Here is a 72,089-nt window from a genome sequence, read left to right as displayed (position 1 = left end):
ATGATTCTGTCCAGGGCAGTCTTCAAGGTGTTCTTCATGGAAATATTGAGTTACAGATCTGACCCAGCCAGTCTTCATGGTGTTCTTCATGGTAATATTGAGTTATGGATTTGACCCGGCCAGTCTTCATGGTAATATTGAGTCATGGATCTGACCCTGACAGTCTACATGGTTTTCTTCATGGTACTATTGAGTTATGGATCAGACCGAGCCAGTCTTCATGGTGTTTTTCATTGTAATATTGAGTTATGGATCTTACCTGGCCAGTGTACATGGAGTTCTTCATGGTAATATTGAGTCACAGTTCTGATCCCTCCATTCTACATGGTGTTCTTCATGGTAATATTGGGTTAGGGCTCTGACCCGGCCAGTTTTCATGGTGTTCTTCATGGTAATATTCAGTTATGGATCTGACCTGGCCAGACTTCATGGTGTTCTTCATGGTAATATTGAGTTATGGATCTGACCCGGCCAGTTTTCATGGTGTTCTTCATGGTAATATTCAGTTACAGATCTGACCTGGCCAGTCTACATGGTGTTCTTCATGGTAATATTCAGTTATGGATCTGACCTGGCCAGACTTCATGGTGTTCTTCATGGTAACATTGAGTTACAGATCTGACCCGGCCAGTCTACATGGTGTTCTTCATGATAATATTGAGTTATGGATCTGAATCAGCCAGTCTACATGGTGTTCTTCATGGTAACTTTGAGTTAGGGCTCTGACCCGACCAGTTTTCATTGGTGTTCTTCATGGTAACATTGAGTTATGGATCTGATCCGGCCAGTCCACATGGTGTTCTTCATGGTAATATTGAGTTATGGATCTGACACAGCCACTCATTATGGTGTTCTTCATGGTAATATTGAGTTACAAATCTGTCCTGTCCAGTCCTCATGGTAATATTGAGTTATCGATCAGATCCGGCCAGTCCACATGGTGTTCATCATGGTATAATCAGTACTGGATCTGACCTACCAGTCTTCATGGTGTTCTTCATGGTAATACTGAGTTATGGATCTGACCTGGCCAGTCTTCATGGTGTTCCTCATGGTAATATTGAGTTATGGATCTGACCTGGCCAGTCTACACGGTCTTCCTCATGGTAATAGTGAGTTATGATTCTGTCCAGGGCAGTCTTCAAGGTGTTCTTCATGGTAATATTGGGTTAGGGCTCTGACCCGGCCAGTTTTCATGGTGTTCTTCATGGTAATATTCAGTTATGGATCTGACCTGGCCAGACTTCATGGTGTTCTTCATGGTAATATTGAGTTATGGATCTGACCCGGCCAGTTTTCATGGTGTTCTTCATGGTAATATTCAGTTACAGATCTGACCTGGCCAGTCTACATGGTGTTCTTCATGGTAATATTCAGTTATGGATCTGACCTGGCCAGACTTCATGGTGTTCTTCATAGTAATATTGAGTTATGGATCTGACCCGGCCAGTCTTCATGGTGTTCTTCATGGTAATATTCAGTTATGGATCTGACCCGCCCAGTCTACATGGTGTTCTTCAGTGGTACTATTGAGTTATGGTTCAGACCCAGCCAGTCTTCATGGTACTTTTCATTGTAATATTGAGTTATGGATCTTACCTGGTCAGTGTACATGGTGTTCTTCATGGTAATATTGAGTCACAGTTCTGATCCGTCCATTCTACATGGTGTTCTTCATGGTAATATTCAGTTATGGATCTGACCTGGCCAGTCTACACGGTCTTCCTCATGGTAATAGTGAGTTATGATTCTGTCCAGGGCAGTCTTCAAGGTGTTCTTCATGGAAATATTGAGTTACAGATCTGACCCAGCCAGTCTTCATGGTGTTCTTCATGGTAATATGGAGTTATAGATATGCCCCTGCCTGTCTGCATCATGTTCTTCATGGTAATATTGAGATATGAATCTGAACTGGACAGTCTTCATGGTGTTATACATGCTGCTACTGAGTTATGGATCTGACATGGCCAGTCTTCATGGTTTTCTTCATGGTAATATTGGGTTATGGATCTGACCTGGCCAGACTTCATGGTGTTCTTCATGGTAATATTGATTTATGGATCTGACCCGGCCAGTCTTCATGGTGTTCTTCATGATAATATTGAGTTATGGATCTGAATCAGCCAGTCTACATGGTGTTATTCATGATAATATTGAGTCACAGATCTGATCCGTCCAGTCTTCATGGTGTACTTCATGGTAATATTGAGTTACATATCTGATTCGGCCAGTTTTCATTGTGTTCTTCATGGTAATATGGAGTTATGGATCTGACCCAGTCAGTCTACATGTTGTTCATCATGGTAATATTGAGTTACAGACCTGTCCCAGCCAGTTTACATTGTGTTATTCATGGTAATATTGAGTTATGGATCTGACCCGGCCAGTCTTCATGGTAATATTGAGTCATGGATCTGACCCTGACAGTCTACATGGTTTTCTTCATGGTACTATTGAGTTATGGATCAGACCCAGCCAGTCTTCATGGTGTTTTTCATTGTAATATTGAGTTATGGATCTTACCTGGCCAGTGTACATGGAGTTCTTCATGGTAATATTGAGTCACAGTTCTGATCCCTCCATTCTACATGGTGTTCTTCATGGTAATATTCAGTTATGGATCTGACCTGGCCAGTCTACACGGTCTTCCCCATGGTAATAGTGAGTTATGATTCTGTGCAGGGCAGTCTTCAAGGTGTTCTTCATGGAAATATTGAGTTACAGATCTGACCCGCCCAGTCTACATGTTGTCCTTCATGGTAATATTGAGTAAGGATCTGACCCGGCCAGTCTTCATGGTAATATTGAGTTATCGATCTGCCCCGACCAGTCTACATTCTGTTCTTCATGGTAATATTGAGTTATCGATCTGACCCGGCCAGTCTTCATGGTGTTCTTCATGGTAATATTGAGTTATGGATCTGACCCAGCCAGTCCACACGGTGTTCTTCATGGTAACATTGAGTTACAGATCTGACCCGGCCAGTCTACATGGTGTTCTTCATGATAATATTGAGGTATGGATCTGAATCAGCCAGTCTACATGGTGTTCTTCATGGTAACTTTGAGTTAGGGCTCTGACCCGACCAGTTTTCATTGGTGTTCTTCATGGTAACATTGAGTAATGGATATGATCCGGCCAGTCCACATGGTGTTCTTCATGGTAATATTGAGTTATGGATCTGACACAGCCACTCATTATGGTGTTCTTCATGGTAATATTGAGTTACAAATCTGACCTGTCCAGTCTTCATGGTAATATTGAGTTATCGATCAGATCCGGCCAGTCCACATGGTGTTCATCATGGTATAATCAGTACTGGATCTGACCTACCAGTCTTCATGGTGTTCTTCATGGTAATACTGAGTTATGGATCTGACCTAGCCAGTCTTCATGGTGTTCCTCATGGTAATATTGAGTTATGGATCTGACCTGGCCAGTCTACACGGTCTTCCTCATGGTAATAGTGAGTTATGATTCTGTCCAGGGCAGTCTTCAAGTTGTTCTTCATGGTAATATGGGGTTAGGGCTCTGACCCGGCCAGTTTTCATGGTGTTCTTCATGGTAATATTCAGTTATGGATCTGACCTGGCCAGACTTCATGGTGTTCTTCATGGTAATATTGAGTTATGGATCTGACCCGGCCAGTTTTCATGGTGTTCTTCATGGTAATATTCAGTTACAGATCTGACCTGGCCAGTCTACATGGTGTTCGTCATGGTAATATTCAGTTATGGATCTGACCTGGCCAGACTTCATGGTGTTCTTCATAGTAATATTGAGTTATGGATCTGACCTGGCCAGTCTTCATGGTGTTCTTCATGGTAATATTCAGTTATGGATCTGACCCGCCCAGTCTACATGGTGTTCTTCAATGGTACTATTGAGTTATGGTTCAGACCCAGCCAGTCTTCATGGTACTTTTCATTGTAATATTCAGTTATGGATCTGACCTGGCCAGTCTACACTGTGTTCCTCATGGTAATAGTGAGTTATGATTCTGTCCAGGGCAGTCTTCAAGGTGTTCTTCATGGAAATATTGAGTTACAGATCTGACCCCGCCAGTCTTCATGGTGTTCTTCATGGTAATATTGAGATATGAATCTGAACTGGATAGTCTTCATGGTGTTATACATGCTACTACTGAGTTATGGATCTGACCTGGCCAGTCAACATGGTTTTCTTCATTGTAATATTGGGTTATGGATCTGACCTGGCCAGACTTCATGGTGTTCTTCATGGTAATATTGAGTTATGGATCTGACACTGCCACTCATTATGGTGTTCCTCATGGTAATATTGAGTTATGGATCTGACCTGGGCAGTCTACATGGTGTTCTTCATGGTAATATTGAGTAGGGATCTGACCTGGCCAGTCTTCATGGTAATATTGAGTTATCGATCTGACCCAACCAGTCTACATTCTGTTCTTCATGGTAATATTGATTTATGGATCTGACCTGGGCAGTCTACACGGTCTTCCTCATGGTAATAGTGAGTTATGATTCTGTCCAGGGCTGTCTTCAAGGTGTTCTTCATGGAAATATTGAGTTACAGATCTGACCCGCCCAGTCTACATGGTGTTCTTCATGGTAATATTGAGTAGGGATCTGACCCGGCCCGCCTTCATGGTAATATTGAGTTATCGATCTGACCCGACCAGTCTTCATGGTTTTCTTCATGGTAATATTGAGTTATGGATCTGACCCGGTCAGTCTACACGGTGTTCATCATGGTAATATTGAGTTATGGATCTGACCCGGCCAGTCTTCATGGTGTTCTTAATGGTAATATTCAGTTATGGATCTGACCCGCCCAGTCTACATGGTGTTCTTCAATGGTACTATTGAGTTATGGTTCAGACCCAGCCAGTCTTCATGGTACTTTTCATTGTAATATTCAGTTATGGATCTGACCTGGCCAGTCTACACTGTGTTCCTCATGGTAATAGTGAGTTATGATTCTGTCCAGGGCAGTCTTCAAGGTGTTCTTCATGGAAATATTGAGTTACAGATCTGACCCAGCCAGTCTTCATGGTGTTCTTCATGGTAATATGGAGTTATAGATATGCCCCTGCCTGTCTGCATGGTGTTCCTCATGGTAATATTGAGTTATGAATCTGAACTGGACAGTCTTCATGGTGTTATACATGCTACTACTGAGTTATGGATCTGACCTGGCCAGTCTTCATGGTTTTCTTCATGGTAATATTGAGTTATGGATCTGACCCGGCCAGTCTACACGGTGTTCTTCATGGTAATATTGAGTTATGGATCTGACCTGGCCAGTCTACATGGTGCTCTTCATAGTAATACTGAGTTATGGATCTGACCTGGCCAGTCTTCAGGGTGTTCTTCATTGTAATATTGAGTTATGGATCTGACCCGCCCAGTCTACATGGTGTTCTTCATGGTAATATTGAGTAGGGATCTGACCCGGCCCGCCTTCATGGTAATATTGAGTTATCGATCTGACCCGACCAGTCTTCATGGTTTTCTTCATGGTAATATTGAGTTATGGATCTGACCCGGTCAGTCTACACGGTGTTCATCATGGTAATATTGAGTTATGGATCTGACCCGGCCAGTCTACATGGTGTTCCTCATGGTAATATTGAGTTATGGATCTGACCCGGCCAGTCTACATGGTGTTCTTCCTGGTAATATTGAGTTAGGGCTCTGACCCGTCCAGTTTTCATTGGTGTTCTTCATGGTAACATTGAGTTATGGATCTGATCCGGCCAGTCCACATGGTGTTCATCATGGTATAATCAGTACTGGATCTGACACAGCAGTCTATATGGTGTTCCTCATGGTAATATTGAGTTATGGATCTGACACAGCCACTCATTATGGTGTTCTTCATGGTAATATTGAGCTACAAATCTGATCTGGCCAGACTTCATGGTAATATTGAGTTATCGATCTGATCCGGACAGTCCACATGGTATTCTTCATGGTAATATTCAGTTATGGATCTGACTTGGCCAGTCTACACGGTTTTCCTCATGGTAATAGTGAGTTATGATTCTGTCCAGGGCAGTCTTCAAGGTGTTCTTCATGGAAATATTGAGTTACAGATCTGACCCAGCCAGTCTTCATGGTGTTCTTCATGGTAATATGGAGTTATAGATATGCCCCTGCCTGTCTGCATGGTGTTCTTCATGGTAATATTGAGTTATGAATCTGAACTGGACAGTCTTCATGGTGTTATACATGCTACTACTGAGTTATGGATCTGACCTGGCCAGTCTTCATGGTTTTCTTCATGGTAATATTGAGTTATGGATCTGACCCGGCCAGTCTACACGGTGTTCTTCATGGTAATATTGAGTTATGGATCTGACCTGGCCAGTCTACATGGTGCTCTTCATAGTAATACTGAGTTATGGATCTGACCTGGCCAGTCTTCAGGGTGTTCTTCATTGTAATATTGAGTTATGGATCTGACCCGGCCAGTCTACATGGTGTTCCTCATGGTAATATTGAGTTATGGATCTGACCCGGCCAGTCTACATGGTGTTCTTCATGGTAATATTGAGTTAGGGCTCTGACCCGTCCAGTTTTCATTGGTGTTCTTCATGGTAACATTGAGTTATGGATCTGATCCGGCCAGTCCACATGGTGTTCATGATGGTATAATCAGTACTGGATCTGACACAGCAGTCTATATGGTGTTCCTCATGGTAATACTGAGTTATGGATCTGACACAGCCACTCATTATGGTGTTCTTCATGGTAATATTGAGTTACAAATCTGATCTGGCCAGACTTCATGGTAATATTGAGTTATCGATCTGATCCGGACAGTCCACATGGTGTACATCATGGTATAATCAGTACTGGATCTGACCCACCAGACTTCATGGTGTTCTTCATGGTAATACTGAGTTATGGATCTGACCTGGCCAGTCTACACGGTGTTCTTCGTCGTAATATTGAGTTATGGGTCTGAACTGGCCAGTCTACACGGTCTTCCTCATGGTAATAGTGAGTTATGATTCTGTCCAGGGCAGTCTTCAAGGTGTTCTTCATGGAAATATTGAGTTACAGATCTGACCCAGCCAGTCTTCATGGTGTTCCTCATGGTAATATGGAGTTATAGATATTCCCCTGCCTGTCTGCCTGGTGTTCTTCATGGTAATATGGAGTTATAGATATGCCCCTGCCTGTCTGCCTGGTGTTCTTCATGGTAATATTGGGTTATGGATCTGACCTGGCCAGACTTCATGGTGTTCTTCATGGTAATATTCAGTTATGGATCTGACTCGCCCAGTCTACATGGTGTTATTCATGATAATACTGAGTCACAGATCTGATCCGTCCAGTCTTCATGGTGTACTTCATGGTAATATTGAGTTACATATCTGATTCGGCCAGTTTTCATTGTGTTCTTCATGGTAATATTGAGTTATGGATCTGACCCGGTCAGTCTACATGTTGTTCTTCATGGTAATATTGAGTTACAGACCTGTCCCAGCCAGTCTACCTTGTGTTATTCATGGCAATATTGAGTTATGGATCTGACCCGGCCAGTCTTCATGGTAATATTGAGTTATCGATCTGATCCGGACAGTCCACATGGTATTCTTCATGGTAATATTCAGTTATGGATCTGACCTGGCCAGTCTACACTGTCTTCCTCATGGTAATAGTGAGTTATGATTCTGTCCAGGGCAGTCTTCAAGGTGTTCTTCATGGAAATATTGAGTTACAGATCTGACCCAGCCAGTCTTCATGGTGTTCTTCATGGTAATATGGAGTTATAGATATGCCCCTGCCTGTCTGCATGGTGTTCTTCATGGTAATATTGAGTTATGAATCTAAACTGGACAGTCTTCATGGTGTTATACATGCTACTACTGAGTTATGGATCTGACCTGGCCAGTCTTCATGGTAGTCTTCATGGTAATATTGAGTTATGGATCTGACCCGGCCAGTCTACACGGTGTTCTTCATGGTAATATTGAGTTATGGATCTGACCTGGCCAGTCTACATGGTGCTCTTCATAGTAATACTGAGTTATGGATCTGACCTGGCCAGTCTTCAGGGTGTTGTTCATTGTAATATTGAGTTATGGATCTGACCCGGCCAGTCTACATGGTGTTCTTCATGGTAATATTGAGTTAGGGCTCTGACCCGTCCAGTTTTCATTGGTGTTCTTCATGGTAACATTGAGTTATGGATCTGATCCGGCCAGTCCACATGGTGTTCATCATGGTATAATCAGTACTGGATCTGACACAGCAGTCTATATGGTGTTCCTCATGGTAATATTGAGTTATGGATCTGACACAGACACTCATTATGGTGTTCTTCATGGTAATATTGAGTTACAAATCTGATCTGGCCAGACTTCATGGTAATATTGAGTTATCGATCTGATCCGGACAGTCCACATGGTGTTCATCATGGTATAATCAGTACTGGATCTGACCCACCAGACTTTATGGTGTTCTTCATGGTAATACTGAGTTATGGATCTGACCTGGCCAGTCTACACGGTGTTCTTCGTCTTAATATTGAGTTATGGATCTGACCTGGCCAGTCTACACGGTCTTCCTCATGGTAATAGTGAGTTATGATTCTGTCCAGGGCAGTCTTCAAGGTGTTCTTCATGGAAATATTGAGTTACAGATCTGACCCAGCCAGTCTTCATGGTGTTCTTCATGGTAATATGGAGTTATAGATATGCCCCTGCCTGTCTGCATGGTGTTATTCATGGTAATATTGAGATATGAATCTGAACTGGACAGTCTTCATGGTGTTATACATGCTACTACTGAATTATGGATCTGACCTGGCCAGTCTACACGGTCTTCCTCATGGTAATAGTGAGTTATGATTCTGTCCAGGGCTGTATTCAAGGTGTTCTTCATGGAAATATTGAGTTACAGATCTGACCCGCCCAGTCTACATGGTGTTCTTCATGGCAATATTGAGTAGGGATCTGACCCGACCCGTCTTCATGGTAATATTGAGTTATCGATCTGACCCGACCAGTCTTCATGGTTTTCTTCATGGTAATATTGAGTTATGGATCTGACCTGGCCAGTCTGCACTGTCTTCCTCATGGTAATAGTGAGTTATGATTCTGTCCAGGGCAGTCTTCAAGGTGTTCTTCATGGAAATATTGAGTTACAGATCTGACCCAACCAGTCTTCATGGTGTTCATCATGGTAATATGGAGTTATAGATATGCCCCTGCCTGTCTGCATGGTGTTCTTCATGGTAATATTGAGTTATGAATCTGAACTGGACAGTCTTCATGGTGTTATACATGCTACTACTGAGTTATGGATCTGACCTGGCCAGTCTTCATGGTTTTCTTCATGGTAATATTGAGTTATGGATCTGACCCGGCCAGTCTACACGGTGTTCTTCATGGTAATATTGAGTTATGGATCTGACCTGGCCAGTCTACATGGTGCTCTTCATAGTAATACTGAGTTATGGATCTGACCTGGCCAGTCTTCAGGGTGTTCTTCATTGTAATATTGAGTTATGGATCTGACCCGGCCAGTCTACATGGTGTTCCTCATGGTAATATTGAGTTATGGATCTGACCCGGCCAGTCTACATGGTGTTCTTCATGGTAATATTGAGTTAGGGCTCTGACCCGTCCAGTTTTCATTGGTGTTCTTCATGGTAACATTGAGTTATGGATCTGATCCGGCCAGTCCACATGGTGTTCATGATGGTATAATCAGTACTGGATCTGACACAGCAGTCTATATGGTGTTCCTCATGGTAATATTGAGTTATGGATCTGACACAGCCGCTCATTATGGTGTTCTTCATGGTAATATTGAGTTACAAATCTGATCTGGCCAGACTTCATGGTAATATTGAGTTATCGATCTGATCCGGACAGTCCACATGGTGTTCATCATGGTATAATCAGTACTGGATCTGACCCACCAGACTTCATGGTGTTCTTCATGGTAATACTGAGTTATGGATCTGACCTGGCCAGTCTACACGGTGTTCTTCGTCGTAATATTGAGTTATGGATCTGAACTGGCCAGTCTACACCGTCTTCCTCATGGTAATAGTGAGTTATGATTCTGTCGAGGGCAGTCTTCAAGGTGTTCTTCATGGAAATATTGAGTTACAGATCTGACCCAGCCAGTCTTCATGGTGTTCTTCATGGTAATATGGAGTTATAGATATGCCCCTGCCTGTCTGCATGGTGTTCTTCATGGTAATATTGAGATATGAATCTGAACTGGACAGTCTTCATGGTGTTATACATGCTACTACTGAATTATGGATCTGACCTGGCCAGTCTACACGGTCTTCCTCATGGTAATAGTGAGTTATGATTCTGTCCAGGGCTGTCTTCAAGGTGTTCTTCATGGAAATATTGAGTTACAGATCTGACCCGCCCAGTCTACATGGTGTTCTTCATGGTAATATTGAGTAGGGATCTGACCCGGCCCGCCTTCATGGTAATATTGAGTTATCGATCTGACCCGACCAGTCTTCATGGTTTTCTTCATGGTAATATTGAGTTATGGATCTGACCCGGTCAGTCTACACGGTGTTCATCATGGTAATATTGAGTTATGGATCTGACCCGGCCAGTCTTCATGGTGTTCTTAATGGTAATATTCAGTTATGGATCTGACCCGCCCAGTCTACATGGTGTTCTTCAATGGTACTATTGAGTTATGGTTCAGACCCAGCCAGTCTTCATGGTACTTTTCATTGTAATATTCAGTTATGGATCTGACCTGGCCAGTCTACACTGTGTTCCTCATGGTAATAGTGAGTTATGATTCTGTCCAGGGCAGTCTTCAAGGTGTTCTTCATGGAAATATTGAGTTACAGATCTGACCCAGCCAGTCTTCATGGTGTTCTTCATGGTAATATGGAGTTATAGATATGCCCCTGCCTGTCTGCATGGTGTTCCTCATGGTAATATTGAGTTATGAATCTGAACTGGACAGTCTTCATGGTGTTATACATGCTACTACTGAGTTATGGATCTGACCTGGCCAGTCTTCATGGTTTTCTTCATGGTAATATTGAGTTATGGATCTGACCCGGCCAGTCTACACGGTGTTCTTCATGGTAATATTGAGTTATGGATCTGACCTGGCCAGTCTACATGGTGCTCTTCATAGTAATACTGAGTTATGGATCTGACCTGGCCAGTCTTCAGGGTGTTCTTCATTGTAATATTGAGTTATGGATCTGACCCGCCCAGTCTACATGGTGTTCTTCATGGTAATATTGAGTAGGGATCTGACCCGGCCCGCCTTCATGGTAATATTGAGTTATCGATCTGACCCGACCAGTCTTCATGGTTTTCTTCATGGTAATATTGAGTTATGGATCTGACCCGGTCAGTCTACACGGTGTTCATCATGGTAATATTGAGTTATGGATCTGACCCGGCCAGTCTACATGGTGTTCCTCATGGTAATATTGAGTTATGGATCTGACCCGGCCAGTCTACATGGTGTTCTTCCTGGTAATATTGAGTTAGGGCTCTGACCCGTCCAGTTTTCATTGGTGTTCTTCATGGTAACATTGAGTTATGGATCTGATCCGGCCAGTCCACATGGTGTTCATCATGGTATAATCAGTACTGGATCTGACACAGCAGTCTATATGGTGTTCCTCATGGTAATATTGAGTTATGGATCTGACACAGCCACTCATTATGGTGTTCTTCATGGTAATATTGAGCTACAAATCTGATCTGGCCAGACTTCATGGTAATATTGAGTTATCGATCTGATCCGGACAGTCCACATGGTATTCTTCATGGTAATATTCAGTTATGGATCTGACTTGGCCAGTCTACACGGTTTTCCTCATGGTAATAGTGAGTTATGATTCTGTCCAGGGCAGTCTTCAAGGTGTTCTTCATGGAAATATTGAGTTACAGATCTGACCCAGCCAGTCTTCATGGTGTTCTTCATGGTAATATGGAGTTATAGATATGCCCCTGCCTGTCTGCATGGTGTTCTTCATGGTAATATTGAGTTATGAATCTGAACTGGACAGTCTTCATGGTGTTATACATGCTACTACTGAGTTATGGATCTGACCTGGCCAGTCTTCATGGTTTTCTTCATGGTAATATTGAGTTATGGATCTGACCCGGCCAGTCTACACGGTGTTCTTCATGGTAATATTGAGTTATGGATCTGACCTGGCCAGTCTACATGGTGCTCTTCATAGTAATACTGAGTTATGGATCTGACCTGGCCAGTCTTCAGGGTGTTCTTCATTGTAATATTGAGTTATGGATCTGACCCGGCCAGTCTACATGGTGTTCCTCATGGTAATATTGAGTTATGGATCTGACCCGGCCAGTCTACATGGTGTTCTTCATGGTAATATTGAGTTAGGGCTCTGACCCGTCCAGTTTTCATTGGTGTTCTTCATGGTAACATTGAGTTATGGATCTGATCCGGCCAGTCCACATGGTGTTCATGATGGTATAATCAGTACTGGATCTGACACAGCAGTCTATATGGTGTTCCTCATGGTAATACTGAGTTATGGATCTGACACAGCCACTCATTATGGTGTTCTTCATGGTAATATTGAGTTACAAATCTGATCTGGCCAGACTTCATGGTAATATTGAGTTATCGATCTGATCCGGACAGTCCACATGGTGTACATCATGGTATAATCAGTACTGGATCTGACCCACCAGACTTCATGGTGTTCTTCATGGTAATACTGAGTTATGGATCTGACCTGGCCAGTCTACACGGTGTTCTTCGTCGTAATATTGAGTTATGGGTCTGAACTGGCCAGTCTACACGGTCTTCCTCATGGTAATAGTGAGTTATGATTCTGTCCAGGGCAGTCTTCAAGGTGTTCTTCATGGAAATATTGAGTTACAGATCTGACCCAGCCAGTCTTCATGGTGTTCCTCATGGTAATATGGAGTTATAGATATTCCCCTGCCTGTCTGCCTGGTGTTCTTCATGGTAATATGGAGTTATAGATATGCCCCTGCCTGTCTGCCTGGTGTTCTTCATGGTAATATTGGGTTATGGATCTGACCTGGCCAGACTTCATGGTGTTCTTCATGGTAATATTCAGTTATGGATCTGACTCGCCCAGTCTACATGGTGTTATTCATGATAATACTGAGTCACAGATCTGATCCGTCCAGTCTTCATGGTGTACTTCATGGTAATATTGAGTTACATATCTGATTCGGCCAGTTTTCATTGTGTTCTTCATGGTAATATTGAGTTATGGATCTGACCCGGTCAGTCTACATGTTGTTCTTCATGGTAATATTGAGTTACAGACCTGTCCCAGCCAGTCTACCTTGTGTTATTCATGGCAATATTGAGTTATGGATCTGACCCGGCCAGTCTTCATGGTAATATTGAGTTATCGATCTGATCCGGACAGTCCACATGGTATTCTTCATGGTAATATTCAGTTATGGATCTGACCTGGCCAGTCTACACTGTCTTCCTCATGGTAATAGTGAGTTATGATTCTGTCCAGGGCAGTCTTCAAGGTGTTCTTCATGGAAATATTGAGTTACAGATCTGACCCAGCCAGTCTTCATGGTGTTCTTCATGGTAATATGGAGTTATAGATATGCCCCTGCCTGTCTGCATGGTGTTCTTCATGGTAATATTGAGTTATGAATCTAAACTGGACAGTCTTCATGGTGTTATACATGCTACTACTGAGTTATGGATCTGACCTGGCCAGTCTTCATGGTAGTCTTCATGGTAATATTGAGTTATGGATCTGACCCGGCCAGTCTACACGGTGTTCTTCATGGTAATATTGAGTTATGGATCTGACCTGGCCAGTCTACATGGTGCTCTTCATAGTAATACTGAGTTATGGATCTGACCTGGCCAGTCTTCAGGGTGTTGTTCATTGTAATATTGAGTTATGGATCTGACCCGGCCAGTCTACATGGTGTTCTTCATGGTAATATTGAGTTAGGGCTCTGACCCGTCCAGTTTTCATTGGTGTTCTTCATGGTAACATTGAGTTATGGATCTGATCCGGCCAGTCCACATGGTGTTCATCATGGTATAATCAGTACTGGATCTGACACAGCAGTCTATATGGTGTTCCTCATGGTAATATTGAGTTATGGATCTGACACAGACACTCATTATGGTGTTCTTCATGGTAATATTGAGTTACAAATCTGATCTGGCCAGACTTCATGGTAATATTGAGTTATCGATCTGATCCGGACAGTCCACATGGTGTTCATCATGGTATAATCAGTACTGGATCTGACCCACCAGACTTTATGGTGTTCTTCATGGTAATACTGAGTTATGGATCTGACCTGGCCAGTCTACACGGTGTTCTTCGTCTTAATATTGAGTTATGGATCTGACCTGGCCAGTCTACACGGTCTTCCTCATGGTAATAGTGAGTTATGATTCTGTCCAGGGCAGTCTTCAAGGTGTTCTTCATGGAAATATTGAGTTACAGATCTGACCCAGCCAGTCTTCATGGTGTTCTTCATGGTAATATGGAGTTATAGATATGCCCCTGCCTGTCTGCATGGTGTTATTCATGGTAATATTGAGATATGAATCTGAACTGGACAGTCTTCATGGTGTTATACATGCTACTACTGAATTATGGATCTGACCTGGCCAGTCTACACGGTCTTCCTCATGGTAATAGTGAGTTATGATTCTGTCCAGGGCTGTATTCAAGGTGTTCTTCATGGAAATATTGAGTTACAGATCTGACCCGCCCAGTCTACATGGTGTTCTTCATGGCAATATTGAGTAGGGATCTGACCCGACCCGTCTTCATGGTAATATTGAGTTATCGATCTGACCCGACCAGTCTTCATGGTTTTCTTCATGGTAATATTGAGTTATGGATCTGACCTGGCCAGTCTGCACTGTCTTCCTCATGGTAATAGTGAGTTATGATTCTGTCCAGGGCAGTCTTCAAGGTGTTCTTCATGGAAATATTGAGTTACAGATCTGACCCAACCAGTCTTCATGGTGTTCATCATGGTAATATGGAGTTATAGATATGCCCCTGCCTGTCTGCATGGTGTTCTTCATGGTAATATTGAGTTATGAATCTGAACTGGACAGTCTTCATGGTGTTATACATGCTACTACTGAGTTATGGATCTGACCTGGCCAGTCTTCATGGTTTTCTTCATGGTAATATTGAGTTATGGATCTGACCCGGCCAGTCTACACGGTGTTCTTCATGGTAATATTGAGTTATGGATCTGACCTGGCCAGTCTACATGGTGCTCTTCATAGTAATACTGAGTTATGGATCTGACCTGGCCAGTCTTCAGGGTGTTCTTCATTGTAATATTGAGTTATGGATCTGACCCGGCCAGTCTACATGGTGTTCCTCATGGTAATATTGAGTTATGGATCTGACCCGGCCAGTCTACATGGTGTTCTTCATGGTAATATTGAGTTAGGGCTCTGACCCGTCCAGTTTTCATTGGTGTTCTTCATGGTAACATTGAGTTATGGATCTGATCCGGCCAGTCCACATGGTGTTCATGATGGTATAATCAGTACTGGATCTGACACAGCAGTCTATATGGTGTTCCTCATGGTAATATTGAGTTATGGATCTGACACAGCCGCTCATTATGGTGTTCTTCATGGTAATATTGAGTTACAAATCTGATCTGGCCAGACTTCATGGTAATATTGAGTTATCGATCTGATCCGGACAGTCCACATGGTGTTCATCATGGTATAATCAGTACTGGATCTGACCCACCAGACTTCATGGTGTTCTTCATGGTAATACTGAGTTATGGATCTGACCTGGCCAGTCTACACGGTGTTCTTCGTCGTAATATTGAGTTATGGATCTGAACTGGCCAGTCTACACGGTCTTCCTCATGGTAATAGTGAGTTATGATTCTGTCCAGGGCAGTCTTCAAGGTGTTCTTCATGGAAATATTGAGTTACAGATCTGACCCAGCCAGTCTTCATGGTGTTCCTCATGGTAATATGGAGTTATAGATATTCCCCTGCCTGTCTGCCTGGTGTTCTTCATGGTAATATGGAGTTATAGATATGCCCCTGCCTGTCTGCCTGGTGTTCTTCATGGTAATATTGGGTTATGGATCTGACCTGGCCAGACTTCATGGTGTTCTTCATGGTAATATTCAGTTATGGATCTGACTCGCCCAGTCTACATGGTGTTATTCATGATAATACTGAGTCACAGATCTGATCCGTCCAGTCTTCATGGTGTACTTCATGGGAATATTGAGTTACATATCTGATTCGGCCAGTTTTCATTGTGTTCTTCATGGTAATATTGAGTTATGGATCTGACCCGGTCAGTCTACATGTTGTTCTTCATGGTAATATTGAGTTACAGACCTGTCCCAGCCAGTCTACCTTGTGTTATTCATGGCAATATTGAGTTATGGATCTGACCCGGCCAGTCTTCATGGTAATATTGAGTTATCGATCTGATCCGGACAGTCCACATGGTATTCTTCATGGTAATATTCAGTTATGGATCTGACCTGGCCAGTCTACACTGTCTTCCTCATGGTAATAGTGAGTTATGATTCTGTCCAGGGCAGTCTTCAAGGTGTTCTTCATGGAAATATTGAGTTACAGATCTGACCCAGCCAGTCTTCATGGTGTTCTTCATGGTAATATGGAGTTATAGATATGCCCCTGCCTGTCTGCATGGTGTTCTTCATGGTAATATTGAGTTATGAATCTAAACTGGACAGTCTTCATGGTGTTATACATGCTACTACTGAGTTATGGATCCGACCTGGCCAGTCTTCATGGTAGTCTTCATGGTAATATTGAGTTATGGATCTGACCCGGCCAGTCTACACGGTGTTCTTCATGGTAATATTGAGTTATGGATCTGACCTGGCCAGTCTACATGGTGCTCTTCATAGTAATACTGAGTTATGGATCTGACCTGGCCAGTCTTCAGGGTGTTGTTCATTGTAATATTGAGTTATGGATCTGACCCGGCCAGTCTACATGGTGTTCTTCATGGTAATATTGAGTTAGGGCTCTGACCCGTCCAGTTTTCATTGGTGTTCTTCATGGTAACATTGAGTTATGGATCTGATCCGGCCAGTCCACATGGTGTTCATCATGGTATAATCAGTACTGGATCTGACACAGCAGTCTATATGCTGTTCCTCATGGTAATATTGAGTTATGGATCTGACACAGACACTCATTATGGTGTTCTTCATGGTAATATTGAGTTACAAATCTGATCTGGCCAGACTTCATGGTAATATTGAGTTATCGATCTGATCCGGACAGTCCACATGGTGTTCATCATGGTATAATCAGTACTGGATCTGACCCACCAGACTTTATGGTGTTCTTCATGGTAATACTGAGTTATGGATCTGACCTGGCCAGTCTACACGGTGTTCTTCGTCTTAATATTGAGTTATGGATCTGACCTGGCCAGTCTACACGGTCTTCCTCATGGTAATAGTGAGTTATGATTCTGTCCAGGGCAGTCTTCAAGGTGTTCTTCATGGAAATATTGAGTTACAGATCTGACCCAGCCAGTCTTCATGGTGTTCTTCATGGTAATATGGAGTTATAGATATGCCCCTGCCTGTCTGCATGGTGTTATTCATGGTAATATTGAGATATGAATCTGAACTGGACAGTCTTCATGGTGTTATACATGCTACTACTGAATTATGGATCTGACCTGGCCAGTCTACACGGTCTTCCTCGTGGTAATAGTGAGTTATGATTCTGTCCAGGGCTGTATTCAAGGTGTTCTTCATGGAAATATTGAGTTACAGATCTGACCCGCCCAGTCTACATGGTGTTCTTCATGGCAATATTGAGTAGGGATCTGACCCGACCCGTCTTCATGGTAATATTGAGTTATCGATCTGACCCGACCAGTCTTCATGGTTTTCTTCATGGTAATATTGTGTTATGGATCTGACCTGGCCAGTCTGCACTGTCTTCCTCATGGTAATAGTGAGTTATGATTCTGTCCAGGGCAGTCTTCAAGGTTTTCTTCATGGAAATATTGAGTTACAGATCTGACCCAGCCAGTCTTAATGGTGTTCATCATGGTAATATGGAGTTAGAGATATGCCCCTGCCTGTCTGCATGGTGTTCTTCATGGTAATATTGAGTTATGAATCTGAACTGGACAGTCTTCATGGTGTTATACATGCTACTACTGAGTTATGGATCTGACCTGGCCAGTCTTCATGGTTTTCTTCATGGTAATATTGAGTTATGGATCTGACCCGGCCAGTCTACACGGTGTTCTTCATGGTAATATTGAGTTATGGATCTGACCTGGCCAGTCTACATGGTGCTCTTCATAGTAATACTGAGTTATGGATCTGACCTGGCCAGTCTTCAGGGTGTTCTTCATTGTAATATTGAGTTATGGATCTGACCCGGCCAGTCTACATGGTGTTCCTCATGGTAATATTGAGTTATGGATCTGACCCGGCCAGTCTACATGGTGTTCTTCATGGTAATATTGAGTTAGGGCTCTGACCCGTCCAGTTTTCATTGGTGTTCTTCATGGTAACATTGAGTTATGGATCTGATCCGGCCAGTCCACATGGTGTTCATGATGGTATAATCAGTACTGGATCTGACACAGCAGTCTATATGGTGTTCCTCATGGTAATATTGAGTTATGGATCTGACACAGCCGCTCATTATGGTGTTCTTCATGGTAATATTGAGTTACAAATCTGATCTGGCCAGACTTCATGGTAATATTGAGTTATCGATCTGATCCGGACAGTCCACATGGTGTTCTTCATGGTATAATCAGTACTGGATCTGACCCACCAGACTTCATGGTGTTCTTCATGGTAATACTGAGTTATGGATCTGACCTGGCCAGTCTACACGGTGTTCTTCGTCGTAATATTGAGTTATGGATCTGAACTGGCCAGTCTACACGGTCTTCCTCATGGTAATAGTGAGTTATGATTCTGTCCAGGGCAGTCTTCAAGGTGTTCTTCATGGAAATATTGAGTTACAGATCTGACCCAGCCAGTCTTCATGGTGTTCCTCATGGTAATATGGAGTTATAGATATTCCCCTGCCTGTCTGCCTGGTGTTCTTCATGGTAATATTGAGTTATCGATCTGCCCCGACCAGTCTACATTCTGTTCTTCATGGTAATATTGAGTTATCGATCTGACCCGGCCAGTCTTCATGGTGTTCTTCATGGTAATATTGACTTATGGATCTGACCCAGCCAGTCCACACGGTGTTCTTCATGGTAACATTGAGTTACAGATCTGACCCGGCCAGTCTACATGGTGTTCTTCATGATAATATTGAGTTATGGATCTGAATCAGCCAGTCTACATGGTGTTCTTCATGGTAACTTTGAGTTAGGGCTCTGACCCGACCAGTTTTCATTGGTGTTCTTCATGGTAACATTGAGTAATGGATCTGATCCGGCCAGTCCACATGGTGTTCTTCATGGTAATATTGAGTTATGGATCTGACACAGCCACTCATTATGGTGTTCTTCATGGTAATATTGAGTTACAAATCTGACCTGTCCAGTCTTCATGGTAATATTGAGTTATCGATCAGATCCGGCCAGTCCACATGGTGTTCATCATGGTATAATCAGTACTGGATCTGACCTACCAGTCTTCATGGTGTTCTTCATGGTAATACTGAGTTATGGATCTGACCTAGCCAGTCTTCATGGTGTTCCTCATGGTAATATTGAGTTATGGATCTGACCTGGCCAGTCTACACGGTCTTCCTCATGGTAATAGTGAGTTATGATTCTGTCCAGGGCAGTCTTCAAGGTGTTCTTCATGGTAATATGGGGTTAGGGCTCTTACCCGGCCAGTTTTCATGGTGTTCTTCATGGTAATATTCAGTTATGGATCTGACCTGGCCAGACTTCATGGTGTTCTTCATGGTAATATTGAGTTATGGATCTGACCCGGCCAGTTTTCATGGTGTTCTTCATGGTAATATTCAGTTACAGATCTGACCTGGCCAGTCTACATGGTGTTCGTCATGGTAATATTCAGTTATGGATCTGAGCTGGCCAGACTTCATGGTGTTCTTCATAGTAATATTGAGTTATGGATCTGACCCGGCCAGTCTTCATGGTGTTCTTCATGGTAATATTCAGTTATGGATCTGACCCGCCCAGTCTACATGGTGTTCTTCAATGGTACTATTGAGTTATGGTTCAGACCCAGCCAGTCTTCATGGTACTTTTCATTGTAATATTCAGTTATGGATCTGACCTGGCCAGTCTACACTGTGTTCCTCATGGTAATAGTGAGTTATGATTCTGTCCAGGGCAGTCTTCAAGGTGTTCTTCATGGTAATATGGGGTTAGGGCTCTGACCCGGCCAGTTTTCATGGTGTTCTTCATGGTAATATTCAGTTATGGATCTGACCTGGCCAGACTTCATGGTGTTCTTCATGGTAATATTGAGTTATGGATCTGACCCGGCCAGTTTTCATGGTGTTCTTCATGGTAATATTCAGTTACAGATCTGACCTGGCCAGTCTACATGGTGTTCGTCATGGTAATATTCAGTTATGGATCTGACCTGGCCAGACTTCATGGTGTTCTTCATAGTAATATTGAGTTATGGATCTGACCCGGCCAGTCTTCATGGTGTTCCTCATGGTAATATTCAGTTATGGATCTGACCCGCCCAGTCTACATGGTGTTCTTCAATGGTACTATTGAGTTATGGTTCAGACCCAGCCAGTCTTCATGGTACTTTTCATTGTAATATTCAGTTATGGATCTGACCTGGCCAGTCTACACAGTGTTCCTCATGGTAATAGTGAGTTATGATTCTGTCCAGGGCAGTCTTCAAGGTGTTCTTCATGGTAACTTTGAGTTAGGGCTCTGACCCGACCAGTTTTCATTGGTGTTCTTCATGGTAATATTGAGTAATGGATCTGATCCGGCCAGTCCACATGGTGTTCTTCATGGTAATATTGAGTTATGGATCTGACACAGCCACTCATTATGGTGTTCTTCATGGTAATATTGAGTTACAAATCTGACCTGTCCAGTCTTCATGGTAATATTGAGTTATCGATCAGATCCGGGCAGTCCACATGGTGTTCATCATGGTATAATCAGTACTGGATCTGACCTACCAGTCTTCATGGTGTTCTTCATGGTAATACTGAGTTATGGATCTGACCTAGCCAGTCTTCATGGTGTTCCTCATGGTAATATTGAGTTATGGATCTGACCTGGCCAGTCTACACGGTCTTCCTCATGGTAATAGTGAGTTATGATTCTGTCCAGGGCAGTCTTCAAGGTGTTCTTCATGGTAATATGGGGTTAGGGCTCTGACCCGGCCAGTTTTCATGGTGTTCTTCATGGTAATATTCAGTTATGGATCTGACCTGGCCAGACTTCATGGTGTTCTTCATGGTAATATTGAGTTATGGATCTGACCCGGCCAGTTTTCATGGTGTTCTTCATGGTAATATTCAGTTACAGATCTGACCTGGCCAGTCTACATGGTGTTCGTCATGGTAATATTCAGTTATGGATCTGACCTGGCCAGACTTCATGGTGTTCTTCATAGTAATATTGAGTTATGGATCTGACCCGGCCAGTTTTCATGGTGTTCTTCATGGTAATATTCAGTTACCGATCTGACCTGGCCAGTCTACATGGTGTTCGTCATGGTAATATTGAGTTATGGATCTGACCTGGCCAGTCTACATGGTGCTCTTCATGGTAATATGGAGTTATAGATATGCCCCTGCCTGTCTGCATGGTGTTCTTCATGGTAATATTGAGATATGAATCTGAACTGGACAGTCTTCATGGTGTTATACATGCTACTACTGAATTATGGATCTGACCTGGCCAGTCTACACGGTCTTCCTCATGGTAATAGTGAGTTATGATTCTGTCCAGGGCTGTCTTCAAGGTGTTCTTCATGGAAATATTGAGTTACAGATCTGACCCGCCCAGTCTACATGGTGTTCTTCATGGTAATATTGAGTAGGGATCTGACCCGGCCCGCCTTCATGGTAATATTGAGTTATCGATCTGACCCGACCAGTCTTCATGGTTTTCTTCATGGTAATATTGAGTTATGGATCTGACCCGGTCAGTCTACACGGTGTTCATCATGGTAATATTGAGTTATGGATCTGACCCGGCCAGTCTTCATGGTGTTCTTAATGGTAATATTCAGTTATGGATCTGACCCGCCCAGTCTACATGGTGTTCTTCAATGGTACTATTGAGTTATGGTTCAGACCCAGCCAGTCTTCATGGTACTTTTCATTGTAATATTCAGTTATGGATCTGACCTGGCCAGTCTACACTGTGTTCCTCATGGTAATAGTGAGTTATGATTCTGTCCAGGGCAGTCTTCAAGGTGTTCTTCATGGAAATATTGAGTTACAGATCTGACCCAGCCAGTCTTCATGGTGTTCTTCATGGTAATATGGAGTTATAGATATGCCCCTGCCTGTCTGCATGGTGTTCCTCATGGTAATATTGAGTTATGAATCTGAACTGGACAGTCTTCATGGTGTTATACATGCTACTACTGAGTTATGGATCTGACCTGGCCAGTCTTCATGGTTTTCTTCATGGTAATATTGAGTTATGGATCTGACCCGGCCAGTCTACACGGTGTTCTTCATGGTAATATTGAGTTATGGATCTGACCTGGCCAGTCTACATGGTGCTCTTCATAGTAATACTGAGTTATGGATCTGACCTGGCCAGTCTTCAGGGTGTTCTTCATTGTAATATTGAGTTATGGATCTGACCCGGCCAGTCTACATGGTGTTCTTCATGGTAATATTGAGTTAGGGCTCTGACCCGTCCAGTTTTCATTGGTGTTCTTCATGGTGACATTGAGTTATGGATCTGATCCGGCCAGTCCACATGGTGTTCATCATGGTATAATCAGTACTGGATCTGACACAGCAGTCTATATGGTGTTCCTCATGGTAATATTGAGTTATGGATCTGACACAGCCACTCATTATGGTGTTCTTCATGGTAATATTGAGTTACAAATCTGATCTGGCCAGACTTCATGGTAATGTTGAGTTATCGATCTGATCCGGACAGTCCACATGGTGTTCATCATGGTATAATCAGTACTGCATCTGACCCACCAGACTTCATGGTGTTCTTCATGGTAATACTGAGTTATGGATCTGACCTGGCCAGTCTACACGGTGTTCTTCGTCGTAATATTGAGTTATGGATCTGAACTGGCCAGTCTACACGGTCTTCCTCATGGTTATAGTGAGTTATGATTCTGTCGAGGGCAGTCTTCAAGGTGTTCTTCATGGAAATATTGAGTTACAGATCTGACCCAGCCAGTCTTCATGGTGTTCTTCATGGTAATATGGAGTTATAGATATGCCCCTGCCTGTCTGCATGGTGTTCTTCATGGTAATATTGAGATATGAATCTGAACTGGACAGTCTTCATGGTGTTATACATGCTACTACTGAATTATGGATCTGACCTGGCCAGTCTACACGGTCTTCCTCATGGTAATAGTGAGTTATGATTCTGTCCAGGGCTGTCTTCAAGGTGTTCTTCATGGAAATATTGAGTTACAGATCTGACCCGCCCAGTCTACATGGTGTTCTTCATGGTAATATTGAGTAGGGATCTGACCCGGCCCGCCTTCATGGTAATATTGAGTTATCGATCTGACCCGACCAGTCTTCATGGTTTTCTTCATGGTAATATTGAGTTATGGATCTGACCCGGTCAGTCTACACGGTGTTCATCATGGTAATATTGAGTTATGGATCTGACCCGGCCAGTCTACATGGTGTTCCTCATGGTAATATTGAGTTATGGATCTGACCCGGCCAGTCTACATGGTGTTCTTCATGGTAATATTGAGTTAGGGCTCTGACCCGTCCAGTTTTCATTGGTGTTCTTCATGGTAACATTGAGTTATGGATCTGATCCGGCCAGTCCACATGGTGTTCATCATGGTATAATCAGTACTGGATCTGACACAGCAGTCTATATGGTGTTCCTCATGGTAATATTGAGTTATGGATCTGACACAGCCACTCATTATGGTGTTCTTCATGGTAATATTGAGTTACAAATCTGATCTGGCCAGACTTCATGGTAATATTGAGTTATCGATCTGATCCGGACAGTCCACATGGTATTCTTCATGGTAATATTCAGTTATGGATCTGACTTGGCCAGTCTACACGGTCTTCCTCATGGTAATAGTGAGTTATGATTCTGTCCAGGGCAGTCTTCAAGGTGTTCTTCATGGAAATATTGAGTTACAGATCTGACCCAGCCAGTCTTCATGGTGTTCTTCATGGTAATATGGAGTTATAGATATGCCCCTGCCTGTCTGCATGGTGTTCTTCATGGTAATATTGAGTTATGAATCTGAACTGGACAGTCTTCATGGTGTTATACATGCTACTACTGAGTTATGGATCTGACCTGGCCAGTCTTCATGGTTTTCTTCATGGTAATATTGAGTTATGGATCTGACCCGGCCAGTCTACACGGTGTTCTTCATGGTAATATTGAGTTATGGATCTGACCTGGCCAGTCTACATGGTGCTCTTCATAGTAATACTGAGTTATGGATCTGACCTGGCCAGTCTTCAGGGTGTTCTTCATTGTAATATTGAGTTATGGATCTGACCCGGCCAGTCTACATGGTGTTCCTCATGGTAATATTGAGTTATGGATCTGACCCGGCCAGTCTACATGGTGTTCTTCATGGTAATATTGATTTATGGATCTGACGCAGCCACTCATTATGGTGTTCTTCAATGTAATATTGAGTTACAAATCTGATCTGGCCAGACTTCATGGTAATATTGAGTTATCGATCTGATCCGGCCAGTCCACATGGTCTTCATCATGGTATAATCAGTACTGGATCTGACCCACCAGTCTTCATGGTGTTCTTCATGGTAATACTGAGTTATGGATCTGACCTGGCCTGTCTTCATGGTGTTCCTCATGGTAATATTGAGTTATGGATCTGACCTGGCCAGTCTACACGGTCTTCCTCATGGTAATAGTGAGTTAGGGCTCTGACCCGTCCAGTTTTCATTGGTGTTCTTCATGGTAACATTGAGTTATGGATCTGATCCGGCCAGTCCACATGGTGTTCATGTGGTATAATCAGTACTGGATCTGACACAGCAGTCTATATGGTGTTCCTCATGGTAATACTGAGTTATGGATCTGACACAGCCACTCATTATGGTGTTCTTCATGGTAATATTGAGTTACAAATCTGATCTGGCCAGACTTCATGGTAATATTGAGTTATCGATCTGATCCGGACAGTCCACATGGTGTTCATCATGGTATAATCAGTACTGGATCTGACCCACCAGACTTCATGGTGTTCTTCATGGTAATACTGAGTTATGGATCTGACCTGGCCAGTCTACACGGTGTTCTTCGTCGTAATATTGAGTTATGGATCTGAACTGGCCAGTCTACACGGCCTTCCTCATGGTAATAGTGAGTTATGATTCTGTCCAGGGCAGTCTTCAAGGTGTTCTTCATGGAAATATTGAGTTACAGATCTGACCCAGCCAGTCTTCATGGTGTTCCTCATGGTAATATGGAGTTATAGATATTCCCCTGCCTGTCTGCCTGGTGTTCTTCATGGTAATATGGAGTTATAGATATGCCCCTGCCTGTCTGCCTGGTGTTCTTCATGGTAATATTGGGTTATGGATCTGACCTGGCCAGACTTCATGGTGTTCTTCATGGTAATATTCAGTTATGGATCTGACTCGCCCAGTCTACATGGTGTTATTCATGATAATACTGAGTCACAGATCTGATCCGTCCAGTCTTCATGGTGTACTTCATGGTAATATTGAGTTACATATCTGATTCGGCCAGTTTTCATTGTGTTCTTCATGGTAATATTGAGTTATGGATCTGACCCGGTCAGTCTACATGTTGTTCTTCATGGTAATATTGAGTTACAGACCTGTCCCAGCCAGTCTACCTTGTGTTATTCATGGCAATATTGAGTTATGGATCTGACCCGGCCAGTCTTCATGGTAATATTGAGTTATCGATCTGATCCGGACAGTCCACATGGTATTCTTCATGGTAATATTCAGTTATGGATCTGACCTGGCCAGTCTACACTGTCTTCCTCATGGTAATAGTGAGTTATGATTCTGTCCAGGGCAGTCTTCAAGGTGTTCTTCATGGAAATATTGAGTTACAGATCTGACCCAGCCAGTCTTCATGGTGTTCTTCATGGTAATATGGAGTTATAGATATGCCCCTGCCTGTCTGCATGGTGTTCTTCATGGTAATATTGAGTTATGAATCTAAACTGGACAGTCTTCATGGTGTTATACATGCTACTACTGAGTTATGGATCTGACCTGGCCAGTCTTCATGGTTTTCTTCATGGTAATATTGAGTTATGGATCTGACCCGGCCAGTCTACACGGTGTTCTTCATGGTAATATTGAGTTATGGATCTGACCTGGCCAGTCTTCATGGTAGTCTTCATGGTAATATTGAGTTATGGATCTGACCCGGCCAGTCTACACGGTGTTCTTCATGGTAATATTGAGTTATGGATCTGACCTGGCCAGTCTACATGGTGCTCTTCATAGTAATACTGAGTTATGGATCTGACCTGGCCAGTCTTCAGGGTGTTGTTCATTGTAATATTGAGTTATGGATCTGACCCGGCCAGTCTACATGGTGTTCTTCATGGTAATATTGAGTTAGGGCTCTGACCCGTCCAGTTTTCATTGGTGTTCTTCATGGTAACATTGAGTTATGGATCTGATCCGGCCAGTCCACATGGTGTTCATCATGGTATAATCAGTACTGGATCTGACACAGCAGTCTATATGGTGTTCCTCATGGTAATATTGAGTTATGGATCTGACACAGACACTCATTATGGTGTTCTTCATGGTAATATTGAGTTACAAATCTGATCTGGCCAGACTTCATGGTAATATTGAGTTATCGATCTGATCCGGACAGTCCACATGGTGTTCATCATGGTATAATCAGTACTGGATCTGACCCACCAGACTTTATGGTGTTCTTCATGGTAATACTGAGTTATGGATCTGACCTGGCCAGTCTACACGGTGTTCTTCGTCTTAATATTGAGTTATGGATCTGACCTGGCCAGTCTACACGGTCTTCCTCATGGTAATAGTGAGTTATGATTCTGTCCAGGGCAGTCTTCAAGGTGTTCTTCATGGAAATATTGAGTTACAGATCTGACCCAGCCAGTCTTCATGGTGTTCTTCATGGTAATATGGAGTTATAGATATGCCCCTGCCTGTCTGCATGGTGTTATTCATGGTAATATTGAGATATGAATCTGAACTGGACAGTCTTCATGGTGTTATACATGCTACTACTGAATTATGGATCTGACCTGGCCAGTCTACACGGTCTTCCTCATGGTAATAGTGAGTTATGATTCTGTCCAGGGCTGTATTCAAGGTGTTCTTCATGGAAATATTGAGTTACAGATCTGACCCGCCCAGTCTACATGGTGTTCTTCATGGCAATATTGAGTAGGGATCTGACCCGACCCGTCTTCATGGTAATATTGAGTTATCGATCTGACCCGACCAGTCTTCATGGTTTTCTTCATGGTAATATTGAGTTATGGATCTGACCTGGCCAGTCTGCACTGTCTTCCTCATGGTAATAGTGAGTTATGGATCTGAACTGGACAGTCTTCATGGTGTTATACATGCTACTACTGAGTTATGGATCTGACCTGGCCAGTCTACACGGTCTTCCTCATGGTAATAGTGAGTTATGATTCTGTCCAGGGCAGTCTTCAAGGTGTTCTTCATGGAAATATTGAGTTACAGATCTGACCCAGCCAGTCTTCATGGTGTTCATCATGGTAATATGGAGTTATAGATATGCCCCTGCCTGTCTGCATGGTGTTCTTCATGGTAATATTGAGTTATGAATCTGAACTGGACAGTCTTCATGGTGTTATACATGCTACTACTGAGTTATGGATCTGACCTGGCCAGTCTTCATGGTTTTCTTCATGGTAATATTGAGTTATGGATCTGACCCGGCCAGTCTACACGGTGTTCTTCATGGTAATATTGAGTTATGGATCTGACCTGGCCAGTCTACATGGTGCTCTTCATAGTAATACTGAGTTATGGATCTGACCTGGCCAGTCTTCAGGGTGTTCTTCATTGTAATATTGAGTTATGGATCTGACCCGGCCAGTCTACATGGTGTTCCTCATGGTAATATTGAGTTATGGATCTGACCCGGCCAGTCTACATGGTGTTCTTCATGGTAATATTGAGTTAGGGCTCTGACCCGTCCAGTTTTCATTGGTGTTCTTCATGGTAACATTGAGTTATGGATCTGATCCGGCCAGTCCACATGGTGTTCATGATGGTATAATCAGTACTGGATCTGACACAGCAGTCTATATGGTGTTCCTCATGGTAATATTGAGTTATGGATCTGACACAGCCGCTCATTATGGTGTTCTTCATGGTAATATTGAGTTACAAATCTGATCTGGACAGACTTCATGGTAATATTGAGTTAACGATCTGATCCGGACAGTCCACATGGTGTTCATCATGGTATAATCAGTACTGGATCTGACCCACCAGACTTCATGGTGTTCTTCATGGTAATACTGAGTTATGGATCTGACCTGGCCAGTCTACACGGTGTTCTTCGTGGTAATATTGAGTTATGGATCTGACCTGGCCAGTCTACACGGTCTTCCTCATGGTAATAGTGAGTTATGATTCTGTCCAGGGCAGTCTTCAAGGTGTTCTTCATGGAAATATTGAGTTACAGATCTGACCCAGCCAGTCTTCATGGTGTTCTTCATGGTAATATGGAGTTATAGATATGCCCCTGCCTGTCTGCCTGGTGTTCTTCATGGTAATATTGGGTTATGGATCTGACCTGGCCAGACTTCATGGTGTTCTTCATGGTAATATTCAGTTATGGATCTGACTCGCCCCAGTCTACATGGTGTTATTCATGATAATACTGAGTCACAGATCTGATCCGTCCAGTCTTCATGGTGTACTTCATGGTAATATTGAGTTACATATCTGATTCGGCCAGTTTTCATTGTGTTCTTCATGGTAATATTGAGTTATGGATCTGACCCGGTCAGTCTACATGTTGTTCTTCATGGTAATATTGAGTTACAGACCTGTCCCAGCCAGTCTACCTTGTGTTATTCATGGCAATATTGAGTTATGGATCTGACCCGGCCAGTCTTCATGGTAATATTGAGTTATCGATCTGATCCGGACAGTCCACATGGTATTCTTCATGGTAATATTCAGTTATGGATCTGACCTGGCCAGTCTACACTGTCTTCCTCATGGTAATAGTGAGTTATGATTCTGTCCAGGGCAGTCTTCAAGGTGTTCTTCATGGAAATATTGAGTTACAGATCTGACCCAGCCAGTCTTCATGGTGTTCTTCATGGTAATATGGAGTTATAGATATGCCCCTGCCTGTCTGCATGGTGTTCATCATGGTAATATTGAGTTATGAATCTAAACTGGACAGTCTTCATGGTGTTATACATGCTACTACTGAGTTATGGATCTGACCTGGCCAGTCTTCATGGTTTTCTTCATGGTAATATTGAGTTATGGATCTGACCCGGCCAGTCTACACGGTGTTCTTCATGGTAATATTGAGTTATGGATCTGACCTGGCCAGTCTACATGGTGCTCTTCATAGTAATACTGAGTTATGGATCTGACCTGGCCAGTCTTCAGGGTGTTCTTCATTGTAATATTGAGTTATGGATCTGACCCGGCCAGTCTACACGGTCTTCCTCATGGTAATAGTGAGTTATGATTCTGTCCAGGGAAGTCTTCAAGGTGTTCTTCATGGAAATATTGAGTTACAGATCTGACCCAGCCAGTCTTCATGGTGTTCTTCATGGTAATATGGAGTTATAGATATGCCCCTGCCTGTCTGCATGGTGTTCTTCATGGTAATATTGAGATATGAATCTGAACTGGACAGTCTTCATGGTGTTATACATGCTACTACTGAATTATGGATCTGACCCGGCCAGTCTTCATGGTAATATTGAGTTATCGATCTGATCCGGACAGTCCACATGGTATTCTTCATGGTAATATTCAGTTATGGATCTGACCTGGCCAGTCTACACTGTCTTCCTCATGGTAATAGTGAGTTATGATTCTGTCCAGGGCAGTCTTCAAGGTGTTCTTCATGGAAATATTGAGTTACAGATCTGACCCAGCCAGTCTTCATGGTGTTCTTCATGGTAATATGGAGTTATAGATATGCCCCTGCCTGTCTGCATGGTGTTCATCATGGTAATATTGAGTTATGAATCTAAACTGGACAGTCTTCATGGTGTTATACATGCTACTACTGAGTTATGGATCTGACCTGGCCAGTCTTCATGGTTTTCTTCATGGTAATATTGAGTTATGGATCTGACCCGGCCAGTCTACACGGTGTTCTTCATGGTAATATTGAGTTATGGATCTGACCTGGCCAGTCTACATGGTGCTCTTCATAGTAATACTGAGTTATGGATCTGACCTGGCCAGTCTTCAGGGTGTTCTTCATTGTAATATTGAGTTATGGATCTGACCCGGCCAGTCTACACGGTCTTCCTCATGGTAATAGTGAGTTATGATTCTGTCCAGGGAAGTCTTCAAGGTGTTCTTCATGGAAATATTGAGTTACAGATCTGACCCAGCCAGTCTTCATGGTGTTCTTCATGGTAATATGGAGTTATAGATATGCCCCTGCCTGTCTGCATGGTGTTCTTCATGGTAATATTGAGATATGAATCTGAACTGGACAGTCTTCATGGTGTTATACATGCTACTACTGAATTATGGATCTGACCTGGCCAATCTACACGGTCTTCCTCATGGTAATAGTGAGTTATGATACTGTCCAGGGCTGTATTCAAGGTGTTCTTCATGGAAATATTGAGTTACAGATCTGACCCGCCCAGTCTACATGGTGTTCTTCATGGCAATATTGAGTAGGGATCTGACCCGACCCGTCTTCATGGTAATATTGAGTTATCGATCTGACCCGACCAGTCTTCATGGTTTTCTTCATGGTAATATTGAGTTATGGATCTGACCCGGCCAGTCTACATGGTGTTCCTCATGGTAATATTGAGTTATGGATCTGACCCGGCCAGTCTACATAGTGTTCTTCATGGTAATATTGAGTTAGGGCTCTGACCCGTCCAGTTTTCATTGGTGTTCTTCATGGTAACATTGAGTTATGGATCTGATCCGGCCAGTCCACATGGTGTTCATCATGGTATAATCAGTACTGGATCTGACACAGCAGTCTATATGGTGTTCCTCATGGTAATATTGAGTTATGGATCTGACACAGCCACTCATTATGGTGTTCTTCATGGTAATATTGATTTACAAATCTGATCTGGCCAGACTTCATGGTAATATTGAGTTATCGATCTGATCCGGACAGTCCACATGTTATTCTTCATGGTAATATTCAGTTATGGATCTGACCTGGCCAGTCTACACTGTCTTCCTCATGGTAATAGTTAGTTATGATTCTGTCCAGGGCAGTCTTCAAGGTGTTCTTCATGGAAATATTGAGTTACAGATCTGACCCAGCCAGTCTTCATGGTGTTCATCATGGTAATATGGAGTTATAGATATGCCCCTGCCTGTCTGCATGGTGTTCTTCATGGTAATATTGAGTTATGAATCTGAACTGGACAGTCTTCATGGTGTTATACATGCTACTACTGAGTTATGGATCTGACCTGGCCAGTCTTCATGGTTTTCTTCATGGTAATATTGAGTTATGGATCTGACCCGGCCAGTCTACACGGTGTTCTTCATGGTAATATTGAGTTATGGATCTGACCTGGCCAGTCTACATGGTGCTCTTCATAGTAATACTGAGTTATGGATCTGACCTGGCCAGTCTTCAGGGTGTTCTTCATTGTAATATTGAGTTGTGGATCTGACCCGGCCAGTCTACATGGTGTTCCTCATGGTAATATTGAGTTATGGATCTGACCCGGCCAGTCTACATGGTGTTCTTCATGGTAATATTGAGTTAGGGCTCTGACCCGTCCAGTTTTCATTGGTGTTCTTCATGGTAACATTGAGTTATGGATCTGATCCGGCCAGTCCACATGGTGTTCATGATGGTATAATCAGTACTGGATCTGACACAGCAGTCTATATGGTGTTCCTCATGGTAATATTGAGTTATGGATCTGACACAGCCGCTCATTATGGTGTTCTTCATGGTAATATTGAGTTACAAATCTGATCTGGACAGACATCATGGTAATATTGAGTTATCGATCTGATCCGGACAGTCCACATGGTGTTCTTCATGGTATAATCAGTACTGCATCTGACCCACCAGACTTCATGGTGTTCTTCATGGTAATACTGAGTTATGGATCTGACCTGGCCAGTCTACACGGTGTTCTTCGTCGTAATATTGAGTTATGGATCTGACCTGGCCAGTCTACACGGTCTTCCTCATGGTAATAGTGAGTTATGATTCTGTCCAGGGCAGTCTTCAAGGTGTTCTTCATGGAAATATTGAGTTACAGATCTGACCCAGCCAGTCTTCATGGTGTTCTTCATGGTAATATGGAGTTATAGATATGCCCCTGCCTGTCTGCCTGGTGTTCTTCATGGTAATATTGGGTTATGGATCTGACCTGGCCAGACTTCATGGTGTTCTTCATGGTAATATTCAGTTATGGATCTGACTCGCCCAGTCTACATGGTGTTATTCATGATAATACTGAGTCACAGATCTGATCCGTCCAGTCTTCATGGTGTACTTCATGGTAATATTGAGTTACATATCTGATTCGGCCAGTTTTCATTGTGTTCTTCATGGTAATATTGAGTTATGGATCTGACCCGGTCAGTCTACATGTTGTTCTTCATGGTAATATTGAGTTACAGACCTGTCCCAGCCAGTCTACCTTGTGTTATTCATGGCAATATTGAGTTATGGATCTGACCCGGCCAGTCTTCATGGTAATATTGAGTTATCGATCTGATCCGGACAGTCCACATGGTATTCTTCATGGTAATATTCAGTTATGGATCTGACCTGGCCAGTCTACACTGTGTTCCTCATCGTAATAGTGAGTTATGATTCTGTCCAGGGCAGTCTTCACGGTGTTCTTCATGGAAATATTGAGTTACAGATCTGACCCAGCCAGTCTTCATGGTGTTCTTCATGGTAATATGTAGTTATAGATATGCCCCTGCCTGTCTGCATGGTGTTCTTCATGGTAATATTGAGTTATGAATCTGAACTGGACAGTCTTCATGGTGTTATACATGCTACTACTGAGTTATGGATCTGACCTGGCCAGTCTTCATGGTTTTCTTCATGGTAATATTGAGTTATGGATCTGACCCGGCCAGTCTACACGGTGTTCTTCATAGTAATACTGAGTTATTGATCTGACCTGGCCAGTCTTCAGGGTGTTCTTCATTGTTATATTGAGTTATGGATCTGACCCGGCCAGTCTACGTGGTGTTCTTCATGGTAATATTGAGTTAGGGCTCTGACCCGTCCAGTTTTCATTGGTGTTCTTCATGGTAACATTGAGTTATGGATCTGATCCGGCCAGTCCACATGGTGTTCATCATGGTATAATCAGTACTGGATCTGACACCGCAGTCTATATGGTGTTCCTCATGGTAATATTGAGTTATGGATCTGACACAGCCACTCATTATGGTGTTCTTCATGGTAATATTGAGTTACAAATCTGATCTGGCCAGACGTCATGGTAATATTGAGTTATCGATCTGATCCGGACAGTCCACATTGTGTTCATCATGGTATAATCAGTACTGGATCTGACCCACCAGACTTTATGGTGTTCTTCATGGTAATATTGAGTTATGGATCTGACCTGGCCAGTCTACACGGTCTTCCTCATGGTAATAGTGAGTTATGATTCTGTCCAGGGCAGTCTTCAAGGTGTTCTTCATGGAAATATTGAGTTACAGATCTGACCCAGCCAGTCTTCATGGTGTTCCTCATGGTAATATGGAGTTATAGATATGCCCCTGCCTGTCTGCATGGTGTTCTTCATGGTAATATTGAGATATGAATCTGAACTGGACAGTCTTCATGGTGTTATACATGCTACTACTGAATTATGGATCTGACCTGGCCAGTCTTCATGGTTTTCTTCATGGTAATATTGAGTTATGGATCTGACCTGGCCAGACTTCATGGTGTTCTTCATGGTAATATTCAGTTATGGATCTGACCCGCCCAGTCTACATGGTGTTATTCATGATAATATTGAGTTACATACCTGATCCATCCAGTCTTCATGGTGTACTTCATGGTAATAATGAGTTACAGACCTGTCCCAGCCAGTTTACATTGTGTTATTCATGGTAATATTGAGTTATGGATCTGACCCGGCCAGTCTTCATGGTAATATTGAGTCATGGATCTGACCCGGACAGTCTACATGGTGTTCTTCATGGTAGTATTGAGTTATAGATCAGACCCAGCCAGTCTTCATGGTGTTTTTCATTGTAATATTGAGTTATGGATCTTACCTGGCCAGTGTACATGGAGTTCCTCATGGTAATATTGAGACACAGTTCTTATCCGTCCATTCTACATGGTGTTCTTCATGGTAATATTGAGTTATGGATCTGATCCGGCCAGTCCACGTGGTGTTCATCATGGTATAATCAGTACTGGATCTGACCCAGCAGTCTATATGGTGTTCTTCATGGTAATATTGAGTTATGGATCTGACACAGCCACTCATTATGGTGTTCTTCATGGTAATATTGAGTTACAAATCTGACCTGGCCAGTCTTCATGGTAATATTGAGTCATAGATCTGATCCGGCCAGTCCACATGGTGTTCATCATGGTATAATCAGTACTGGATCTGACCCAGCAGTCTATATGGTGTTCCTCATGGTAATATTGATTTATGGATCTGACACAGCCACTCATTATGGTGTTCTTCATGGTAATATTGAGTTACAAATCTGACCTGGCCAGTCTTCATGGTAATATTGAGTTATCGATCAGATCCGGCCAGTCCACATGGTGTTCATCATGGTATAATCAGTACTGGACCTGACCCACCAGTCTTCATGGTGTTCTTCATGGTAATACTGAGTTATGGATCTGACCCGCCCAGTCTACATGGTGTTATTCATGACAATACTGAGTCACAGATCTGATCCGTCCAGTCTTCATGGTGTACTTCATGGTAATATTGAGTTACATATCTGATCCGTCCAGTCTTCATGTTGTTCTTCATGGTAATATTGAGTTACAGACCTGTCCCAGCCAGTTTACATTTGTTATTCATGGTAATATTGAGTTATGGATCTGACCCGGCCAGTCTTCATGGTAATATTGAGTCATGCATCTGACCCGGACAGTCTACATGGTGTTCTTCATGGTACTATTGAGTTATGGATCAGACCCAGCCAGTCTTCATGGTGTTTTTCATTGTAATATTGAGTTATGGATCTTACCTGGCCAGTGTACATTGAGTTCTTTATGGTAATATTGAGACACAGTTCTGATCCGTCCATTCTACATGGTGTTCTTCATGGAAATATTCAGTTATGGATCTGACCTGGCCAGTCTACACGGTCTTCCTCATGGTAATAGTGAGTTCTGATTCTGTCCAGGGCTGTCTTCAAGGTGTTCTTCATGGAAATATTGAGTTACAGATCTGACCCGCCCAGTCTACATGGTGTTCTTCATGGTAATATTGAGTAGGGATCTGACCCGGCCCGTCTTCATGGTAATATTGAGTTATCGATCTGACCCGACCAGTCTACATTCTGTTCTTCATTGTAATATTGAGTTATCGATCTAACCCGGCCAGTCTTCATGGTGTTCTTCATGTTAATATTGAGTTATGGATCTGACCCAGCCAGTCCACACAGTGTTCTTCATGGTAACATTGAGTTACAGATCTGACCTGGCCAGTCTACATGGCGTTCTTCATGATAATATTGAGCTATGGATCTGAATCAGCCAGTCTACATGGTGTTCTTCATCGTAACATTGAGTTAGGGCTCTGACCCGTCCAGTTTTCATTGGTGTTCTTCATGGTAACATTGAGTTATGGATCTGATCCGGCCAGTCCACATGGTGTTCATCATGGTATAATCAGTACTGGATCTGACCCAGCAGTCTATATGGTGTTCTTCATGGTAATATGGAGTTATGGATCTGACACAGCCACTCATTATGGTGTTCTTCATGGTAATATTGAGTTACAAATCTGACCTGGCCAGTCTTCATGGTAATATTGAGTTATGGATCTGATCCAGCCAGTCCACATGGTGTTCATCATGGTATAATCAGTACTGGATCTTACCCAGCAGTCTATATGGTGTTCTTCATGGTAATATTGAGTTATGGGTCTGACACAGCCACTCATTTTGGTGTGGTTCATGGTAATATTGAGTTACAAATCTGATCTGGCCAGTCTTCATGGTAATATTGAGTTATCGATCTGATCCGGCCAGTCCACATGGTGTTCATCATGGTATAATCAGTACTGGATCTGACCCACCAGTCTTCATGGTGTTCTTCATGGTAATACTGAGTTATGGATCTGACCTGGCCTGTCTTCATGGTGTTCCTCATGGTAATATTGAGTTATGGATCTGACCTGGCCAGTGTACACGGTCTTCCTCATGGTAATAGTGAGTTATGATTCTGTCCAGGGCAGTCTTCAAGGTGTTCTTCATGGTAATATTGGGTTATGGATCTGACCCGGCCAGTCTTCAGGGTGTTCTTCATGGTAATATTGAGTTAGGGCTCTGACCCGTCCAGTTTTCATTGGTGTTCTTCATGGTAACATTGAGTTATGGATCTGATCCGGCCAGTCCACATGGTGTTCATCATGGTATAATCAGTACTGGATCTGACACAGCAGTCTATATGGTGTTCCTCATGGTAATATTGAGTTATGGATCTGACACAGCCACTCATTATGGTGTTCTTCATAGTAATATTGAGTTACAAATCTGATCTGGCCAGACTTCATGGTAATATTGAGTTATCGATCTGATCCGGACAGTCCACATGGTATTCTTCATGGTAATATTCAGTTATGGATCTGACCTGGCCAGTCTACACTGTCTTCCTCATGGTAATAGTGAGTTATGATTCTGTCCAGGGCAGTCTTCAAGGTGTTCTTCATGGAAATATTGAGTTACAGATCTGACCCAGCCTGTCTTCATGGTGTTCTTCATGGTAATATGGAGTTATAGATATGCCCCTGCCTGTCTGCATGGTGTTCTTCATGGTAATATTGAGTTATGAATCTGAACTGGACAGTCTTCATGGTGTTATACATGCTACTACTGAGTTATGGATCTGACCTGGCCAGTCTTCATGGTTTTCTTCATGGTAATATTGAGTTATGGATCTGACACAGCAGTCTATATGGTGTTCCTCATGGTAATATTGAGTTATGGATCTGACACAGCCACTCATTATGGTGTTCTTCATGGTAATATTGAGTTATCGATCTGACCCGGACAGTCTACATGGTGTTCATCATGGTATAATCAGTACTGGATCTGACCCACCAGACTTCATGGTGTTCTTCATGGTAATACTGAGTTATGGATCTGACCTGGCCAGTCTACACGGTCTTCCTCATGGTAATAGTGAGTTATGATTCTGTCCAGGGCAGTCTTCAAGGTGTTCTTCATGGAAATATTGAGTTTCAGATCTGACCCAGCCAGTCTTCATGGTGTTCTTCATGGTAATATGGAGTTATAGATATGCCCCTGCCTGTCTGCATGGTGTTCTTCATGGTAATATTGAGATATGAATCTGAACTGGACAGTCTTTATGGTTTTCTTCATGGTAATATTGGGTTATGGATCTGACCTGGCCAGACTTCATGGTGTTCTTCATGGTAATATTGAGTTATGGATCTGACCCGGCGAGTCTTCATGGTGTTCTTCATGGTAATATTCAGTTATGGATCTGACCCGCCCAGTCTACATGGTGTTATTCATGATAATACTGAGTCACAAATCTGATCCGTCCGGTCTTCATGGTGTACTTCATTGTAATATTGAATTATCGATCTGACCCGGCCAGTCTTCATGGTGTTCTTCATGGTAATATGGAGTTATAGATATGCCCCTGCCTGTCTGCATGGTGTTCTTCATGGTAATATTGAGATATGAATCTGAACTGGACAGTCTTCATGGTGTTATACATGCTACTACTGAATTATGGATCTGACCTGGCCAGTCTTCATGGTTTTCTTCATGGTAATATTGAGTTATGGATCTGACCTGGCCAGACTTCATGGTGTTCTTCATGGTAATATTCAGTTATGGATCTGACCCGCCCAGTCTACATGGTGTTATTCATGATAATATTGAGTTACATACCTGATCCATCCAGTCTTCATGGTGTCCTTCATGGTAATATTGAGTTACAGACCTGTCCCAGCCAGTTTACATTGTGTTATTCATGGTAATATTGAGTTATGGATCTGACCCGGCCAGTCTTCATGGTAATATTGAGTCATGGATCTGACCCGGACAGTCTACATGGTGTTCTTCATGGTAGTATTGAGTTATAGATCAGACCCAGCCAGTCTTCATGGTGTTTTTCATTGAAATATTGAGTTATGGATCTTACCTGGCCAGTGTACATGGAGTTCTTCATGGTAATATTGAGACACAGTTCTTATCCGTCCATTCTACATGGTGTTCTTCATGGTAATATTGAGTTATGGATCTGATCCGGCCAGTCCACGTGGTGTTCATCATGGTATAATCAGTACTGGATCTGACCCAGCAGTCTATATGGTGTTCTTCATGGTAATATTGAGTTATGGATCTGACACAGCCACTCATTATGGTGTTCTTCATGGTAATATTGAGTTACAAATCTGACCTGGCCAGTCTTCATGGTAATATTGAGTCATAGATCTGATCCGGCCAGTCCACATGGTGTTCATCATGGTATAATCAGTACTGGATCTGACCCAGCAGTCTATATGGTGTTCCTCATGGTAATATTGATTTATGGATCTGACACAGCCACTCATTATGGTGTTCTTCATGGTAATATGGAGTTACAAATCTGACCTGGCCAGTCTTCATGGTAATATTGAGTTATCGATCAGATCCGGCCAGTCCACATGGTGTTCATCATGGTATAATCAGTACTGGATCTGACCCACCAGTCTTCATGGTGTTCTTCATGGTAATACTGAGTTATGGATCTGACACGCCCAGTCTACATGGTGTTATTCATGACAATACTGAGTCACAGATCTGATCCGTCCAGTCTTCATGGTGTACTTCATGGTAATATTGAGTTACATATCTGATCCGTCCAGTCTTCATGTTGTTCTTCATGGTAATATTGAGTTACAGACCTGTCCCAGCCAGTTTACATTTGTTATTCATGGTAATATTGAGTTATGGATCTGACCCGGCCAGTCTTCCTGGTAATATTGAGTCATGGATCTGACCCGGACAGTCTACATGGTGTTCTTCATGGTACTATTGAGTTATGGATCAGACCCAGCCAGTCTTCATGGTGTTTTTCATTGTAATATTGAGTTATGGATCTTAACTGGCCAGTGTACATTGAGTTCTTCATGGTAATATTGAGACACAGTTCTGATCCGTCCATTCTACATGGTGTTCTTCATGGAAATATTCAGTTATGGATCTGACCTGGCCAGTCTACACGGTCTTCCTCATGGTAATAGTGAGTTATGATTCTGTCCAGGGCTGTCTTCAAGGTGTTCTTCATGGAAATATTGAGCTACAGATCTGACCCGCCCAGTCTACATGGTGTTCTTCATGGTAATATTGAGTAGGGATCTGACCCGGCCAGTCTTCATGGTAATATTGAGTTATCGATCTGACCCGACCAGTCTACATTCTGTTCTTCATTGTAATATTGAGTTATCAATCTGACCCGGCCAGTCTTCATGGTGTTCTTCATGGTAATATTGAGTTATGGATCTGACCCAGCCAGTCCACAAAGTGTTCTACATGGTAACATTGAGTTACAGAACTGACCCGGCCAGTCTACATGGCGTTCTTCATGATAATATTGAGTTATGGATCTGAATCAGCCAGTCTACATGGTGTTCTTCATGGTAACATTGAGTTAGGGGTCTGACCCGTCCAGTTTCCATTGGTGTTCTTCATGGTAACATTGAGTTATGGATCTGATCCGGCCAGTCCACATGGTGTTCATCATGGTATAATCAGTAGTGGATCTGACCCAGCAGTCTATATGGTGTTCTTCATGGTAATATTGAGTTATGGATCTGACACAGCCACTCATTATGGTGTTCGTCATGGTAATATTGAGTTACAAATCTGACCTGGCCAGTCTTCATGGTAATATTGAGTTATCGATCAGATCCGGCCAGTCCACATGGTGTTCATCATGGTATAATCAGTACTGGATCTGACCCACCAGTCTTCATGGTGTTCTTCATGATAATACTGAGTTATGGATCTGACCCGCCCAGTCTACATGGTGTTATTCATGACAATACTGAGTCACAGATCTGATCCGTCCAGTCTTCATGGTGTACTTCATGGTAATATTGAGTTACATATCTGATCCGTCCAGTCTTCATGTTGTTCTTCATGGTAATATTGAGTTACATACCTGTCCCAGCCAGTTTACGTTTGTTATTCTTGGTAATATTGAGTTATGGATCTGACCCGGCCAGTCTTCCTGGTAATATTGAGTCATGGATCTGACCCGAACAGTCTACATGGTGTTCTTCATGGTACTATTGAGTTATGGATCAGACCCAGCCAGTCTTCATGGTGTTTTTCATTGTAATATTGAGTTATGGATCTTAACTGGCCAGTGTACATTGAGTTCTTCATGGTAATATTGAGACACAGTTCTGATCCGTCCATTCTACATGGTGTTCTTCATGGAAATATTCAGTTATGGATCTGACCTGGCCAGTCTACACGGTCTTCCTCATGGTAATAGTGAGTTATGATTCTGTCCAGGGCTGTCTTCAAGGTGTTCTTCATGGAAATATTGAGCTACAGATCTGACCCGCCCAGTCTACATGGTGTTCTTCATGGTAATATTGAGTAGGGATCTGACCCGGCCAGTCTTCATGGTAATATTGAGTTATCGATCTGACCCGACCAGTATACATTCTGTTCTTCATTGTAATATTGAGTTATCAATCTGACCCGGCCAGTCTTCATGGTGTTCTTCATGGTAATATTGAGTTATGGATCTGACCCAGCCAGTCCACACAGTGTTCTACATGGTAACATTGAGTTACAGATCTGACCCGGCCAGTCTACATGGCGTTCTTCATGATAATATTGAGTTATGGATCTGAATCAGCCAGTCTACATGGTGTTCTTCATGGTAACATTGAGTTAGGGGTCTGACCCGTCCAGTTTTCATTGGTGTTCTTCATGGTAACATTGAGTTATGGATCTGATCCGGCCAGTCCACATGGTGTTCATCATGGTATAATCAGTACTAGATCTGACCCAGCAGTCTATATGGTGTTCTTCATGGTAATATTGAGTTATGGATCTGACACAGCCACTCATTATGGTGTTCTTCATGGTAATATTGAGTTACAAATCTGACCTGGCCAGTCTTCATGGTAATATTGAGTTATCGATCTGATCCGGCCAGTCCACATGGTGTTCATCATGGTATAATCAGTACTGGATCTGACCCACCAGTCTTCATGGTGTTCTTCATGGTAATACTGAGTTATGGATCTGACCTGGCCAGTCTACACGGTCTTCCTCATGGTAATAGTGAGTTATGATTCTGTCCAGGGCAGTCTTCAAGGTGTTCTTCATGGAAATATTGAGTTACAGATCTGACCCAGCCAGTCTTCATGGTGTTCTTCATGGTAATATGGAGTTATAGATATGCCCCTGCCTGTCTGCATGGTGTTCTTCATGGTAATATTGAGATATGAATCTGAACTGGACAGTCTTTATGGTTTTCTTCATGGTAATATTGGGTTATGGATCTGACCTGGCCAGACTTCATGGTGTTCTTCATGGTAATATTGAGTTATGGATCTGACCCGGCGAGACTTCATGGTGTTCTTCATGGTAATATTGAGTTACATATGTGGTCCGTCCAGTCTTCATGGTGTACTTCATGGTAATATTGAGTTACAGACCTGTCCCAGCCGGTTTACATTGTGTTATTCATGGTAATATTGAGTTATGGATCTGACCCGGCCAGTCTTCATGGTAATATTGAGTCATGGATCTGACCCGGACTGTCTACATGGTGTTCTTCATGGTGCTATTGAGTTATAGATCAGACCCAGCCAGTCTTCCTGGTGTTTTTCATTGTAATATTGAGTTATGGATCTTACCTGGCCAGTGTACATGGAGTTCTTCATGGTAATATTGAGACACAGTTCTGATCCGTCCATTCTACATGGTGTTCTTCATGGAAATATTCAGTTATGGATCTGACCTGGCCAGTCTACACGGTCTTCCTCATGGTAATAGTGAGTTATGATTCTGTCCAGGGCTGTCTTCAAGGTGTTCTTCATGGAAATATTGAGTTACAGATCTGACCCGCCCAGTCTACATGGTGTTCTTCATGGTAATATTGAGTAGGGATCTGACCCGGCCAGTCTTCATTGTAATATTGAGTTATCGATCTGACCCGGCCAGTCTTCATGGTGTTCTTCATGGTAATATTGAGTTATGGATCTGACCCAGCCAGTCCACACAGTGTTCTTCATGGTAACATTGAGTTACAGATCTGACCTGGCCAGTCTACATGGCGTTCTTCATGATAATATTGAGCTATGGATCTGAATCAGCCAGTCTAGATGGTGTTCTTCATGGTAACATTGAGTTAGGGCTCTGACCCGTCCAGTTTTCATTGGTGTTCTTCATGGTAACATTGAGTTATTGATCTGATCCGGCCAGTCCACATGGTGTTCATCATGGTATAATCAGTACTGGATCTGACCCAGCAGTCTATATGGTGTTCTTCATGGTAATGTTGAGTTATGGATCTGACACAGCCACTCATTATGGTGTTCTTCATGGTAATATTGAGTTACAAATCTGACCTGGCCTGTCTTCATGGTAATATTGAGTTATGGATCTGATCCGGCCAGTCCACATGGTGTTCATCATGGTATAATCAGTACTGGATCTGACCCACCAGTCTTCATGGTGTTCTTCATGGTAATACTGAGTTATGGATCTGACCTGGCCTGTCTTCATGGTGTTCCTCATGGTAATATTGAGTTATGGATCTGACCTGGCCAGTGTACACGGTCTTCCTCATGGTAATAGTGAGTTATGATTCTGTCCAGGGCAGTCTTCAAGGTGTTCTTCATGGTAATACTGGGTTATGGATCTGACCCGGCCAGTCTTCAGGGTGTTCTTCATGGTAATATTGAGTTAGGGCTCTGACCCGTCCAGTTTTCATTGGTGTTCTTCATGGTAACATTGAGTTATGGATCTGATCCGGCCAGTCCACATGGTGTTCATCATGGTATAATCAGTACTGGATCTGACACAGCAGTCTATATGGTGTTCCTCATGGTAATATTGAGTTATGGATCTGACACAGCCACTCATTATGGTGTTCTTCATGGTAATATTGAGTTACAAATCTGATCTGGCCAGACTTCATGGTAATATTGAGTTATCGATCTGATCCGGACAGTCCACATGGTATTCTTCATGGTAATATGGAGTTATAGATATGCCCCTGCCTGTCTGCATGGTGTTCTTCATGGTAATATTGAGTTATGAATCTGAACTGGACAGTCTTCATGGTGTTATACATGCTACTACTGAGATATGGATCTGACCTGGCCAGTCTTCATGGTTTTCTTCATGGTAATATTGAGTTATGGATCTGACCCGGCCAGTCTACACGGTGTTCTTCATGGTAATATTGAGTTATGGATCTGACCTGGCCACTCTACATGGTGCTCTTCATAGTAATACTGAGTTATGGATCTGACCTGGCCAGTCTTCAGGGTGTTCTTCATTGTAATATTGAGTTATGGATCTGACCCGGCTAGTCTACATGGTGTTCTTCATGGTAATATTGAGTTAGGGCTCTGACCCGTCCAGTTTTCAATGGTGTTCTTCATGGTAACATTGAGTTATGGATCTGATCCGGCCAGTCCACATGGTGTTCATCATGGTATATTCAGTACTGGATCTGACACAGCAGTCTATATGGTGTTCCTCATGGTAATATTGTGTTATGGATCTGACACAGCCACTCATTATGGTGTTCTTCATGGTAATATTGAGTTATCGATCTGACCCGGACAGTCCACATGGTGTTCATCATGGTATAATCAGTACTGGATCTGACCCACCAGACTTCATGGTGTTCTTCATGGTAATACTGAGTTATGGATCTGACCTGGCCAGTCAACACGGTGTTCTTCGTCGTAATATTGAGTTATGGATCTGACCTGGCCAGTCTACACGGTCTTCCTCATGGTAATAGTGAGTTATGATTCTGTCCAGGGCTGTCTTCAAGGTGTTCTTCATGGAAATATTGAGTTACAGATCTGACCCGCCCAGTTTACATGGTGTTCTTCATGGTAATATTGAGTAGGGATCTGACCCGGCCAGTCTTCATGGTAATATTGAGTTATCGATCTGACCCGACCAGTCTACATTCTGTTCTTCATTGTAATATTGAGTTATCGATCTGACCCGGCCAGTCTTCATGGTGTTCTTCATGGTAATATTGAGTTATGGATCTGACCCAGCCAGTCCACACAGTGTTCTTCATGGTAACATTGAGTTACAGATCTGACCTGGCCAGTCTTCATGGCGTTCTTCATGATAATATTGAGCTATGGATCTGAATCAGCCAGTCTAGATGGTGTTCTTCATGGTAACATTGAATTAGGGCTCTGACCCGTCCAGTTTTCATTGGTGTTCTTCATGGTAACATTGAGTTATGGATCTGATCCGGCCAGTCCACATGGTGTTCATCATGGTATAATCAGTAGTGGATCTGACCCAGCAGTCTATATGGTGTTCTTCATGGTAATGTTGAGTTATGGATCTGACACAGCCACTCATTATGGTGTTCTTCATGGTAATATTGAGTTACAAATCTGACCTGGCCAGTCTTCATGGTAATATTGATTTATGGATCTGATCCGGCCAGTCCACATGGTGTTCATCATGGTATAATCAGTACTGGATCTGACCCAGCAGTCTATATGGTGTTCTTCATGGTAATATTGAGTTATGGATCTGACACAGCCACTCATTATGGTGTTCTTCATCGTTATATTGAGTTTCAAATCTGATCTGGCCAGTCTTCATGGTAATATTGAGTTATCGATCTGATCCGGACAGTCCACATGGTATTCTTCATGGTAATATTCAGTTATGGATCTGACCTGGCCAGTCTACACTGTCTTCCTCATGGTAATAGTGAGTTATGATTCTGTCCAGAGCAGTCTTCAAGGTGTACTTCATGGAAATATTGAGTTACAGATCTGACGCAGCCAGTCTTCATGGTGTTCTTCATGGTAATATGGAGTTATAGATATGCCCCTGCCTGTCTGCATGGTGTTCTTCATGGTAATATTGAGTTATGAATCTGAACTGGACAGTCTTCATGGTGTTATACATGCTACTACTGAGTTATTGATCTGACCTGGCCAGTCTTCATGGTTTTCTTCATGGTAATATTGAGTTATGGATCTGACCCGGCCAGTCTACACGGTGTTCTTCATGGTAATATTGAGTTATGGATCTGACCTGGCCACTCTACATGGTGCTCTTCATAGTAATACTGAGTTATGGATCTGACCTGGCCAGTCTTCAGGGTGTTCTTCATTGTAATATTGAGTTATGGATCTGACCCGGCCAGTCTACATGGTGTTCTTCATGGTAATATTGAGTTAGGGCTCTGACCCGTCCAGTTTTCAATGGTGTTCTTCATGGTAACATTGAGTTATGGATCTGATCCGGCCAGTCCACATGGTGTTCATCATGGTATAATCAGTACTGGATCTGACACAGCAGTCTATATGGTGTTCCTCATGGTAATATTGAGTTATGGATCTGACACAGCCACTCATTATGGTGTTCTTCATGGTAATATTGAGTTATCGATCTGACCCGGACAGTCCACATGGTGTTCATCATGGTATAATCAGTACTGGATCTGACCCACCAGACTTCATGGTGTTCTTCATGGTAATACTGAGTTATGGATCTGACCTGGCCAGTCTACACGGTGTTCTTCGTCGTAATATTGAGTTATGGATCTGACCTGGCCAGTCTACACGGTCTTCCTCATGGTAATAGTGAGTTATGATTCTGTCCAGGGCAGTCTTCAAGGTGTTCTTCATGGAAATATTGAGTTACAGATCTGACCCAGCCAGTCTTCATGGTGTTCTTCATGGTAATATGGAGTTATAGATATGCCCCTGCCTGTCTGCATGGTGTTCTTCATGGTAATATTGAGATATGAATCTGAACTGGACAGTCTTCATGGTTTTCTTCATGGTAATATTGGGTTATGGATCTGACCTGGCCAGACTTCATGGTGTTCTTCATGGTAATATTGAGTTATGGATCTGACCCGGCGAGTCTTCATGGTGTTCTTCATGGTAATATTCAGTTATGGATCTGACCCGCCCAGTCTACATGGTGTTATTCATGATAATACTGAGTCACAGATCTGATCCGTCCAGTCTTCATGGTGTACTTCATGGTAATATTGAGTTACATATCTGATCCGTCCAGTCTTCATGGTGTACTTCATGGTAATATTGAGTTACAGACCTGTCCCAGCCAGTTTACATTGTGTTATTCATGGTAATATTGAGTTATGTATCTGACCCGGCCAGTCTTCATGGTAATATTGAGTCATGGATCTGACCCGGACAGTCTACATGGTGTTCTTCATGGTACTATTGAGTTATAGATCAGACCCAGCCAGTCTTCATGGTGTTTTTCATTGTAATATTGAGTTATGGATCTTACCTGGCCAGTGTACATGGAGTTCTTCATGGTAATATTGAGACAGAGTTCTTATCCGTCCATTCTACATGGTGTTCTTCATGGTAATATTCAGTTATGGATCTGAACTGGCCAGTCTACACGGTCTTCCTCATGGTAATAGTGAGTTATGATTCTGTCCAGGGCTGTCTTCAAGGTGTTCTTCATGGAAATATTGAGTTACAGATCTGACCCGCCCAGTCTACATGGTGTTCTTCATGGTAACATTGAGTTAGGGCTCTGACCCGTCCAGTTTTCATTGGTGTTCTTCATGGTAACATTGAGTTATGGATCTGATCCGCCCAGTCCACATGGTGTTCATCATGGTATAATCAGTACTGGATCTGACCCAGCAGTCTATATGGTGTTCTTCATGTTAATATTGAATTATGGATCTGACACAGCCACTCATTATGGTGTTCTTCATGGTAATATTGAGTTACAAATCTGACCTGGCCAGTCTTCATGGTAATATTGAGTCATAGATCTGATCCGGCCAGTCCACATGGTGTTCATCATGGTATAATCAGTACTGTATCTGACCCAGCAGTCCATATGGTGTTCCTCATGGTAATATTGATTTATGGATCTGACACAGCCACTCATTATGGTGTTCTTCATGGTAATATTGAGTTACAAATCTGACCTGGCCAGTCTTCATGGTAATATTGAGTTATCGATCAGATCCGGCCAGTCCACATGGTGTTCATCATGGTATAATCAGTACTGGATCTGACCCACCAGTCTTCATGGTGTTCCTCATGGTAATACTGAGTTATGGATCTGACCCGCCCAGTCTACATGGTGTTATTCATGACAATACTGAGTCACAGATCTGATCCGTCCAGTCTTCATGGTGTACTTCTGGTAATATTGAGTTACATATCTGATCCGTCCAGTCTTCATGGTGTACTTCATGGTAATATTGAGTTACAGACTTGTCCCAGCCAGTTTACATTTGTTATTCATGGTAATATTGAGTTATGGATCTGACCCGGCCAGTCTTCATGGTAATATTGAGTCATGGATCTGACCCGGACAGTCAACATGGTGTTCTTCATGGTACGATTGAGTTATGGATCAGACCCAGCCAGTCTTCATGGTGTTTTTCATTGTAATATTGAGTTATGGATCTTACCTGGCCAGTGAACATTGAGTTCTTCATGGTAATATTGAGACACAGTTCTGATCCGTCCATGCTACATGGTGTTCTTCATGGAAATATTCAGTTATGGATCTGACCTGGCCAGTCTACACGGTCTTCCTCATGGTAATAGTGAGTTATGATTCTGTCCAGGGCAGTCTTCAAGGTGTTCTTCATGGAAATATTGAGTTACAGATCTGACCCGCCCAGTCTACATGGTGTTCTTCATGGTAATATTGAGTAGGGATCTGACCCGGCCAGTCTTCATGGTAATATTGAGTTATTGATCTGACCCGACCAGTCTACATTCTGTTCTTCATGGTAATATTGAGTTATCTATCTGACCCGATCACTCTTCATGGTGTTCTTCATGGTAATATTGAGTTATGGATCTGATCCAGCCAGTCCACACGGTGTTCTTCATGGTAACATTGAGTTACAGATCTGACCCGGCCAGTCTACATGGTGTTCTTCATGGTAACATTGAGTTAGGGTTCTGACCCGTCCAGTTTTCTTTGGTGTTCTTCATGGTACCATTGAGTTATGGATCTGATCCGGCCAGTCCACATGGTGTTCATCATGGTATAATCAGTACTGGATCTGACCCAGCAGTCTATATGTTGTTCTTCATGGTAATATTGAGTTATGGATCTGACACAGCCACTCATTATGGTGTTCTTCATGGTAATATTGAGTTACAAATCTGACCTGGCCAGTCTTCATGGTAATATTGAGTCATAGATCTGATCCGGCCAGTCCACATGGTGTTCATCATCGGATAATCAGTACTGGATCTGACCCAGCAGTCTATATGGTGTTCCTCATGGTAATATTGATTTATGGATCTGACGCAGCCACTCATTATGGTGTTCTTCAATGTAATATTGAGTTACAAATCTGATCTGGCCAGACTTCATGGTAATATTGAGTTATCGATCTGATCCGGCCAGTCCACATGGTGTTCATCATGGTATAATCAGTACTGGATCTGACCCACCAGTCTTCATGGTGTTCTTCATGGTAATACTGAGTTATGGATCTGACCTGGCCAGTCTACACGATCTTCCTCATGGTAATAGTGAGTTAGGGCTCTGACCCGTCCAGTTTTCATTGGTGTTCATCATGGTAACATTGAGTTATGGATCTGATCCGGCCAGTCCACATGGTGTTCATCATGGTATAATCAGTACTGGATCTGACACAACAGTCTATATGGTGTTCCTCATGGTAATATTGAGTTATGGATCTGACACAGCCACTCATTATGGTGTTCTTCATGGTAATATTGAGTTACAAATCTGATCTGGCCAGACTTCATGGTAATATTGAGTTATCGATCTGATCCGGACAGTCCACATGGTATTCTTCATGGTAATATTCAGTTATGGATCTGACCTGGCCAGTCTACACTGTCTTCCTCATGGTAATAGTGAGTTATGATTCTGTCCAGGGCAGTCTTCAAGGTGTTCTTCATGGAAATATTGAGTTACAGATCTGACCCAGCCAGTCTTCATGGTGTTCTTCATGGTAATATGGAGTTATAGATATGCCCCTGCCTGTCTGCATGGTGTTATACATGCTACTACTGAGTTATGGATCTGACCTGGACAGTCTTCATGGATTTCTTCATGGTAATATTGAGTTATGGATCTGACCCGGCCAGTCTACACGGTGTTCTTCATGGTAATACTGAGTTATGGATCTAACCCGGCCAGTCTACATGGTGTTCTTCATGGTAATATTGAGTTCGGGCTCTGACCCGTCCAGTTTTCATTGGTGTTCTTCATGGTAACATTGAGTTATGGATCTGATCCGGCCAGTCCACATGGTGTTCATCATGGTATAATCAGTACTGGATCTGACACAGCAGTCTATATGGTGTTCCTCATGGTAATATTGAGTTATGGATCTGACACAGCCACTCATTATGGTGTTCTTCATGGTAATATTGAGTTATCGATCTGACCCGGACAGTCCACATGGTGTTCATCATGGTATAATCAGTACTGGATCTGACCCACCAGACTTCATGGTGTTCTTCATGGTAATACTGAGTTATGGATCTGACCTGGCCAGTCTACACGGTGTTCTTCGTGGTAATATTGAGTTATGGATCTGACCTGGCCAGTCTACACGGTCTTCCTCATGGTAATAGTGAGTTATGATTCTGTCCAGGGCAGTCTTCAAGGTGTTCTTCATGGAAATATTGAGTTACAGATCTGACCCAGCCAGTCTTCATGGTGTTCTTCATGGTAATATGGAGTTATAGATATGCCCCTGCCTGTCTGCATGGTGTTCTTCATGGTAATATTGAGATATGAATCTGAACTGGACAGTCTTCATGGTTTTCTTCATGGTAATATTGGGTTATGGATCTGACCTCGCCAGACTTCATGGTGTTCTTCATGGTAATATTGAGTTATGGATCTGACCCGGCGAGTCTTCATGGTGTTCTTCATGGTAATATTCAGTTATGGATCTGACCCGCCCAGTCTACATGGTGTTATTCATGATAATACTGAGTCACAGATCTGACCCGTTCAGTTTTCATTGGTGTTCTTCATGGTAACATTGAGTTATGGATCTGATCCGGCCAGTCCACATGGTGTTCATCATGGTATAATCAGTACTGGATCTGACCCAGCAGTCTATATGGTGTTCTTCATGGTAATATTGAGTTATGGATCTGACACAGCCACTCATTATGGTGATCTTCATGGTAATATTGAGTTACAAATCTGACCTGGCCAGTCTTCATGGTAATATTGAGTCATAGATCTGATCCAGCCAGTCCACATGGTGTTCATCATGGTATAATCAGTACTGGATCTGACCCAGCAGTCTATATGGTGTTCGTCATGGTAATATTGATTTATGGATCTGACACAGCCACTCATTATGGTGTTCTTCATGGTAATATTGAGTTACAAATCTGACCTGGCCAGTCTTCATGGTAATATTGAGTTATCGATCAGATCCGGCCAGTCCACATGGTGTTCATCATGGTATGATCAGTACTGGATCTGACCCACCAGTCTTCATGGTGTTCTTCATGGTAATACTGAGTTATGGATCTGACCCGCCCAGTCTACATGGTGTTATTCATGACAATACTAAGTCACAGATCTGATCCGTCCAGTCTTCATGGTGTACTTCATGGTAATATTGAGTTACATATCTGATCCGTCCAGTCTTCATGGTGTACTTCATGGTAATATTGAGTTACAGACTTGTCCCAGCCAGTTTACATTTGTTATTCATGGTAATATTGAGTTATGGATCTGACCCAGCCAGTCTTCATGGTAATATTGAGTCATGGATCTGACCCGGACAGTCAACATGGTGTTCTTCATGGTACTATTGAGTTATGGATCAGACCCAGCCAGTCTTCATGGTGTTTTTCATTGTAATATTGAGTTATGGATCTTACCTGGCCAGTGTACATTGAGTTCTTCATGGTAATATTGAGACACAGTTCTGATCCGTCCATTCTACATGGTGTTCTTCATGGAAATATTCAGTTATGGATCTGACCTGGCCAGTCTACACGGTCTTCCTCATGGTAATAGTGAGTTATGATTCTGTCCAGGGCAGTCTTCAAGGTGTTCTTCATGGAAATATTGAGTTACAGATCTGACCCGCCCAGTCTACATGGTGTTCTTCATGGTAATATTGAGTAGGGTTCTGACCCGGCCAGTCTTCATGGTAATATTGAGTTATCGATCTGACCCGACCAGTCTACAATCTGTTCTTCATGGTAATATTGAGTTATCGATCTGACCCGATCAGTCTTCATGGTGTTCTTCAGTGTAATATTGAGTTATGGATCTGACCCAGCCAGTCCACACGGTGTTCTTCATGGTAACATTGAGTTACAGATCTGACCCGGCCAGTCTACATGGTGTTCTTCATGGTAACATTGAGTTAGGGCTCTGACCCGTCCAGTTTTCTTTGGTGTTCTTCATGGTACCATTGAGTAATGGATCTGATCCGGCCAGTCCACATGGTGTTCATCATGGTATAATCAGTACTGGATCTTACCCAGCAGTCTATATGGTGTTCTTCATGGTAATATTGAGTTATGGATCTGACACAGCCACTCATTATGGTGTTCTTCATGGTAATATTGAGTTACAAATCTGATCTGGCCAGTCTTCATGGTAATATTGAGTTATTGATCTGATCCGGCCAGTCCACATGGTGTTCATCATGGTATAATCAGTACTGGATGTGACCCGCCAGTCTTCAAGGTGTTCTTCATGGTAATACTGAGTTATGGATCTGACCTGGCCTGTCTTCATGGTGTTCCTCATGGTAATATTGAGTTATGGATCTGACCTGGCCAGTCTACACGGTCTTCCTCCTGGTAATAGTGAGTTATGATTCTGTCCAGGGCAGTCTTCAAGGTGTTCTTCATGGTAATATTGTGTTAGGGCTCTGACATGGCCAGACTTCATGGTGTTCTTCATGGTAATATTGAGTTATGGATCTGACCCGGCCAGTCTACACGGTGTTCTTCATGGTAATACTGAGTTATGGATCTAACCCGGCCATTCTACATGGTGTTCTTCATGGTAATATTGAGTTCGGGCTCTGACCCGTCCAGTTTTCATTGGTGTTCTTCATGGTAACATTGAGTTATGGATCTGATCCGGCCAGTCCACATGGTGTTCATCATGGTATAATCAGTACTGGATCTGACACAGCAGTCTATATGGTGTTCCTCATGGTAATATTGAGTTATGGATCTGACACAGCCACTCATTATGGTGTTCTTCATGGTAATATTGAGTTATCGATCTGACCCGGACAGTCCACATGGTGTTCATCATGGTATAATCAGTACTGGATCTGACCCACCAGACTTCATGGTGTTCTTCATGGTAATACTGAGTTATGGATCTGACCTGGCCAGTCTACACGGTGTTCTTCGTCGTAATATTGAGTTATGGATCTGACCTGGCCAGTCTACACGGTCTTCCTCATGGTAATAGTGAGTTATGATTCTGTCCAGGGCAGTCTTCAAGGTGTTCTTCATGGAAATATTGAGTTACAGATCTGACCCAGCCAGTCTTCATGGTGTTCTTCATGGTAATATGGAGTTATAGATATGCCCCTGCCTGTCTGCATGGTGTTATTCATGGTAATATTGAGATATGAATCTGAACTGGACAGTCTTCATGGTGTTATACATGCTACTACTGAGTTATGGATCTGACCTGGCCAGTCTACATGGTTTTCTTCATGGTAATATTGAGATATGAATCTGAACTGGACAGTCTTCATGGTTTTCTTCATGGTAATATTGGGTTATGGATCTGACCCGGCGAGTCTTCATGGTGTTCTTCATGGTAATATTCAGTTATGGATCTGACCCGCCCAGTCTACATGGTGTTATTCATGATAATACTGAGTCACAGATCTGACCCGTCCAGTTTTCATTGGTGTTCTTCATGGTAACATTGAGTTATGGATCTGATCCGGCCAGTCCACATGGTGTTCATCATGGTATAATCAGTACTGGATCTTACCCAGCAGTCTATATGGTGTTCTTCATGGTAATATTGAGTTATGGATCTGACACAGCCACTCATTATGGTGTTCTTCATGGTAATATTGAGTTACAAATCTGATCTAGCCAGTCTTCATGGTAATATTGAGTTATTGATCTGATCCGGCCAGTCCACATGGTGTTCATCATGGTATAATCAGTACTGGATCTGACCCGCCAGTCTTCATGGTGTTCTTCATGGTAATACTGAGTTATGGATCTGACCTGGCCTGTCTTCATGGTGTTCCTCATGGTAATATTGAGTTATGGATCTGACCTGGCCAGTCTACACGGTCTTCCTCCTGGTAATAGTGAGTTATGATTCTGTCCAGGGCAGTCTTCAAGGTGTTCTTCATGGTAATATTGGGTTAGGGCTCTGACATGGCCAGACTTCATGGTGTTCTTCATGGTAATATTGAGTTATGGATCTGACCCGGCCAGTCTACACGGTGTTCTTCATGGTAATACTGAGTTATGGATCTAACCCGGCCAGTCTACATGGTGTTCATCATGGTATAATCAGTACTGGATCTGACACAGCAGTCTATATGGTGTTCCTCATGGTAATATTGAGTTATGGATCTGACACAGACACTCATTATGGTGTTCTTCATGGTAATATTGAGTTATCGATCTGACCCGGACAGTCCACATGGTGTTCATCATGGTATAATCAGTACTGGATCTGACCCACCAGACTTCATGGTGTTCTTCATGGTAATACTGAGTTATGGATCTGACCTGGCCAGTCTACACGGTGTTCTTCGTCGTAATATTGAGTTATGGATCTGACCTGGCCAGTCTACACGGTCTTCCTCATGGTAATAGTGAGTTATGATTCTGTCCAGGGCAGTCTTCAAGGTGTTCTTCATGGAAATATTGAGTTACAGATCTGACCCAGCCAGTCTTCATGGTGTTCTTCATGGTAATATGGAGTTATAGATATGCCCCTGCCTGTCTGCATGGTGTTCTTCATGGTAATATTGAGATATGAATCTGAACTGGACAGTCTTCATGGTTTTCTTCATGGTAATATTGGGTTATGGATCTGACCTCGCCAGACTTCATGGTGTTCTTCATGGTAATATTGAGTTATGGATCTGACCCGGCGAGTCTTCATGGTGTTCTTCATGGTAATATTGAGTAGGGTTCTGACCCGGCCAGTCTTCATGGTAATATTGAGTTATCGATCTGACCCGACCAGTCTACAATCTGTTCTTCATGGTAATATTGAGTTATCGATCTGACCCGATCAGTCTTCATGGTGTTCTTCAGTGTAATATTGAGTTATGGATCTGACCCAGCCAGTCCACACGGTGTTCTTCATGGTAATATTCAGTTATGGATCTGACCCGCCCAGTCTACATGGTGTTATTCATGATAATACTGAGTCACAGATCTGACCCGTCCAGTTTTCATTGGTGTTCTTCATGGTAACATTGAGTTATGGATCTGATCCGGCCAGTCCACATGGTGTTCATCATGGTATAATCAGTACTGGATCTTACCCAGCAGTCTATATGGTGTTGTTCATGGTAATATTGAGTTATGGATCTGACACAGCCACTCATTATGGTGTTCTTCATGGTAATATTGAGTTACAAATCTGATCTGGCCAGTCTTCATGGTAATATTGAGTTATTGATCTGATCCGGCCAGTCCACATGGTGTTCATCATGGTATAATCAGTACTGGATCTGACCCGCCAGTCTTCATGGTGTTCTTCATGGTAATACTGAGTTATGGATCTGACCTGGCCTGTCTTCATGGTGTTCCTCATGGTAATATTGAGTTATGGATCTGACCTGGCCAGTCTACACGGTCTTCCTCCTGGTAATAGTGAGTTATGATTCTGTCCAGGGCAGTCTTCAAGGTGTTCTTCATGGTAATATTGGGTTAGGGCTCTGACATGGCCAGACTTCATGGTGTTCTTCATGGTAATATTGAGTTATGGATCTGACCCGGCCAGTCTTCATGGTGTTCTTCATGGTAATATTAAGTTATGGATCTTACCTGGCCAGTCTACACGGTGTTCTTCATGGAAATATTGAGTTATCGATCTGACCCGACCAGTCTACATTCTGTTCTTCATGGTAATATTGAGTTATCGATCTGACCCGGCCAGTCTTCATGGTGTTATTCATGATAATACTGAGTCACAGATCTGATCCGTCCAGTCTTCATGGTGTACTTCATGGTAATATTGAGTTACATATCTGATTCGGCCAGTTTTCATTGTGTTATTCATGGTAATATTGATTTATGTATCTGACCCGGCCAGTCTTCATGGTAATATTGAGTCATGGATCTGACCCGGACAGTCTACATGGTGTTCTTCATGGTACTATTGAGTTATGGATCTGACCTGGCCAGTCTACATGGTGTTCTTCATGGTAATATTCAGTTATGGATCTGACCTGACCAGTCTATATGGTGTTCTTCTTGGTAATATTGAGTATTAGATCAGACCCAGCCAGTCTTCATGGTGTTCTTCATTGTAATATTGAGTTATGGATCATACCTGGCCAGTGTACATGGTGTTCTTCATGGTAATATTGAGTCACAGTTCTGATCCGTCCAGTCTACATGGTGTTCTTCATGATAATATTGAGTTATGGATCTGACACAGCCACTCATTGTGGAGTTCTTCATGGTAATATTGAGTTATGGATCTGACCCAGCCAGTCCACACGGTGTTCTTCATGGTAACATTGAGTTACAGATCTGACCCGGCCAGACTTCATGGTGTTCTTCATGATAATATTGAGTTATGGATCTGACCCGGCCAGTCTTCATTGTGTTCTTCATGGTAATATTCAGTTATGGATCTGACCCGGCCAGTCTTCATTGTGTTCTTCATGGTAATATTCAGTTATGGATCTTACCTGGCCAGTCTACATGGTGTTATTCATGGTACTATTGAGTTATGGATCTTACCTGGCCAGTCTACATGGTGTTCTTCATGGTAATATTGAGTCACAGTTCTGATCCGTCCATTCTACATGGTGTTCTTCATGGTATTATTCAGTTATGGAATTGACCTGGCCCCTCTACACCGTCTTCCTCATGGTAATAGTGAGTTATGATTCTGTCCAGGGCAGTCTTCAAGGTGTTCTTCATGGAAATATTGAGTTACAGATCTGACCCGCCCAGTCTACATGGTGTTCTTCATGGTAATATTGAGTAGGGATCTGACCCGGCCAGTCTTCATGGTAATATTGAGTTATCGATCTGACCCGACCAGTCTACATTCTGTTCTTCATGGTAATATTGAGTTATCGATCTGACCCGGCCAGTCTCCATGGTGTTATTCATGATAATACTGAGTCACAGATCTGATCCGTCCAGTCTTCATGGTGTACTTCATGGTAATATTGAGTTACATATCTGATTCGGCCAGTTTTCATTGTGTTATTCATGGTAATATTGATTTATGTATCTGACCCGGCCTGTCTTCATGGTAATATTGAGTCATGGATCTGATCCGGACAGTCTACATGGTGTTCTTCATGGTACTATTGAGTTATGGATCTGACCTGGCCAGTCTACATGGTGTTCTTCATGGTAATATTCAGTTATGGATCTGACCTGACCAGTCTATATGGTGTTCCTCTTGGTAATATTGAGTATTAGATCAGACCCAGCCAGTCTTCATGGTGTTCTTCATTGTAATATTGAGATATGGATCTTACCTGGCCAGTGTACATGGTGTTCTTCATGGTAATATTGAGTCACAGTTCTGATCCGTCCAGTCTACATGGTGTTCTTCATGATAATATTGAGTTATGGATCTGACACAGCCACTCATTGTGGAGTTCTTCATGGTAATATTGAGTTATGGATCTGACCCAGCCAGTCCACACGGTGTTCTTCATGGTAACATTGAGTTACAGATCTGACCCGGCCAGTCTACATGGTGTTCTTCATGATAATATTGAGTTATGGATCTGAATCAGCCAGTCTACATGGTGTTCTTCATGGTAATATTGAGTTAGGGCTCTGACCCGTCCAGTTTTCATTGGTGTTCCTCATGGTAATATTGAGTTATGGATCTGACCTGGGCAGTCTACACGGTCTTCCTCATGGTAATAGTGAGTTATGATTCTGTCCAGGGCAGTCTTCAAGGTGTTCTTCATGGAAATATTGAATTACAGATCTGACCCAGCCAGTTTTCATGGTGTTCTTCATTGTAATATGGAGTTATAGATATGCCCCTGCCTGTCTGCATGGTGTTCTTCATGGTAATATTGAGATATGAATCTAAACTGGACAGTCTTCATGGTTTTCTTCATGGTAATATTGGGTTATGGATCTGACCCGGCCAGACTTCATGGTGTTCTTCATGGTAATATTGAGTTATGGATCTGACCCGGCCAGTCTTCATGGTGTTCTTCATGGTAATATTCAGTTATGGATCTGACCTGGCCAGTCTACATTGTGTTCTTCATGGTAATATTCAGTTATGGATCTGACCTTGCCAGACTTCATGGTGTTCTTCATAGTAATATTGAGTTATGGATCTGACCCTGCCAGTCTTCATGGTGTTCTTCATGGTAATATTCAGTTATGGATCTGACCCGCCCTGTCTACATTGTGTTATTCATGGTACTATTGAGTTATGGGTCAGACCCAGCCAGTCTTTATCATGTTTTTCATTGTAATATTGAGTTATGGATCTGACCTGGGCAGTCTACACGGTCTTCCTCATGGTAATAGTGAGTTACGATTCTGTCCAGTGCAGTCTTCAAGGTGTTCTTCATGGAAATATTGAGTTACAGATCTGACCCAGCCAGTCTTCATGGTGTTCTTCATGGTAATATTGAGATATGAATCTGAACTGGACAGTCTTCATGGTGTTCTTCATGGTAATATTCAGTTATGGATCTGACCTGGCCAGTCTACATGGTGTTCTTCGTGGTAATATTCAGTTATGGATCTGACCTGGCCAGACTTCATGTTGTTCTTCATAGTAATATTGAGTTATGGATCTGACCCGGCCAGTCTTCATTGTGTTCTTCATGGTAATATTCAGTTATGGATCTGACCTGGCCCCTCTACACCGTCTTCCTCATGGTAATAGTGAGTTATGATTCTGTCCAGGGCAGTCTTCAAGGTGTTCTTCATGGAAATATTGAGTTACAGATCTGACCCGCCCAGTCTACATGGTGTTCTTCATGGTAATATTGAGTAGGGATCTGACCCGGCCAGTCTTCATGGTAATATTGAGTTATCGATCTGACCCGACCAGTCTACATTCTGTTCTTCATGGTAATATCGAGTTACATATCTGATTCGGCCAGTTTTCATTGTGTTATTCATGGTAATATTGATTTATGTATCTGACCCGGCCAGTCTTCATGGTAATATTGAGTCATGGATCTGACCCGGACAGTCTACATGGTGTTCTTCATGGTACTATTGAGTTATGGATCTGACCTGGCCAGTCTACATGGTGTTCTTCATGGTAATATTCAGTTATGGATCTGACCTGACCAGTCTATATGGTGTTCTTCTTGGTAATATTGAGTATTAGATCAGACCCAGCCAGTCTTCATGGTGTTCTTCATTGTAATATTGAGTTATGGATCTTAACTGGCCAGTGTACATGGTGTTCTTCATGGTAATATTGAGTCACAGTTCTGATCCGTCCAGTCTACATGGTGTTCTTCATGATAATATTGAGTTATGGATCTGACACAGCCACTCATTGTGGAGTTCTTCATGGTAATATTGAGTTATGGATCTGACCCAGCCAGTCCACACGGTGTTCTTCATGGTAACATTGAGTTACAGATCTGACCCGGCCAGTCTACATGGTGTTCTTCATGATAATATTGAGTTATGGATCTGAATCAGCCAGTCTACATGGTGTTCTTCATGGTAATATTGAGTTAGGGCTCTGACCCGTCCAGTTTTCATTGGCGTTCCTCATGGTAATATTGAGTTATGGATCTGACCTGGGCAGTCTACACGGTCTTCCTCATGGTAATAGTGAGTTATGATTCTGTCCAGGGCAGTCTTCAAGGTGTTCTTCATGGAAATATTGAGTTACAGATCTGACCCAGCCAGTTTTCATGGTGTTCTTCATTGTAATATGGAGTTATAGATATGCCCCTGCCTGTCTGCATGGTGTTCTTCATGGTAATATTGAGATATGAATCTAAACTGGACAGTCTTCATGGTTTTCTTCATGGTAATATTGGGTTATGGATCTGGCCCGGCCAGACTTCATGGTGTTCTTCATGGTAATATTGAGTTATGGATCTGACCTGGCCAGTCTACATGGTGTTCTTCATGGTAATATTGAGTAATGGATCTGACCCGGCCAGTCTTCATGGTGTTCTTCATGGTAATATTCAGTTATGGATCTGACCTGGCCAGTCTACATGGTGTTCTTCATGGTAATATTCAGTTATGGATCTGACCTTGCCAGACTTCATGGTGTTCTTCATAGTAATATTGAGTTATGGATCTGACCCGCCCTGTCTACATGGTGTTATTCATGGTACTATTGAGTTATGGGTCAGACCCAGCCAGTCTTTATCATGTTTTTCATTGTAATGTTGAGTTATGGATCTGACCTGGGCAGTCTACACGGTCTTCCTCATGGTAATAGTGAGTTATGATTCTGTCCAGTGCAGTCTTCAAGGTGTTCTTCATGGAAATATTGAGTTACAGATCTGACCCAGCCAGTCTTCATGGTGTTCTTCATGGTAATATTGAGATATGAATCTGAACTGGACAGTCTTCATGGTGTTCTTCATGGTAATATTCAGTTATGGATCTGACCTGGCCAGTCTACATGGTGTTCTTCATGGTAATATTCAGTTATGGATCTGACCTGGCCAGACTTCATGGTGTTCTTCATAGTAATATTGAGTTATGGATCTGACCCTGCCAGTCTTCATTGTGTTCTTCATGGTAATATTCAGTTATGGATCTGACCCGCCCAGTCTACATGGTGTTATTCATGGTACTATTGAGTTATGGATCTTACCTGGCCAGTCTACACGGTGTTCTTCATGGTAATATTGAGTCACAGTTCTGATCCGTCCATTCTACATGGTGTTCTTCATGGTAATATTCAGTTATGGATCTGACCTGGCCCCTCTACACCGTCTTCCTCATGGTAATAGTGAGTTATGATTCTGTCCAGGGCAGTCCTCAAGGTGTTCTTCATGGAAATATTGAGTTACAGATCTGACCCGCCCAGTCTACATTCTGTTCTTCATGGTAATATTCAGTTATCGATCTGACCCGGCCAGTCTTCATGGTGTTATTCATGATAATACTGAGTCACAGATCTGATCCTTCCAGTCTTCATGGTGTACTTCATGGTAATATTGAGTTACATATCTGATTCTGCCAGTTTTCATTCTGTTCTTCATGGTAATATTGAGATATGAATCTGAACTGGACAGTCTACATGGTGTTCCTCATGGTAATATTCAGTTATGGATCTGACCTGACCAGTCTATATGGTGTTCTTCTTGGTAATATTGAGTATCAGATAAGACCCAGCCAGTCTTCATGGTGTTCTTCATTGTAATATTGAGTTATGGATCTTACCTGGCCAGTGTACATGGTGTTCTTCATGGTAATATTGAGTTATGGATCTGACAGAGCCACTCATTGTGGTGTTCTTCCTGGTAATATTGAGTTAACGATCTGACCTGGGCAGTCTTCATGGTGTTCTTCATGGTAATATTGAGTTATGGATCTGACCCAGCCAGTCCACATGGTGTTCTTCATGGTAACATTGAGTTACAGATCTGACCTGGCCAGTCTACATGGTGTTCTTCATGATAATATTGAGTTATGGATCTGAATCAGCCAGTCTACATGGCGTTCTTCATGGTAATATTGAGTTAGGGCTCTGACCCGTCCAGTTTTCATTGGTGTTCCTCATGGTAATATTGAGTTATGGATCTGACCCGGCCAGTCTACCTGGTGTTCTTCATGGTAATATTGAGTTATGGATCTGACCTGGGCAGTCTACACGGTCTTCCTCATGGTAATAGTGAGTTATGATTCTGTCCAGGGCAGTCTTCAAGGTGTTCTTCATGGAAATATTGAGTTACAGATCTGACCCAGCCAGTCTTCATGGTATTCTTCATGGTAATATGGAGTTATAGATATGCCCCTGCCTGTCTGCAAGGTGTTCTTCATGGTAATATTGAGATATGAATCTAAACTGGACAGTCTTCATGGTTTTCTTCATGGTAATATTGGGTTATGGATCTGACCCGGCCAGACTTCATGGTGTTCTTCATGGTAATATTGAGTTATGGATCTGACCTGGCCAGTCTTCATGGTGTTCTTCATGGTAATATTCAGTTATGGATCTGACCTGGCCAGTCTACATGGTGTTCTTCATGGTAATATTCAGTTATGGATCTGACCTGGCCAGACTTCATGGTGTTCTTCATAGTAATATTGAGTTATGGATCTGACCCGGCCGGTCTTCATGGTGTTCTTCATGGTAATATTCAGTTATGGATCTGACCCGCCCAGTCTACATGGTGTTATTCATGGTACTATTGAGTTATGGGTCAGACCCAGCCAGTCTTTTTAGTGTTTTTCATTGTAATATTGAGTTATGGATCTTACCTGGCCAGTGTACTTGGTGTTCTTCATGGTAATATTGAGTCACAGTTCTGATCTGTCCATTCGACATGGTGTTCTTCATGGTAATATTCAGTTATGGATCTGATCTGGCCAGTCTACACGGTCTTCCTCATGGTAATAGTGAGTTATGATTCTGTCCAGGGCAGTCTTCAAGGTGTTCTTCATGGAAATATTGAGTTGCAGATCTGACCCCGCCAGTCTTCATGGTGATCTTCATGGTAATATTGAGTTATGGATCTGACACGGCCAGTCTTCATGGTAATATTGAGTCATGAATCTGACCCGGACAGTCTACATGGTGTTCTTTATGGTACTATTGAGTTATGGATCTGACCTGGCCAGTCTACATGGTGTTCTTCATGGTAATATTCAGTTATGGATCTGACCTGACCAGTCTATATGGTGTTCTTCTTGGTAATATTGAGAATTAGATCAGACCCAGCCAGTCTTCATGGTGTTCTTCATTGTAATATTGAGTTATGGATCTTACCTGGCCAGTGTACATGGTGTTCTATTGAGTCACAGTTCTGATCCGTCCAGTCTACATGGTGTTCTTCATGGTAATATTGAGTTATGGATCTGACCCGCCCAGTCTACATGGTGTTATTCATGATAATACTGAGTCACAGATCTGATCCGTCCGTTCTTCATGGTGTACTTCATGGTAATATTGAGTTACATATTTGATTCGGCCAATTTTCATTGTGTTCTTCATGGTAATATTGAGTTATGGATCTGACCCGGTCAGTCTACATGTTGTTCTTCATGGTAATATTGAGTTACAGACCTGTCCCAGCCAGTTTACATTGTGTTATTCATGGTAATATTGAGTTATGGATCTGACCCGGCCAGTCTTCATGGTAATATTGAGTCATGGATCTGACCCGGACAGTGTACATGGTGTTCTTTACGGTACTATTGAGTTATGGATCAGACCCAGCCAGACTACATGGTGTTCTTCATGGTAATATTCAGTTATGGATCTGACCTGACCAGTCTACAATGTGTTCTTCTTGGTAATATTGAGTATTTGTTCAGACCCAGCCAGTCTTCATGGTGTTTTTCATTGTAATATTGAGTTATGGATCTTACCTGGCCAGTGTACATGGTGTTCGTCATGGTAATATTGTGTCACAGTTCTGATCCGTCCATTCTACATGGAGTTCTTCATGGAAATATTCAGTTATGGATCTGACCTGGCCAGTCTACACGGTCTTCCTCATGGTAATAGTGAGTTATGATTCTGTCCAGGGAAGTCTTCAAGGTGTTCTTCATGGAAATATTGAGTTACAGATCTGACCCGCCCAGTCTACATGGTGTTCTTCATGGTAATATTGAGTAGGGATCTGACCTGGCCAGTCTTCATGGTAATATTGAGTTATCGATCTGACCCAACCAGTCTACATTCTGTTCTTCATGGTAATATTGATTTATCGATCTGACCCGGCCAGTCTTCATGGTGTTCTTCATGGTAATATTGAGTTATGGATCTGACCCAGCCAGTCTACACGCTGTTCTTCATGGTAACATTGAGTTACAGATCTGACCCGGCCAGTCTACATGGTGTTCTTCATGATAATATTGAGTTATGGATCTGAATCAGCCAGTCTACATGGTGTTTTTCATGGTAATATTGAGTTAGGGCTCTGACCCGTCCAGTTTTCATTGGTGTTCTTCATGGTAACATTGAGCTATGGATCTGATCCGGCCAGTCCACATGGTGTTCATCATGGTATAATCAGTACTGGATCTGACCCACCAGTCTATATGGTGTTCTTCATGGTAATATTGAGTTATGGATCTGACCCACCAGTCTTCATGGTGTTCTTCAAGGTAATACTGAGTTAGGGATCTGACCTGGGCAGTCTACACGGTCTTCCTCATGGTAATAGTGAGTTATGATTCTGACCAAGCCAGTCCTCAAGGTGTTCTTCATGGTAATATTGAGATATGAATCTGAACTGGACAGTCTTCATGGTGTTCTTCATGGTAATATTCAGTTATGGATCTGACCTGGCCAGTCTACATGGTGTTCTTCATGGTAATATTCAGTTATGGATCTGACCTGGCCAGACTTCATGGTGTTCTTCATAGTAATATTGAGTTATGGATCTGACCCTGCCAGTCTTCATTGTGTTCTTCATGGTAATATTCAGTTATGGATCTGACCCGCCCAGTCTACATGGTGTTATTCATGGTACTATTGAGTTATGGATCTTACCTGGCCAGTCTACACGGTGTTCTTCATGGTAATATTGAGTCACAGTTCTGATCCGTCCATTCTACATGGTGTTCTTCATGGTAATATTCAGTTATGGATCTGACCTGGCCCCTCTACACCGTCTTCCTCATGGTAATAGTGAGTTATGATTCTGTCCAGGGCAGTCTTCAAGGTGTTCTTCATGGAAATATTGAGTTACAGATCTGACCCGCCCAGTCTACATTCTGTTCTTCATGGTAATATTCAGTTATCGATCTGACCCGGCCAGTCTTCATGGTGTTATTCATGATAATACTGAGTCACAGATCTGATCCTTCCAGTCTTCATGGTGTACTTCATGGTAATATTGAGTTACATATCTGATTCTGCCAGTTTTCATTCTGTTCTTCATGGTAATATTGAGATATGAATCTGAACTGGACAGTCTACATGGTGTTCCTCATGGTAATATTCAGTTATGGTTCTGACCTGACCAGTCTATATGGTGTTCTTCTTGGTAATATTGAGTATTAGATCAGACCCAGCCAGTCTTCATGGTGTTCTTCATTGTAATATTGAGTTATGGATCTTACCTGGCCAGTGTACATGGTGTTCTTCATGGTAATATTGAGTTATGGATCTGACAGAGCCACTCATTGTGGTGTTCTTCATGGTAATATTGAGTTACAGATCTGACCTGGCCAGTCTACATGGTGTTCTTCATGATAATATTGAGTTATGGATCTGAATCAGCCAGTCTACATGGCGTTCTTCATGGTAATATTGAGTTAGGGCTCTGACCCGTCCAGTTTTCATTGGTGTTCCTCATGGTAATATTGAGTTATGGATCTGACCTGGGCAGTCTACACGGTCTTCCTCTTGGTAATAGTGAGTTATGATTCTGTCCAGGGCAGTCTTCAAGGTGTTCTTCATGGAAATATCGAGTTACAGATCTGACCCAGCCAGTCTTCATGGTATTCTTCATGGTAATATGGAGTTATAGATATGCCCCTGCCTGTCTGCAAGGTGTTCTTCATGGTAATATTGAGATATGAATCTAAACTGGACAGTCTTCATGGTTTTCTTCATGGTAATATTGGGTTATGGATCTGACCCGGCCAGACTTCATGGTGTTCTTCATGGTAATATTGAGTTATGGATCTGACCTGGCCAGTCTTCATGGTGTTCTTCATGGTAATATTCAGTTATGGATCTGACCTGGCCAGTCTACATGGTGTTCTTCATGGTAATATTCAGTTATGGATCTGACCTGGCCAGACTTCATGGTGTTCTTCATAGTAATATTGAGTTATGGATCTGACCCGGCCGGTCTTCATGGTGTTCTTCATGGTAATATTCAGTTATGGATCTGACCCGCCCAGTCTACATGGTGTTATTCATGGTACTATTGAGTTATGGGTCAGACCCAGCCAGTCTTTTTAGTGTTTTTCATTGTAATATTGAGTTATGGATCTTACCTGGCCAGTGTACTTGGTGTTCTTCATGGTAATATTGAGTCACAGTTCTGATCTGTCCATTCTACATGGTGTTCTTCATGGTAATATTCAGTTATGGATCTGATCTGGCCAGTCTACACGGTCTTCCTCATGGTAATAGTGAGTTATGATTCTGTCCAGGGCAGTCTTCAAGGTGTTCTTCATGGAAATATTGAGTTGCAGATCTGACCCCGCCAGTCTTCATGGTGATCTTCATGGTAATATTGAGTTATGGATCTGACCCGGCCAGTCTTCATGGTAATATTGAGTCATGAATCTGACCCGGACAGTCTACATGGTGTTCTTTATGGTACTATTGAGTTATGGATCTGACCTGGCCAGTCTACATGGTGTTCTTCATGGTAATATTCAGTTATGGATCTGACCTGACCAGTCTATATGGTGTTCTTCTTGGTAATATTGAGAATTAGATCAGACCCAGCCAGTCTTCATGGTGTTCTTCATTGTAATATTGAGTTATGGATCTTACCTGGCCAGTGTACATGGTGTTCTATTGAGTCACAGTTCTGATCCGTCCAGTCTACATGGTGCTCTTCATGGTAATATTGAGTTATGGATCTGACACAGCTGCTCATTGTGGTGTTCTTCATGGTAATATTGAGTTATCGATCTGACCCGGCCAGTCTTCTTGGTGTTCTTCATGGTAATACAGAGTTATAGATCTTACCCAGCCAGTCTACATGGTGTTCCTCATGGTAATATTGAGTTAGGGCTCTGACCCGTCCAGTTTTCATTGGTGTTCTTCATGGTAACATTGAGTTATGGATCTGATCCGGCCAGTCCACATGGTGTTCATCATGGTAAATCAGTACTGGATCTGACCCAGAAGTCTATATGGTGTTCTTCATGGTAATATTGAGTTATGGATCTGACACAGCCACTCATTATGGTGTTCTTCATGGTAATATTGAGTTACAAATCTGACCTGGCCAGTCTTCATGGTAATATTGAGTTATCGATCAGATCCGGCCAGTCCACATGGTGTTCATCATGGTATAATCAGTACTGGATCTGACCCACCAGTCTTCATGGTGTTCTTCATGGTAATATTGAGTTATGGATCTGACCCGGCCAGTGTTCATGGTGTTCCTCATGGTAATATTGAGTTGTAGATCTGACCCGGCCAGTCTACATGGTGTTCTTCATGGTAATATTGAGTTATGGATCTGCCCTGGGCAGTCTACATGGTCTTCCTCATGGTAATAGTGAGTTATGATTCTGTCCAAGGCAGTCTTCAAGGTGTTCTTCATGGAAATATTGAGTTACAGATCTGACCCAGCCAGTCTTCATGGTGTTCTTCATGGTAATATGGAGTTATAGATATGCCCCTGCCTGTCTGCATGGTGTTCTTCATGGTAATATTGAGATACGAATCTAAACTGGACAGTCTTCATGGTTTTCTTCATGGTAATATTGGGTTATGGATCTGACCTGGCCAGACTTCATGGTGTTCTTCATGGTAATATTGAGTTATGGATCTGACCCGGCCAGTCTTCATGGTGTTCTTCATGGTAATATTCAGTTATGGATCTGACCCGGCCAGTCTACATGGTGTTCTTCATGTTAATATTCAGTTATGGATCTGACCTGGCCAGACTTCATGGTGTTCTTCATAGTAATATTGAGTTATGGATCTGACCCGGCCAGTCTTCATTGTGTTCTTCATGGTAATATTCAGTTATGGATCTGACGGACCCAGTCTACATGGTGTTATTCATGGTACTATTGAGTTATGGGTCAGACCCAGCCAGTCTTCATGGTGTTTTTCATTGTAATATTGAGTTATGGATCTTACCTGGCCAGTCTACACGGTGTTCTTCATGGTAATATTGAGTCACAGTTCTGATCCGTCCATTCTACATGGTGTTCTTCATGGCAATATTCATTTATGGATCTGACCTGGCCAGTCTACACGGTCTTCCTCATGGTAATACTGAGTTATGATTCTGTCCAGGACAGTCTTCAAGGTGTTCTTCATGGAAATATTGAGTTACAGATCTGACCCGCCCAGTCTACATGGTGTTCTTCATGGTAATATTGAGTAGGGATCTGACCCGGCCAGTCTTCATTCTGTTCTTCATGGTAATATTGAGTTATCGATCTGACCCGGCCAGTCTTCATGGTGTTATTCATGATAATACAGAGTCACAGATCTGATCCGTCCAGTCTTCATGGTGTACTTCATGGTAATATTGAGTTACATATCTGATTCGGCCAGTTTTCATTGTGTTATTCATGGTAATATTGATTTATGTATCTGACCCGGCCAGTCTTCATGGTAATATTGAGTCATGGATCTGACCTGGCCAGTCTACATGGTGTTCTTCATGGTAATATTCAGTTATGGATCTGACCTGACCAGTCTATAATGTGTTCTTCTTGGTAATATTGAGTATTAGATCAGACCCAGCCAGTCTTCATGGTGTTCTTCATTGTAATATTGAGTTATGGATCTTACCTGGCCAGCGTACATGGTGTTCTTCATGGTAATATTGTGTCACAGTTCTGATCCATCCATTCTACATGGTGTTCTTCATGGCAATATTCATTTATGGATCTGACCTGGCCGGTCTACACGGTCTTCCTCATGGTAATAGTGAGTTATGATTCTGTCCAGGGAAGTCTTCAAGGTGTTCTTCATGGAAATATTGAGTTACAGATCAGACCCGTCTAGTCTACATGGTGTTCTTCATGGTAATATTGAGTAGGGATCTGACCCGGCCAGTCTTCATGGTAATATTGAGTTATCGATCTGACCCAACCAGTCTACATTCTGTTCTTCATGGTAATATTGAGTTATCGATCTGACCCGGCCAGTCTTCATGGTGTTCTTCATGGTAATATTGAGTTATGGATCTGACCCAGCCAGTCTACACGGTGTTCTTCATGGTAACATTGAGTTACAGATCTGACCCGGCCAGTCTACATGGTGGTCTTCATGATAATATTGAGTTATGGATCTGAATCAGCCAGTCTACATGGTGTTCTTCATGGTAATATTGAGTTATGGATCTGATCCTGCCAGTCCACACGGCGTTCATCATGGTGTAATCAGTTTTGGATCTGACCCACCAGACTATATGGTGTTCTTCATGGTAATATTGAGTTATGGATCTGACACAGCCACTCATTATGGTGTTCTTCATGGTAATATTGAGTTACAAATCTGACCTGGCCAGTCTTCATGGTAATATTGAGTTATCGATCTGATCCGGCCAGTCCACATGGTGTTCATCATGGTATAATCAGTACTGGATCTGACCCACCAGTCCATATGGTGTTCTTCATGGTAACATTGAGTTATGGATCTGACCCACCAGTCTTCATGGTGTTCTTCATGGTAATACTGAGTTATGGATCTGACCAAGCCAGTCTTCATGGTGTTCCTCATGGTAATATTGAGTTATGTATCTGACCCGGCCAGTCTACAAGGTGTTCTTCATGGTAATATTGAGTTATGGATCTGACCTGGGCAGTCTACACGGTCTTCCTCATGGTAATAGTGTGTTATGATTCTGTCCAGTGCAGTCTTCAAGGTGTTCCTCATGGAAATATTGAGTTACAGATCTGACCCAGCCAGTCTTCATGGTGTTCTTCATGGTAATATTGAGATATGAATCTGAACTGGACAGTCTTCATGGTTTTCTTCATGGTAGTATTGGGTTATGGATCTGACCTGGCCAGTCTTCATGGTGTTCTTCATGGTAATATTCAGTTATGGATCTGACCCGGCCAGTCTTCATGGTGTTTTTCATTGTAATATTGAGTTATGGATCTTACCTGGCCTGTGTACATGGTGTTCTTCATGGTAATATTGAGTCACAGTTCTGATCCGTCCATTCTACATCGTGTTCTTCATGGTAATATTCAGTTATGGATCTGACCTGGCCAGTCTACACGGTCTTCCTCATGGTAATAGTGAGTTATGATTCTGTCCAGGGCAGTCTTCAAGGTGTTCTTCATGGAAATATTGAGTTGCAGATCTGACCCCGCCAGTCTTCATGGTGATCTTCATGGTAATATTCAGTTATGGATCTGACCTGGCCAGTCTACATTGTGTTCTTCATGGTAATATTCAGTTATGGATCTGACCTGGCCAGACTTCATGGTGTTCTTCATGGTAATATTGAGTAGGGATCTGAACTGGCCAGTCTTCATGGTAATATTGAGTAGGGATCTGAACTGGCCAGTCTTCATGGTAATATTGAGTTATCAATCTGACCCAACCAGTCTACATTCTGTTCTTCATGGTAATATTGATTTATCGATCTGACCCGGCCAGTCTTCATGGTGTTCTTCATGGTAATATTGAGTTATGGATCTGACCCAGCCAGTCTACACGGTGTTCCTCATGGTGTAATCAGTTTTGGATCTGACCCACCAGTCTATATGGTGTTCTTCATGGTAATATTGAGTTATGGATCTGACACTGCCACTCATTATGGTGTTCTTCATGGTAATATTGAGTTACAAATCTGACCTGGCCTGTCTTCATGGTAATATTGAGTTATCGATCTGATCCGGCCAGGCCACATGGTGTTCATCATGGTATAATCAGTACTGGATCTGACCCACCAGACTATATGGTGTTCTTCATGGTAATATTGAGTTATGGATCTGACCCACCAGTCTTCATGGTGTTCTTCATGGTAATACTGAGTTATGGATCTGACCTGGCCAGTCTTCATTGTGTTCCTCATTGTAATATTGAGTTATGTATCTGACCTGGCCAGTCTACAAGGTGTTCTTCATGGTAATATTGTGTTATGGATCTGACCTGGGCAGTCTACACGGGCTTCCTCATGGTAATAGTGAGTTATGATTCTGTCCAGGGCAGACTTCAAATTGTTCTTCATGGAAATATTGAGTTACAGACTGACCAAGCCAGTCTTCATGGTGTTCTTCATGGTAATATTGAGTTATGGATCTGACCCGCCCAGTCTACATGGTTTTCTTCATGGTAATATTGGGTTATGGATCTGACCTGGCCAGACTTCATGGTGTTCTTCATGGTAATATTCAGTTATGGATCTGACCCGCCCAGTCTACATGGTGTTATTCATGATAATACTGAGTCACAGATCTGATCCGTCCGGTCTTCATGGTGTACTTCATGGTAATATTGAGTTACATATTTGATTCGGCCAATTTTCATTGTGTTCTTCATGGTAATATTGAGTTATGGATCAGACCCGGTCAGTCTACATGTTGTTCTTCATGGTAATATTGAGTTACAGACCTGTCCCAGCCAGTTTACATTGTGTTATTCATGGTAATATTGAGTTATGGATCTGACCCGGCCAGTCTTCATGGTAATATTGAGTCATGGATCTGACCCGGACAGTCTACATGGTGTTCTTTATGGTACTATTGAGTTATGGATCAGACCCAGCCAGACATACATGGTGTTCTTCATGGTAATATTCAGTTATGGATCTGACCTGACCAGTCTACAATGTGTTCTTCTTGGTAATATTGAGTATTAGATCAGACCCAGCCAGTCTTCATGCTGTTTTTCATTGTAATATTGAGTTATGGATCTTACCTGGCCAGTGTACATGGTGTTCTTCATGGTAATATTGTGTCACAGTTCTGATCCGTCCATTCTACATGGTATTCTTCATGGTAATATTCAGTTATGGATCTGACCTGGCCAGTCTACACGGTCTTCCTCATGGTAATAGTGAGTTATGATTCTGTCCAGGGAAGTCTTCAAGGTGTTCTTCATGGAAATATTGAGTTACAGATCTGACCCGCCCAGTCTACATTGTGTTCTTCATGGTAATATTGAGTTATGGATCTGACCTGGCCAGTCTACATGGTGTTCTTCATGGTAATATTCAGTTATGGATCTGACCTGACCAGTCTATATGGTGTTCTTCTTGGTAATATTGAGTATTAGATCAGACCCAGCCAGTCTTCATGGTGTTCTTCATTGTAATATTGAGTTATGGATAATTCTTGGCCAGTGTA

The sequence above is a fragment of the Hypanus sabinus genome, chromosome 4, assembly GCF_030144855.1.
Source record: "Hypanus sabinus isolate sHypSab1 chromosome 4, sHypSab1.hap1, whole genome shotgun sequence".
In the NCBI taxonomy this organism is placed as follows: domain Eukaryota; kingdom Metazoa; phylum Chordata; class Chondrichthyes; order Myliobatiformes; family Dasyatidae; genus Hypanus; species Hypanus sabinus.
The sequence above is the reverse complement of the archived record's forward strand: the minus strand, read 5'-3'. Positions refer to the sequence as shown.